The following is a 72,089-nucleotide window of genomic DNA, read 5'->3' as shown; positions in this document are numbered from 1 at the left end:
CATCAAGTATCTTGAACTTCAGTTCGTCAATATCTGTCTGTTTCTGTGCATACACCTGGGTCTTGACATGTCCTCACAGTCAGTAATCGCAAGGCGTAAGATCTGGTGACCTTGCAGGCCAAGGTGACCAAATTGACCAACAAGTAACTCACGGACTCACAACTGAGCCACCGCGGCTGCGTGGCACAAATAAAAAAGGAGCGCATTTGTGTTGATAAAAGAGAGAGTATGAAAATCGATGTATTATTTAGAAAATCAGACACGAAAAAAAAGGATTGTATCAAAAGACAGGTCTGTGCATACGAGCATACCGGCAATAATGTATTTCCAATTCGACTACTGAGTACCCTATTTGCTGTCTCTCTCTGAAACAACGTTCTCCTTCCTCCACCTGAAATGTTTAAAATAGCATGTTACTGTGTGCATGATAACACATATTTTCTGAAAGAAATCTTTTTCTTTTCATGAAGAGTAAACTTCTCTTACTTCTGTTAAAAAATTGGATTGCCTGTTTCTATTTTTAAAGAAAATAAGCTAAAAAAACAATTCCTTTAAAAGATAATAATAATACATATACCAACATCGAAAGGTAAACTGAAGATCCTTTCATCCTTTTCAAGCATGCAGTTTTCTTATTCAAAAGCACGTGATGCTTCGTTTCTTTGTTAGTGCAAAAATATACCTCAGGATCCGTTCCACCACCGAAGAGTTTATATTTTTCAAATCAATTTGTTCTTTCAGTCCTATACAAAGACGATTATTTGTAATCTTCTTTCAGCTTTAGCGACTTGCACAGAAGAGACGTATTTGCTTCGAAGGGAGACTGAAAGACTGGAGACGGCTGCTTGAGTTGGTGCTGTAAGTCCACTTTATGCACAGTAAGGCTAATCGGGACTGGACCTACAGGTTAAAGTGGAACCCGAGCCATTATGCGCCAACACCGGGCCCCCTTGATTACATGGCGACGACGCTACCACTGCCCCATCGTGGAGGCCTAAGAGACGGTTACTTTTTTAAATCTGGTTTCTAAAATTCATTTCACTTGAATGTATTTCCTGTTACAACTCCAAGATGGTAATACGTATTTAGTTTCAAGTTTATCAGAATAGATGGCTTACGAAATTTCTTTCATATTTGAAAAAAAAATGTTCTTTTGCATATAAAAGATGCATTTCATTTATTTCTTCCTTTCAAGAGTTCTCATACGAGGTTATATTTTCGTTCACGTTAGATATAATTACCAAGTTTTCCACTTAGGGCTATTATATTATCTTCACTTACTATGATTTATTTCAAACACATCTTACATACGTATATAAACCCAGAAAGTTTTGTTTAATCTTCAACATGCGCACTATTGGTGGCACGACAAATGTCTAAACGGTATTCTACTTCAGCCCATACGTACTCTAGCATTTGTGAAATCACATTGTTGATTGCAGCACGAATTCTTTCGTGTAAGTCTGGCAAATCTCAACCTGCGTAACGTACTCTTGATCCTGACCAAAATCCCACAAGAAAAGGTCGTTCACAGTAAGGTCTGCTGACTGTTGTGTCCACAGCATTAAGACTTCCTTGGAATAAATGGCATTAGGCTTCATGTTGCTGCAAGATTCTTCCTTCTGGAAGTTGAGGCACAGCATTTTCCTGTAACATGTCCATGTAATTTGTTAAATTTACAGTGTGCTCGGAGGCAAGAAAGGACCCATGGTTTTGTCATTAATAACTCTGCACCAAACATTATATTTGTGAGAACGTGGCAGTTTGAACGAGGCTATAGCTTCTGAGCATGCACAACCTGTCACAACGCGTTGCCTCTAAAGCTTTCTCAGTTACTCTTCACAATCAAAGCTATTGAATCAATTCGAGATATTGTGAGAGAATTGCCTAGAACATGGAAGACAATACCAGCGATGGACATACAGCAAATTTCTGGCTAATGGTATCAGCGGGCAGAATCTACCCCCTGAGGTGGAGGTAAGGGAATGATATAAATTAGATTCCGTACGCAAGCTTTTTAAGTGGCCCAAGAGAAAGAACCAAGTAAATTAACATGATTATTCCATATTGTGAAAGAAATGTACCGAGAAGGGGCGAAAACATTCGCAAGTGCTAGACTATCGTTTGAAAGGGAGCTTTACTGCTCTCCGGACGATTTTCCAGGAGCTTAAACAAGGTTAAGTATTTCCGGCGGAGCTACTTACATCTTTCCCTCGTTACACAGCGTTCTTCGCGAGCAGAACGTTTGGAGAGGTTTGTGGAATTGCCCTGAAACTTGTAACATCTCCCAGAGCGTAACGAGGATTCCAACTTACCCTTAGGATTATCCTTGTTCAATCATAGCATTTCGATTCTCCATTCATTTCACCGTTTAGATTTGAACGAAAGGGTCATTGTCTCCTAGCGAACTGTAATTACTTCTTACGTTCACGTCTGTGCTTCTGCCTTTCTCGACAAAAATTGCCAAGTCGAAAGCTTATTGGCACGAGAGTACAATTCGCATTGCCATTACGTAGGTACACAATATAGCCAAAGGTCACCTGACACCCAGTGACCTAGTACTGTTCATTCCAAAGACATTAGCTACGTAACTAATAAGATACCCCCCCCCCCTTCGCTATTATTACCGCATTTACTCTTCGCATCAGGCTTTCTACTAAGTTATTGTATATTGCTGGTGGATTGTTTTCCCATTCGTCCTGTAGCCTCGTGCATAGTTCATGGGTGGTTTTTAGTCCAGTGGGACTGGCACGCGAGCAACGCTCCAGTTCATCCCAAAGATGTTCTATGGGGTTCCAGCCGGGGGCTTGGAGCGGGCCAGCTATTCACAGTCACCTCATAATCCTCAAACCACGATGCAATGGACCCTGCTTTATGGACAGGGGCATTATTGTGCTGATAGAGGAAAGGGACCATTCCAAACTGTTGCCAAAGTGTGGGCAGCATGCTATTGTCTAGAATGTCCTCATGAGCACCCACTGTTCATGTTGCCATTGACCAAAAGTAATGGCCAGAGCTCAAACTAGGAAAAACAGCCCCAGACCATAACACCACAGATAGCTTCACTTGGGTGATCGGTTACGTTTGGATATGTGGTATATGGTATACGGTGAATGTTTCGCTCACATATGAATGTCATTATTTTTGTCATTTCTTCCTATACTATTTTACATTCATCACATTAAAAATAGTTTATAAATATATATTACCCAACATGTATCACTTATATGTTAAAATGTATCTTACGTATTACATAATAACAAAAATATATTCTTGTATTTACATATTACTGATTACCTAATATGAGATAAAATTTATCACGAAAAACACAATTTTTACAATTTTATTTGGAATTTACTTTTGATGTTAACTAATTTGAATAACATTAGTTCTATATTGAATAATGTATTACGTGTTGACGAGAGAGATGTACATTCTACTTCCAAGTTTCATCCCGCCCAATATATTGTCGGAAAAGAACACGTAAAAATAGGCTCATCTAAGATTTTCGCTTTTCAATGACTCCTCAACAAAATTATAATCTCTGCCCTCAGAATCAAACACCATGCCCAGGTCCTCCTTTTTATCATTACTCTGAGCAGCAAGCCATACTCCGAAATGATGTCGTTCTATCGTAAAGAATATCAGGCTTCAAAGTTCATTTAACCAGAAATAGTGACAGCAATAAGTGAATTAAGTCAAATATAGTAATTATCAAAGATTCAAAACAGAAAACAGAAATACGACACGAATTAAGTGCACACAGAAATAAAGAATGTGTGCAAAAAATGGTTACGCGGTTGGTATATGTGTGAGCACGGTGCTCACAAAACACCGAATGTAATGAAAATGACATGTCTGCGCAAACAGAGAACAATGCCACAACCTATAACAAGCATCATTTGGTCATATACATTCCTAATTTTGATTCATTTATTGATTTAGTTTTTTTACTTCGCGTTTTGTGCCTCTTGGCTAATTTGCAAAGATGTGGAGGAGCGATGAAATGATGGAATCGATGAATGGATATTCTCTAACAACCAAGCCCGAGTGGGATTCGAACCCGGGACCCTTGACGTCGCAGTTAGACATTTCTGAATACAGGTACACTAGACCAGAAAATAATATCATTATCTAGCCCTGAAAAACTTACAATTATATTTCAGGGTGATAGCTGCCCTCACACGTATACCAATGAAGGGTTAATGCTGATTATGTGAAAAATGAAAGAGTCATTTGAAGTTACCTGAAACGGGAGGCCACAACTACCCTCTAACAATATTCTAGATAAAAAGTTAAATCATTTCATCGCAACTAAATCAGTATGTACTTGAAGAGTGTGTTCAATTCTGTTCATATTTGTCTTGCACTTTTCCATACATGTTTCTCAAATAGTCAACTGGAAGTAAATAAAAAGTGAGGATAAAATTGATATGAATTGCACGTCGTAAACAGAAACATAGGTTTGATACGAGTGAACTTCGTATTAGGGAAATAGAACGTTTATTTGGATCGCAAGATATTTATCTTTAGTTAGAAATTTTAATTGTCCCCCAAAACAAATTCGTACGCTAGGCATAATCTTGGAACTAAAACAGAAAGGCATTTTAAAAGTAAGAAGCTACTCATTTACGCATTCTGAATATCCTAAACCAGGAAAAGAGAATTTAAGGATAAAGAAGGAGGCAGAATGTCAGGAAAAATATAGAGGAACATATAGGTAACGAGAGAAGAGGAGGGAAGAAAAGAGATAAGAGACAAATAAATGGGAAGAGTGAGGGAGAGATAGAAAAACAGGGAAAGATAGAGAAGAAGAAAGAATGGAGATGAACAGAAGGAGAAAAATAAGATTGGTAGAGAAACAGGTAAAGGATAGAGAGAAAGGGAAACAACCGAACACAAAAAGACATATACACCGAGAGAGAGAGAGAGAGAGAGAGAGAGAGAGAGAGAGAGAGAGAGAGAGAGAGAGATATTAACATAGCGCGCTTCAACGCCAGGGATCCCGGGTTCGAATCCAGGCAAGGACATGGGTGTTCTTTGTGAGCGTTTCTTCATCAATTTAATCAAATCATCACTCATTCTAATCGTCACGATTAGCAAAAAGTGGCATAAAAAAGACGCTAATGCCGAACATTATGCATAATGTTTTAAATAATAAAATAGAATCAACACTAGGACCAGCATTGCAATATCATGTTCTTCAAATTTTGCCCATAATTTGGAGACTAATAATCAACTCGAAGGCAGATATTAATACTTTAACATTTCAAGCATTCAAGAGAACCATACAAGCGCAGTGGTGGAAAGATTGAGGAATTCGTCCTAATAAAAGTGTATATGTAAATCGCAAAATTTTATAATGTATAACTGAATGGAGCAATGTTTTTTGGCATCATTTATAAAATAATATTCTTATTAAAATTGATTGGGTATATTGTGGTCCGTAGTACCTAAATTCAGCATCCACTTGTCTCTATTTCTATAATACCTGTTTACATTTACAAATACCGAGTAAAGAAAATTTCGATGCATTGTCAACTATATGTTCTACACATAATTTCCTTTCTTTTGAATTATGCCACTTCAGCTAAGGTTAGGTCAAACAGGAATTCCTAAAATAGTGGACTGCCTTCATATCTGATTATGAGCCATTCCATGTGCAAGTCGACAAATAATGTTCATTTTTCTTAAGTATTAATTTTTTTTATATGAAATTAAAGGGAAAGCTATGCAGAGTTTGAAATTATCATTACAAACATTAGTTTCATGGTTTTAAATAATATTGTTTCAAACTTATTACTTTGTATGGTAGAAGTGGGATTTTATTTGTGCTGTGTCAACTTAATTTGGTTTCATTATCATAAGAAAGCTAAATTAATTCAAATATCGTTCTAATTTTCTCATTGTTTGTTTCCATATCTTAAGCTCTGATGTATCATACTTCATTTCTGAAAGAAACCTTAGTTTGAAGAATATATTTATGTTAAATTACATAGCCCTTTCATTGTTCCATGATACTACAATGTAAATAATGTGAATGGTGTTACACTCGTCACAAAATCTGTCACACCCGTCACAGGCAAAAAATATTTATAAAAAAGTATGTAGCAATATTTTTAGAAACTAGAAGCATCTACATGTTGAGTAAAGTTTGCTTTGTATTCCACTGACTGAGGAAGGTCATCATGCCTCAGAACTTTCACACCAGTCATATTTACAAAAAATGTACTTTCTGTAGCTGAAAATTGAGATGGGGGAAAATATTCTGAAATTAAATAACTTTCATGAAGGAAAATGAAATTACAAGTATTGATAGAGTTTCATATTTGAAAGTGATGAGATAATAATTAAAGAATGAATGTTAATTTATCTGAATGTCACACCCATCACAATGAAATTGCCCTTATCTAGTAGATCCTTAACGTCTTAGTAATTAGTATTCTTAATAGTGGTTACTCACTATTGTATTATTCCATCCTTCTCTTTAAGAAATGGCAACGAAGAAACAAACTGAATGTAGTTGGTACAGCTTAATCATGATTTGAAAGCAACTTATATGATTGTAGATATAAATACATACTTCATTCTAATTCAAAATATTAAACTACATATTAGATATTTTGACACTTGTTTAACAGAGTAATGATCATGTATTATTTGTAGTCTTCTTAGTCGCTCTTGTAACGTTATAGTCTAATTGCAACAATGGAGACGAATGTTGAAAGAAAGTAATGAAAGAATACTCACAAACGAACAAGGTGATTTGAACTCTCCATTGTCTCATACTTCAAGAAATGTCATCAGATACACCAAAACATTGTAAAAATAGATATTAAAATTGATAGCATGCGAGCTATATTTCTGGTTAAAAGAGGTTCGGATACTATTCATAAGATCATAACCCATTTTCCTGTGGTGAGTGAAGTGATAATCGTGAAGATAGAAGTAATACAAATTTACCTTATCGTACATTCCTACATTTTTATTGATATTTCTTGCGTTAACAGAAAGGATTAATAGAGTTTTATTCTCTGGTATTAAAAACATACTGGTGTAAGTGCAATTCGTACAATGTATCTTATATCGTATGCCATTGCCCTTCCGAATCTTCATCACCTTTACCTGAACCCCAAAAGTTGAACCGGCGTATCACCGTTGCGATTAGAGAGCCATCAAGTGGATATAATCTAAACTCTATGTACACAGAAATTGAGAAATGTAGACGACTGAAGCAATCTTCATTCTAAACCGTTCTTGAAAGGTAGACAAAAGCTCAAAGAAATAAAGCGTTCTAACTTTGAAATATTCGAACATTTTCTTCTAGCAGGAACTGCAGAAGTTCACAATTGTATCGTAAGAGTAAATCAGACCAAGATGGAAGTCAGTAACGGACTGTTCTGCAGGATTTTGTGGAAACATCGTTACGAACCTTTCCCTGACTCGGGGTTGTAAAATTACGCGTAAGAAAGGTGTTCTGCATGACAGGCAAATTACATGTAAAAAACGTATAAAACGTAAAGTACGTATAAAACTATATTGAAACTTAAAACTTTAAAGTAAACATTTTTGCGGTGGTTATTGTTATGTATGGTAGTTCGCAGTGGCATAAGACAAAAAGAAGACTTTCAAAAAACTTTCCTTCCGAATTTGTATATGCTCTTACACTTGCTCTAGGCCCCTGATTTTCGCATATCAAAATCAAACTATTGGTCATAATGTAATGACATTTGCTACGGTCATACCTTGGAGTATGAAAAGCATTTTAACGTCATTGGAAATTGCACAAGATTCCCTCTAGTCCGTACGTGGGCATCAGCGTACGTCTGGGCGATGTCGAAACAGAGTCCATGAAGGCATACCAGCGACAATTTATTACACAGTTTGGGATCCAAGAACCTCCTGCAAAGTCTTCCATTTAATATTTGGTGAAGATACAGGAAACAACGGGATGTGCATGAACGAGGACGTCCGAAACAGCCAGAAGCAACTGTGCAGGAAGTGAAAGACAGATTCCTGGCCTCACCAAAGAAGTCGTTGCGTAGACTGTCTCAGGACATTTGAGTTTTTACAAGCACATGTTAACTAGCTGAAAAGAAAGCAAAACTGTATGCATGTCTTGTTACTGCTCTGCAATAATTGCAACGTTGCTACAAACTGAAAAGAGTCAATTAAGAGATCACTGTGACGTCACCATGTTTCTAATACACCAAGGCATGTCCGTAGCACATTTCATTACATTGTGACCAATAGTTTGATATTTATAAGCGATAATCAGAGGCCGAGAGCGAGTGAAAAACCTGTATATAACCATTTAAAATGTATAACCATTTTTTCAGTGAAAATTAAATTAGTATTTTTTTCAGTGTTGGAAGTCAAATCGTCTAATTTTAAAATAAATATTTAAACTTTCTGTTCAATCTGTTATATTATGCAATATAACTTTGAATTCCAATCCAAATAAATTGTCGTTAATCATTAAGTTGTGTTATAAATACAAATACTAGTTCAAGACGTATACATTAACAGGCTTCTCAATTTTTAAAAGTATGTGAAAGAACAGAATGATGTTTCCATACAATGCTGCAGAACAGTCCGTTACTGACTTCCATCTTAGTCTGATAGAACAAGGTGAGCTAAGGTGGTTGCATCTTCAGAACATAATGATTTTGTGTGAAATATATAAGAAAATTAAACTTTCAAATTTGATACAATGAAAGTAGTTTTTGTATTACTAATTTACGAAATTATTGAGTTTTTTACACCTGCATTGAAAACTGGTTCTCTACGCTAAGTAAGTTACTAGTAAATTACGCGTAACATACGAGGAAAACGCAACGAGTAAATTTCCTTGCCAATCCTGCCCTGACTGAGAGGATTGAAGCCTGCCTGTGTAGAAACTTGGCAACCTTTTCACGAAATAGCTGAGCGTCCCCTCGAGAAGCACGTCGCACGAAAAAGAGACAATTTTAATTGGCTGGCTCGTTACTGCGAAGGCCATTGAGTCAGGCAAAATAGTTTCAGCTAATTTCCAGCAAAGAATGAAGTGGGACGGTGCAGGACGGTGGGAAGGGAAAGGAAATGCTAAAGGACGACTTTCTACGAAACTCGATAAGGAAACAAAAGCAGGGAAAGTCTTTCTCCCAAATTCATTGATTACATCCTCTTTCTTTACTTTTCTTAGTTCCTTCAAGTTTTAGGAAAGTGATACTGGAATTTGTACAGAATCGAAGATGACCCAATTCTACAGAAGCTTTGGTGATACACATAAGGTTGAATGGACACAAAAGACATCGGGAAGGATATTACGGATATATTCGGAAGTACCAGAGGCATGTGTGCTTAACAGGGATATTCAAAAGTATTATAGGAAAGCTACTGAAATGCCCCCTTGCAATATTGCACCCAGTGCAATTTCCGAGTGAAATTTCGTCGGAGAACGCTTGTTCCGGCGGATCTAAAGCACGCTGCCCAGTAATGTTGTTCCAATCGCAATCGCCTGAAGGTGCTTTGGGATTCTCTGAAATTGGATCAAGTTCCTTCTTTTCCCAGGTCTAAAGAGATACGACGGCTCTCGATTCTTGTGGTCGTTAATTCAAGTGTAAAAATAAACGCTTTAGATTGTTATTGTACTCCTATATGTTTGTTTCTTGTACAGTTGGCGTCACGGGCTAACTTGTGAGATACATTCATTTTGCGTGTGTGTCACAAGTGAAAAATGAGTTTAGATTTGTTTCTAAATCAGACACCTCCCAAAAATCACGAAACAACTGAAGTTGAACTTCAAAGTGCTAACAAATTAAGTACTGAAAGGGAAAAAAGCGAGTTACATCAAAAGACAGATCTGTGCCTACGAGCACAGCGACAGAAATTTATTTCCAATTCGGTCTCTGTGTAGAACCATTTCCACCAACATTCGGAGAAGTTTAGAAACGTCTGAATCATCACACTTTTGAGTAGCAATATGATGATTCACTGGGATTCAGTAATGTTACAACTATGGGCTTCCATATGGGTAGACCAGTGCCAGATCTACAAGCCGCAAAACCGTGCAGTGGGGGAAGGGTTGATGGAGACAATTAAGCTTTTGGGCGGCCCTTAGCCACTGGCATAGTAGAGGTACAGATATACAGAAACGAATAGAATACAGGTAAAGGTAAATTTAAAGTTCACTGTCTATATAGCACAGTACCATAAAGACATTTAGGGTATGTGGGGACAAAGTCCCACATATTTCGATGTCGGCCATCTTGGAGGTGATATGATCAGCACCACACTGCAGCCGCCTTTATCTAACCCGCCCGGGTAACCTTTCATTATAGAGCCGCTTTATGCAGGGAGAAAGCTGGAAAAAATCCAATCTTAGATCACCCACCCGATGTGGTTAATTGATGAAAAGGTTATAATTTTTCGAAATTTTTTAATTGTTTCATGCTCTCCAATATTTACCGCATAGCAGTCAAACTAGTATCAAATCAGCCTAAAATTTCACGAGAAATGCAGTGATGAAGGTTTCTTCTACCTTTCTTTAATCGGAAAAAAATATGACTGCATGGGTGTAACAAATGTATAATTTTCCTGTTGTGAGAAAACAGTGTCATATTGCATATCACATCACCCATTCCCATTTTAAAAAAATGAGTTGAATTCATTATGGCGGCCACAAATATGTTTTTATAGGGTGTGTCACCCTCGAGGCGGTTATATGTAACTTTGTCAACATGAGATTAAGAATTACGCACACATACACACATTATAAGATAGGTAGGTAAAAGGGGCCTTTGGTATTTTGAAAGGGGGGGGGGAAGATTTGTACATCCGGCATTGGATCAGATATTCCTTTTCCTCCACTGACGGTAAGACCGAATTAGCGTTTTAGCTCCAAAACTTCAGGATAATGCTCTTTGAACTTGTTATGAAAGTGTGGGAATGTTTACTTATCAAGGATCAACGCGTAAGAGATGAGGGATGTTGGGCTCCGTTAAGCAACCTAATCGTTAGAACCCTTCTCGTTACGTTTCAATTACATTACTTATTAAATTAGCCATTAAATTAAGCCAGATATCATTTGCTCTGCCTCTGGAACAGTGGCTATATCTTGCTATGATCCTCCCGAATCCAATCAAAGATTCGATCATATTTAATATTATTCTTAATTATTTTCCTTTTTATATTCACTATAAACGTTATGAAAGTTAAGATATTTAATGGTTGACCTAATGAAATAATTTTGGCATTCGAAAAGTTTCGTGTTTGTTATTTACAAACCTTATGAAAACAAAATGTTTCATTGTTGACAATTACTTAAAAATATTTTGTTCTCAGTTTTAGAATTAAACTAAGAGCTAGATTTCAGTTGAAGTTAATAGTAACATAAGCCTTATGGACATTGGAAAGCAGTTCTTTAAGAATGTGACAAAGTTTGTGGTAGAGAATATTGTAGAAACTTCAAGGATCATAATTGTTGTTTTAGACATAGAAAAATGAACCTTATGAGACACACTGTTTAATCTTTAGAATATTGCCATTATACACAAATTAGTTCTACATATCACAGCTGTAGTCGTATGTTTATCTTTTGTGTCACGGGAGGCGCTCTGCTTGACAAGCGAGGGTATAAATACAGCCTCGAAACCTATTTCTGGGGCATTTTCATCTCCGACTCCGATGAGTTGACATCTTAAATGCTCAGCTCCTTTATGGGAGGGTTCAAGAACTCAGACTTCGTTCTCAAATTAACTTAGAGACATAGGTATTCTGTCGTATAGGTAGGTTCGCCCTGTGGACATGATAACACGTCACCATGCGTTAGAATAAGTTAATTTATGATTCCTTACAACTTTGTGATATTTTCAATTTTTGCATAAAGCACAGGACTTAATGTTATTCTGCCGTATGAGTAGGTTCGCCCTGTGTGCATGCTAACATGACATCATACGGAAGAATAAGTTCAGATTATTACGTCTCCATGATTATTATTTATTTGTCAGGGTATTCATTATTGATATCTCGCATGGTTAGGTTTCGCCCTGTGAACATGCTAACATGTTGCCATACCCGATATCAAGTCGATGTCTCTAATATTTTAAGAATTATAGGAGTTTGTATTTCTGCACATAGTATCTTGAAGCCAGACCATAATGTCCAATTTATATTAAATCTGAGTCAATACTCAAAACCTTCGCCAGTCATGTCAAAGTTATGCTTCATTATGTCAGGGAGAGTTCATAAAGTTCCAAGCAAGCGGCTGGTCGTCTTTATATAACGGATATGACAGCTTGATCCATATTCTGTAAATAAACTGCAAGAGTTACATAAATTTGACTATTAGAAGTAAATCTGTATCGTCCTTTGTTTATGGAGATTTGTAACTAAGATGTAAATTTATGAAAGTATCTTGAAAATAAACCATCTTCAGAAAAATAGTTGCCCATGAAGAAGCCTACTGAAGACACAGACCTTTTTTCAGAATCAGATAATGTTTATTTATCTAGTCTCCTTTCATATAGCCTACATCAAAAACGATTTAGTACAGTTGAAGCCTCATATCACCCGTATTTCTATTGCTATATCCGTACCTGAGATGGGTCAGAGCATACCATTAGCTCACTGAGTTCATACGAGGTAAAGAAACAGATGAAATTGAATATGAAAGGTGATCGAAGGAAATAGGAAGGTAAAGATCCGGATGGACGCTTTGTCTTCGTGATTCTTTTTAATGTTATATCTGCGATTGTATAATTTTTCGAAGGCGATTTTGCTCGAGGACGCTGACGACAGAGGGTGGCCTAAAGGTTCGAGAGAGGAACCGCCACGAAGCCTAATTCAGTATGAGAGCAGCCTGAAGTGTTGCGATGGTTGTTTTCGCTCACTTTCTTCGTCTCCTTCTGAGTTGAGAGCTGGCGATCGAGAGCAGGTCTCTCCCCAGCGATGCAGCTAAGCTATGATAATTTTAAAAGGATGGTATTTATTTTATTTTGACTTTGTGCGTTTCCCCTCATCATTGTCCCGCAAGTTGTTATGTTTTCCTTCCTAATTTTTGAGCAACGCTGTGCACCGCTCTTCTTAGTTATTCACCTGTTGATACGTTGATACATAAGTCTTGCAGCTCGACTAATTCCTTCATGTCATTCACCTCTGTTATAAGGGAATGTAAAGAGTAAAAGTGTGCAACATTTACGCCACTTTCTTAGGCAACTGGGATTGGCTCCGAGATCGTTGAAAGGATATAACTTTTATATTTTCCTTCGGCATACAGGCCGTAATCCAATTTATCCAACCCAGAGTTTTAACAGAGATATATACGTACTAACTGCCTGAGTTGTCGACTTTTTAAAGCTAATCTTGCCCTCTTTATCTTTTCATTGTTTCGTGTCAAATGTATCCAATCTCTAATGAGTTATTCTCTCTTCAATTTCTCTTTGATACTAGGAATTTCTTTCTATTGATTGACAAATTGACTACACCTCATCATTTGGTTTTCCATTAGGATTGAGTTTCCTGTAATTCTTGCTTGTTCTCTTCATAGTTCCATCCTTCCTTTACCTCTGTGGACGGTGGTTCATGGTAGGTGCTAGACATACAAGTGGACTATATCACTCTCTGTAGCTTTATGAATCTTAGAAATTATCTGCCGTAGAATGAGATTAAAACCCTACAGATCAAAGAAATAAAAACTTCAAGAAACCCCAAATTTTGCTCTCAACATGCCCCTTTCGCTCGCATTTCGGGGAGAGGCAGGGAATTGAAGACCATTAGGCTTCGCCGTGCTTGACCTTGTTGAGGGTGCCACCTATTTTGAGAACGGTAACTGGACCAAGTCGATTACTTCAGAGGTTCATGAGACCCTCATGATGCTTGTTCTTTCACCGAATTGGAGTTGTTCCTATGTAAATATTTCAAGTCACCAATTTTGATGAGTGGACTCAGAAGTGTTTGGCGACCACACAGGAGATCCGTTAAACAGACAAACGTTCCTGCTAAATGCTAAATATTATTTTATTTACTACACGTTTTTGTTGTTTTCTGTATTTCACATTTGATCTAATATTCATATTTTGTGACACCAAATTACACCCGTAATATTCAGGTACATGGGTTACTAAAGAGGAGAATTTTAGACAACGTTTTGGTAATGTGATAAACCAGCTGCTGGGTGTATGTAATGAAGTGTAATTGCCGTTAATGTACTGTTTTTACAATTCTTAGTACATATCGAAGCAAAAAAAAATACAATGTTTATATCTTTCATCCGTTTGCATTTGGTTATAATATTATATACATGGCAATTAACTTTTCAGTGTGGCAACTAGATGTTCACTGATGGCGATTAGGTGTCATATATTAGGAATAAAATGGCAGCTAAGTGTCGAATTCTTATTTCCAGTACTGCTTCCGATTAATATTGTTTACTAAGAAACAACCTATCTTGACAACGAACCTGATCTTAATCCCCTGCCGATCTCTGCTCATAGAGTCGAACCAATGCTACAGGATGAAAAGAAGTTATCATCAAAAGTTTGTGATATAGTGAAGTTTATGTGTTTTAAACTGCGATCAAGATGATATACTAATTCAAAATGGTTCGCTACTACATTACATTCCTTTGCAACAAGCCGGTGAAATGATGTGAAGCAATATGGACAAACCTTACAAAACATTAATACAGTATCGGATATTGTTTGTACGTCGCAATTATTTACTGTAGTACTTGTCTATTCTTACGGCGGACGGGCTACATGCTGGCAAGGGAAGTGGGAACTGGGGAATACGTAGCAGACCAACCAGACAACAGAGGCGGTGCCGAGAGTTTCAACGTGGCTGCAGCGTTTCTTATCGCAGTGGATTGGTCGTTCCCCCTTCCCCACTTCCCTGGCCAGCTTGTATTCAGCCCGGAGTAAGAACAGACAAGATATATTGGCTTCAAGGAAAACATTTTTAACTCCAAAATACCACGTGATATCCTGTATTGTCTCTCACCGGACAAATGAGACCGAGCGATACGATTTTATAGAATTTTCATGAGACACATCAGTCCGCCAAATTTTGTCCTACCTTTTTCAGCAGTTTCTGAATTCCTTGCAATTGAAAGGGACAGACAGGCGTAAACGATCTTCATAGAAGAATACCTTTAGTTTGCTGAATAGTGTTCTGACTCTAACAGAATTTTCAGAATGTCTAATTTTACACTTCTTCAAGCAACAGACTTCATAATAGAGAAATATAACCAGTAATATAATTTCCGGATAATGATAAACTGCTAAATGGAAAACTAAAAATTAATTAAAACTTTCTTGTTGCTACTGAGGGTAAAAGTTCCACCGATTCGCATTTATTTTCCTCCCCCTTTGAAATTCGATTATCAGGCGCCGGAGATTAACTTATAATCGTCTTTCCCACAAATTGTTTTAAAAATCTCAGGTTCGGGAAATGTTAACAAATAATGAATTCACTCTCGTGGAGAAGGTGTAAATTCATGGAGTATTAATCAATTGTTGAAGTTCACCATTTGTATTGCTCTCACTACAACTCTCACCCATGTATGTGGAAATTTCCCCCAAAACCTCTACACCCAATACAAGAAGCTAGCAATTGTTCAATCAGTACAAACCTTTCCCATTTCCTTGGTGAACTATTATTACAGTAAACGTCCTTTAAAAATAAACAATTATTTTCACGTTTATTAACCGCAGATTGTGGAATCAAAATTAGAAACAATGTACTGAATGAGACCGAAAGGAAATACATGCAAATCTGTGTGTTGATTCAAAAGTTTAAGGACACTTTTTTCCTCTGAAACGGGTGGGGTAATGGCGGATACCTGGGTAAATCGGGGAGAGGGGTTCATATGTAACGGTACTTTTGGAAGTGGCCGCCATCTTGAAGTCAGCCATATTGGATCGAAGTCAATTTTTTCAAATGGAATGGGGATCTTGTGTGGTATCAGAACACATTAGAATTGTCCAAGAAATGCAATGCAATGCAATGCAATTTGTGATAACTGTAAAGGTACAAAAGTAAGTTGCCATATCTTCTGTTATTTGAAGGTAATGAATGATGGCGCTAACACTACAAGAGAGAATTGAGGTGATCCTAATAGCTTGGGAATGCAGCAGACTTTCAACAACAGATACCCTGAAAGGGCTCCTATTTCTCACAGCACAGTCGCGTCTTTGATTGCCGAGTTTCGTGAAACAGGAAGTATGGTAGACAAGCCAGCACTGGCCGTCCGAAAACATCGACTGACGAGGTAATATGGTCCTCGGAGCCACAGCGGAAAGTTCAACAACGATCACCCAATGTTGATCAGCAGAGCATAATGTCAGTCAGCGTCCATTGATCCGGATTCTGCACACTTACAAGTGACATCCATCTAAGATACAAATGCATCAGAAACTATCCGAGGATGACCCAGATAGACGGGTTGAATTCTGTACCTGGGCCTTACTCCAACACCAACAAGATCCCTCGTTTGCACAGAACCTTTGTTTTCCATCGACCCGTATTTTCATGTCAACGGCGTCATGTCATGTACCGTCAGAAACACGGGTACTGGAGTGATATAAACTCTCGCTGGTTCTACAAAGCCAAGAACGTCGTCGGTGCGAAGGTGATGGTGTGGTGTAACTTTGGATCTGAAATTTGAGAAATCCGAATCTCATCTCAGCAGTCTAGCAACGTCAAACCATATTCCATAGAGTAGTGTTCAGATATGAATGGATTGTCTTGACGAGTTACATCTTAGAATCGTCGCTTAATTTCCATTTGAATAACGAATCCTTCTTATTCTTTTAGTTTTTAGTTTTTGAAGGTTCATATTGTTTTTAATTTTGGAATGGAAATACTAGGATAGAGGTTCAGATGTAAAATATTATTCACCTCTGTTTTTATTTCAACTATTTATTTATTTCCAGTAGATTCTAAGAGGCTGATCTCTTTTTATGACCAGAATTACTTTATTACTTATTATACTTATCCTTTTCAATCATATACTATCAATACCTATACTTGCCTATTCAATCATTGACATTTGTATGTCTTTCCAATTCCTAACCATCAATGTCATGCCATCTCAACATACAAGTAGTTTTACAGCCATGGTCGCTTCCGGATTGTATTGATGCCATTAATTTTAAATGGAATCATTGCAACTCAGAAGTGTACATTGACTAGTGTCATCTTCGTGCATTCTGCCTGGTACCTGTTAGGTCCTTGCCTGCAGTGCTTTATGATCTGAAGCATGAATATAATAAACAGTATTGAACTGTGGCTGTGACCGTACTGCACTCGAAAATAAATTACAAACATGTGCTTCGAAGAGAGAAGAAAATAGTTTTAATTACATCTGTGAAAGTTATAAAATTTACTCATTCGATGCGTATATTGTGTTCTCTCACTGTAAGGATAGGGTGGTTGATTCACAATTAGAATTGCTCTAACTGAGAAGCCATTACCGTAAACATTCAACTTGATAAATTAATTTTGAAAGGTAAATATTTTTCATACAAAGTTCAAATTGTGGCACCTAGTCTTATAGAATCCAAAGTTATCCGTAATTTAGAGTCACTGAACATGAACATCGGATTTATTCCAGGGGCAGCTGAACGTTTACATGTGTTCGCAGAGCTTTCTGTTTCTGGAAAACAAGAGCGTGCTTGGTTGTGTATTGCAGTCAACAAGGTCCGCAAACAGACGACCAACAACGGAGTTCATTAAAGGGAATCCATGCGAATAATGAAGAATGCTACATTTCCATTCTAGACCAGCGCAAACTTTGTTTAATTAAAACTAACTGGAAATACAAATCAACTTCTGACAGAATCATCAATATTTGTTTAACGGTCTGCCTCGTCGGATTTTTATGGCGATTCAAAATAGGCAGTTCTTCGACTCCGCTGCTCGGTATTTTGCATCGGTAAAACGAGCTAAATGCACAGACTTACTTCATTAAAGAATAATATTATGTACGAACATGGGTTAATTTAAAACAAATAGAAGACAAATAGAAAATATTTCACGTACCTTATGCTATCTTTACAATGGTAATAATGTATTTAAAATTTATAGTACTAACTTTTTTAAAAATATGCATGACATAAAAATATGTATGGATTTTAAAATTTTGCAATTAACCACAAATTTAATTTCCAAAACTAGACAAACCTGATATAAACCTTTCACAACTCCTTGATATTTTAACGTGAAAACAATTACAAAATTAGTATATTTATGAACAAGAATATGTTTTTATTTCTCTCTTTGTGTAATGGTTTTACATCCGTTATCACACATATACATACATAACATAGATGCATTCATACGCAATTTTATAAATGAAACATGCAAAATTATAACTAACTAACTCTGTAGCCTTCTTAGACCCGAAGGTTTATGGCTGCAGCAACAAAAGCCTTCCATTTATCCCTATCCTGGGCAAGATCAATCCAATTTTCTTTTCATCAATTTTAATTAAGAGTGTAGGCACGGTCCCAATCATTCCGAGCAGAAAACGTATTATAAAGAACACTTTGAAACTAGTTCAGTGTTATCAAGTGATCTCGGTTTCAATATCTGATCGAGGCACAGTGCACATTGGTTGTATCCCACTTTAAAATTGTAGGTCTAGTCCCTATTAACCTATGTATGCATAAAGTGGTCTTAAAACAACAACTAGTTTAATGTTCAGACATCCACAACACCACTATTGGTGTAACACAGATTGATAACTGAGAGTTATTGTTTCATTCTCTCTTTCTATGTAAATGATTTTAGTGAATATAGTTCGATTGTGTGTTAAATAGAAAGGAGACAGAGTGAGGTTAACACTAGATCAACTCAGACACGGGATCACAGACAGACACTTTCGTCATCCAGTTGCACACGAGTTTGTTCTCTGCTGAACTAGGTGTTTTACTATGCAACTCAACCAAGAAATGACTCAATATTCATTCCTATCTTCTCTGATTGCTTCCGCTGCTTAAACATACAAGTTCTAGTACATGCCTATTCAGAACGGGCTGTTCTGGCTTGTTTTACATTACGGAGTTATAAAGTAAGCAAGTTGTTGGTTGAAGGTCTTTCAATATGTTGCATTGCTGAACGCGAGAGCCATGAAACAAAACACTCGCAAAAGTACTTATTAATATATCGAATACCATTCATACTCTCCCTCAGGAGTGAATTCCATCTAAATTGTTTACCTTTTTTGTAATACTATATTATATGAAAGTTACATTCAATTGTACTCTCTCTGTCCCGGGTACGATATCCGGTGGAGACACATAGTGGTTAGGATCCCACTTTAAACTGTTGCTGCAGGCACGATTAGCCTTACTGTAATAAAGTGGACTTAAAACAACAAATCAACCAATTGTACTCTCTTGGCTCCAATCTTTATTTCCCCGATGTGATAATGAAATCCTCATCCAGGGGCTACAACCGACAACTAACAATTGAATGTAGAAGAATGAAAGCAAATCGGAATCCAAAAATGACCGCAAGCATACGCTAATTTGATTCCAGCAAGCGAATCCACAAAACACGGCATAAAGTCACCAGATCGGAATAGGAGGAAAGCGGTGAAAGAGCAGACATTCGCATTCAGCAGGGCAGACGCACCTTCACCGTGGTGCGAGAGTGCTAATTACAAACAAAGCAATTAAGAGAGGAGGAGGGAACATGATACGCCGCCCGATGAGAGAGTTTTGGGTTCGTTAGGCCTATTTCACGTTTCGCAGCCACCATCCCGTGGTGATGAGCGCATGCTTTCTGACCCGCTCTTGCCTTGAACACAAGCACGCAATTAGCAGCTTCCAAAACACATTTGGGTCTTCTTTCCCCCATATTGAATACAATATAGTTACTACTACAGTGACGTCTGTTTCCAGTAGAATACATTCATTGCTATTCCAATTTATTTTGTTCAAGGTAGACGGACTGCTACTTGTGCATCCAAGATGAGAAATGTTCAAATGTTTGGTGCCGTCCTTCTTGGCATAGTGGTTAGCACGGCGTGTTACGAAGCACGGGGGTTTAAATCTCTGCCTAAGCATTCTTTTATTAAAAGATATATTGATAAAATATTTCCGGATATACGTTTTTTATGTTGTTTCGAATGTTTTAGAAGCCTTTTCATTTTGCCTATTTGGGACCCCACTGCCTATTTTTAATTATAATGCCTTTTTTTGCCTTTTTCAATGAAATTGGACCATTTTTTTTAAAAAAAAGTGTGTATACAAATTATCAGATGCAATCTAAAATTTGATTGGTCCCCTGTATTTAGCACTAAAATGTAGTAGTAGTTGTGCGTTTATGTTTTTTCTTGTGTAGAGGTTGTTATGTGTTTGAGTGTATTGTGCAGTAGTTGTGCTGTGTAGTGTGTTTGGGTTTGTCTTGTGTAGTAGTTGTGGTGTCTAGTGTGTTTGTGTTTATCTTGTGTAGTAGTTATGAAGTCTAATGTGTTTCTATTGGTCTTGTGTAGTATTGGTGGTGTGTATGTATGTTTCTTGTGTTGTAGTTGTGCTGTCTAGTATGTTTGTGTAGTAGTTGTGCAGTCTAGTATGTTTGTTTTGCGTAGTAGTTATGCTGTCTAATTTGTTTGTGTTTGTCTGGTGTAGTAGTTGTGGTGTGTTTGTGTTTATATTGTGTTATAATTGTGATGTGTTTGTGTGTGTCTTGTGTAGTAGTTGTGCTGTCTAATATGTTTGTGTTTGTCTTCTGTAGCAGTTCCTCCATTCATATTGGGGGTTAGGCGTAGAGCTGACAACTCTGCACTGTAAAAAGCCATGTCAAGAATCAGCAATATAAGGCCATGGATGTTCCCAAGGTAAAATATTCCGGACGTAAAATAGTCCCCCGTTCGGATCTCCGGGTGGGGACTACTTTGGGAGGTCCCTGGACTAAGGATAAGATCTACGTTAGGAATATGGATATTAAATTAGGCACCTGGAATGTTCTGAGCCTTTACCGACCTGGGGCATTTCAGTGTACAGTTAATGAGATAGTCAAGTATAAATTAGATGTAGTAGCTGTTCAGGAAGTTAGGTGGCCAGGAGAAGGGAATTGTAAAACTAAAAATTATACTTTTTTCTATGGTGGTACTGAAAATCATAATTTTGGAACAGGCTTTTTCATAAATAATAGAATTATCTCGGCTCTTAAAACAGTAGAATTTATTATTGATAGGATATCATATGCAGTTTTACAGGGTAGGTGGTGTAAAATTATTTTAATAAACATACATGCACCAACGGAAGATAAAGATGATAATACTAAAGATGATTTTTATACAGAGTTAGAACAGGTCTTTGATAAATTTTCTCAGTATGATATGAAAATTCTGTTAGGTGACTGTAATGCACAGATTGGCAAAGAAGAGACATTTAAACCCACAATTGGTAAAGAAAGTCTTCATGAATTAAGTAATGATAATGGTATAAGATTGATTACTTTTGCAACCTCAAAGAATTTAATTGTGAAAAGTACCACTTTCAAACATAAAGATATCCATAAATATACCTGGTGTTCTATAGATGGTAAAACTCATAATCAGATAGATCATATTCTCATTGATAAGAGAAGGCATACTAGTATAATTGACGTTCGTACACATAGAGGTGCTGACTGTGCCAGTGACCATTATTTAGTAATTGCTAAATTAAGAGAAAGACTCTCAGTGATAAATCAAAAGCAACAAAATCTAAAAGTTCTAAAATTTGATACAGGAAAGTTTACTGATGAAAGAATTAAGAAAGATTACCAAATTGAACTGTCAAATAGATTTGATGTTTTGCAGGATTTAAATGATGATGAAAATATAAATGAAACAGACGTAAATAAGAATTGGGAGCAAATACGTAATGCAATAGAATCAGCAGCTAAAGAAAGTATAGGATACCATAAACCGAGAAAAAGTAAGCCATGGTTTGATAATGAATGTCATAACCTAATAGAAATAAGAAATCAGGCTAGATTTAGGTGGTTAAATAACTCTGATGATACAAATCTAAGCAATTATAATAGAATAAAGCGAGAAGTTAACCGCACGTTTAGAAGTAAAAAAGAGATTACTTGAAAAGCAAAATTGAATAACAAAGCACCAGGCATTGATTTAATACCAGCTGAGTTAATTAAATATGGTGGAAATTCATTAATATGTCAAATTCATAAATTAATTTGTTTAATATGGAATAAAGAAGAAATCCCTCAACAGTGGAATTGTTCCTGTGTTTAAGAAAGGTGATAAAATGAACTGCAATAATTACCGTGGAATTTCTCTACTCTCAACAACATATAAAATATTATCTAACATTCTTTTAACAAGACTAACCCCATATGCTAATGAAATTATAGGTGATTATCAATGTGGATTTAAACGCAACAGATCAACTACAGATCAAATTTTTCACATCAGACAGACACTTGAAAAAAAGTGGGAATATAATCAAAATGTCCATCAGCTATTCATTGATTTCAAAAAAGCATATGATTCGGTCAAAAGAGATAAATTATATAATATATTAGTAGAGTTTGGAATACCTAAGAAGCTTGTTAGTTTGATAAAAATATGCACCAGTGAAACAGAAAGTAAAATTCGTGTGGATATTAATATGTCTGACAAATTTACAATTCATGATGGGTTAAAACAAGGAGATGCATTAATTCCATTGCTCTTTAATTTTGCCTTAGAATATGCTGTTAGGAAGGTAAACGAAACTAAAGAAGGACTAAAATTAAATGGTGTGACTCAGTTGTTAGCATATGCAGATGATGTAGACTTACTGGGGGATGATGTGAATACAATTAAGAATAATGCTAAAATATTTTTCAAAACTGCTAAAGAGATAGGTTTGGAAGTTAACAAAGAGAAAACTAAATATATGCTTACAGGCCGAAACCAAGTGTTAGGTAATAATCAAAATCTAATTATTGATAACAACTCGTTTGAATCAGTTTCCAAATTCAAATACTTAGGAGTAATATTAACAAATGAAAATTATATTAAAGTGGAAATAAAAAGTAGGCTTAATTCAGGAAATGCATGTTACTCCTCTCCTCATAAACTTTTGTCTTCTCGTTTAATATCTAAGAAACTAAAAGTTAAAATATACAAAACAGTAATTTTGCCTGTAGTATTATATGGGTGTGAAACTTGGTCCCTTACATTGAAAGAGGAACATAAATTGAGAGTATTTGAAAATAAGATCCTTAGGAAAATATTTGGACCTAAAAGGGATGAGGAGACAGGTGAGTGGAGAAGGTTAAATAATTTAGAACTACATAATTTGTATTCATGTCCAGACATTATTAGAATAATTAAATCAAGAAGACTTAGGTGGGCAGGCCATGTGGCACGAATGGGAGAGGAAAGAGGAGTTTACAGGATTCTTGTTGGGAAACCTGATGGTAAGAGACCAGTAGGAAGGCCAAGACGAAGATGGAGGGACAACGTCGAGATGGACCTAAGGGAAATCGGTAGGGATGGAAAAGAGTATATAGATCTTGCTCAAGATAGGGACAGATGGAAGGCCTGTGTTGCTGCAGCCATGAACCTTCGGGTTTAAGAAGGCTAGAGAGTTAGTTAGTTAGTTAGTTATTTTATTCTTACGGTTTTCTTCTTGAGTTTTTCTCCATAAATTGTGTGGCCTCCCTTATGGCGTAGTGGTAACGTCATCGCCTTGTAATCAAGGGGTCCCGGGTTTGATACCCGGTGTAGACACATAGTGGTTTGGATCCCACTTTAAACTATAAGTTCAGTCCCGATTAACCTTTCCATGTATATAGTGGGCTTGAATCAAAACTCACTCAACCTTCATAAATTTAATTATATAATCACTCATCCTCATCGTCGCAATTATCTAAATACGGTATTTGGATAATTGCGACGTTAAATAACAATAGAGAATTCAGTTGTTCAAATAGATTTCTAAAAGGTGCAATTTTATGTGTCTCGATACGTGGAGACACATTGGTTCAGATCCACTTTAAACTTTCAGTCCAGTTCCGATGAGATTATCTGTGCATAACGTGGACTTAAAACAATGTTGTATATTTTGTGACCCTCTTCAAATAAGTTTTGAATTACACAACAGTTTGTAACTAGAAGTCCAAGGCTACAACCACCCAAGCCCCTTCCTTAACTTCTGGCTCAGTTTCTCTTCTATTGTGGAAAGATGTAAGGCAGAGATAAACTTATCAATTGTTTACAACATTAATAATTATATTACAATAATTGTTCAAAATAATTGAGCACATTAGATTGTGATTTTCTATATTAAACACGTTTAGAGAACGTATTTTTTATTTTTCTGAGTACATGAGTTTGAAACCTAGATACTGATTTCCACGCGTGAAAAGAGGGTTCTAAAATAATTCGATATTAAAGTAAGTTTCCCGAGAGTGTGTGTTTGGGTGAAGGGAAGAAGAAAGGGAGAGGAAGGAGAATGAGGGAGGAAGAGAGAGATAGAGAGAGAGAGAGAGAGAGAGAGAGAGAGAGAGAGAGGAGAATGTTTGCAAAAAAGTTGGCTAACCACATAATGTTCCGTTCGACTAGTTCATACAGAAGTTTGACTTCACTGCGAGTTTTTAGGATCAACACCTACGTGGAAAAAGTCCTCCCCTTCTCCGGCAGCTCTGCTGGTAACTCTCAGAGCGAACTGGGCTGGGAATCCGACCTTTCTGTACTTTACGATGCCATAACAAACAATCCCATTGGTTTTCCTCCCTTTTTTTCAAACTTATCGGCGTGCATAATTAAGTTTCGTGGACAGAAAGGAGATTTTGTTGACGTAGAGATCCCTCTATTAATTTATAGCTTTCAAAATCACCTGCATAGATTTTTACTGAAAGATGAAAAGCATTATCTTTGTGAACGAAATTTACATCAAATGTCAGTAGTTTTAACAATGTAACCATTTTGTGTATAACAGTTTATATAGGTGCAGAAATGAATCAGGAGATTTGCAACACTGTACATAGCAAGTTGTTGTGTCAATGTCAACTAACAACGTCTTTTACCATTCGGTTATGATAGAGTCGTTGAACGGGACACAGCGCGCTTTCACTGTAAAAGCATATTACAAAAAAAAAAAAAAATAGTAATTAGTTGTCTTCACAGCGTGGATGTCGGAAACAGGGGTATTTTAAAACAAATCTTCCAACCACCACCACACACTTTTAATTGACTTAAAAAATCGGATCCTGTAAGAGGTGACTAAACTTTTTGTGGCCATACTGAAACGTGATATGTAACCTATTCATAAGACTGAGAGAACTAAAGTAGTGATGTAATTTATAAATATATCAAAATGTAAGGATTGTTTTTCGTTTGATATTACTTCTTTAAAGGAAAATGTAGTTCATTTTGTCATAATTATGTATGTTTCCTTGTGTATTGTGTATTAGTTTGATTTCAGTGTGGAATATTTAAAATTATCCGATTCATTATCGCACCCTGTATAATGTTTTATTTATACATTGAGCGCCCTCTTAACCTGCCTCGGTTTAACTGCTCTTCGGTTTAACCAGCTGCTCAGATGAGAAAAGAATATTGTTTTCTTCTATGATATATAGTACAGCCTTCTTTAAATGATAGTAGTACTTACGTAATTTTAAAATTGTATTCTACAATTGTTTAGTTTTATAAAAATGTGTATTTACTGTACAGTGAAAAATATGCAGCAGTTTTCTGTCCTTTTTTCTGCTCGTCTTGTGAAGTGATGTTTAAGTGCCATTTCGTTATCCGGCCGAGGGTCCGGTCCCGTGATGGCTGGTTAAGATGGCGACCACTGTACTTATTTCAGAAATTTAAGCCATATATCATTAGTAACAAAGATGCTTATATCTAGGAGTATATTTTGGGAAGAATCCTTGTATATCAGTAACATTAGTATTAATAATGAAGAAAGAAAATTATTCTTAAAAATAAAGTAGCATGCTTTCAACTGTGTAATTTCTACAAGACTCCTTGCTGATCTAAGGCAATCACTAATGTCAGTGTAGGAAATTTTACAAAATTATGGGATAAAACTGGTTGTAGATCCAGTCGGCGACAAGAACTGAAGTTCTTTGATTAAACATCAAATGCTGGCAATAATTGTTATGATCAAAATACAAGTAAACTAAATGCAAGTATTTTGCTTCTTTGACTAAGAACCTTCATCTCTGTATGAGAATCGAGACTCCCTATAATTTAAAATTTACTCACCAGTATAATGTCGCATTCAGATTATCCTATCCATGAATCAAATTTATTTGTCCACAATTTCATACATAAGCGCCATGTCTCATACACATGATTTTAATTGTATAATTGTTTAAAAAAATATTATATTATAACAGTAAAAATATAATTTACCGAATAATTATTTTCCTGCTTTCGTTCAAGCTACAAGCAATGTATTCAGTTTCTCTCAAAACCTGATTAACTGTACAATGTAAAGATGAAAAATAAAATGTAATAGTAATCCTACAGCGCTACAGCCCAATATTGGGCCTGGCTTTCCTAACGACTGCTGGCCTCCCTCCCACGTGGGCCACCAGGGAGGCTTGGAGATCTGCAGCCAGATTAGGAGGACGGGTAGTCGGCCCGAACAACCCGCAGCCGTTGTAGGACGTCGCGACCGGATTATGTTCACTCACTCGGAGCTCCCCAATTTCCTCACTATGGTGTGTTGCTACCAGCCCTATACACAGGCCGAAAATTCCCGGTGACTGAACCCGGGATCGAACCCATGCCGTCCAAAGCAAGGCCAAGGAGGAGGACAAAGATGAAAAATAGCATTTACAGATTATCATTACTTAAACTCTAATTAACGTTAAACAATTATGAGTCTCTTAGAAACTTTGTCCCTTTGTCCCTTACAATGAAGAGTGTTTGAAAGTAAAGTCCTTAGAAAATATTTTAGATCTAAAAGAGATGAGGAGACAGGTCAGTGGAGAAGGTTACATAATATAGAACTGCATAATATGTATTCATGTCCAGACATTGTTAGAATAACTAAATCAAGAAGCCGTAGGTGGGCAGATTCTTGTTGGGAAACCTGATGGTAAAAGACCTGGAGGAAAGCAAAGACGAAGATGGACGAATAACGTTGAGATGGACCTAAAGGAAATTGGTAAGGATGGAAAAGATTGAATTGATCTTGCCCAGAATAGGGCGTTGCTGCAGCCATAAACCTTCTGGTTGAAGAATGCCAGAGAGTTAGTTACTTTTGCGTGCAGTGCATGCCAGTTGCAGGAGTGTACTCTTTCGGGCCTGGCAAAGACCAAACCTCGTACACATGTTCCCGCAACCATCTTCCTTTCCACTTTCCATATTCCACGGAGAACTGACGTCACACAACACTCCTTTTCAGGGGTGGAAGTCAGGAATCTCCTCCCATCTCAGGATAACATCGTCCTCTTTTCACCCCTTCGTTCCAATTTTCCTTGGGCGTCGTGGGAGCTTGAGGATCACGTAGCTCTGGGCGAGAGAACCTCGCTTCCTATTTAATTTGAGGTGTCGTGTTTACGACTTTCTGGACCCTGGATGCAAACCCAGTGAAGCGGTCTTCACCATTTCTTCGCTGAGAAACGTTGCAAGGGGTCACTTTAGGCACTCGTAAATCTGAACTTCGATTGTGAAGCGGAGAGTGGATTCAAGCAAGCAAGGAATAAAAGCCGTAGAAGTGAATGAAAAGTCAATTTCGAAATACATATCTAATTGCAAGCGATCGCTACAATTCATGATTGTGGCAAAAAAGTAATGAGACTGACAACGCACGAATCGACGACGTTTCTGCATTTCCCTTCACAGTTAGGTTTTCTCCTGCCCTTGACTCAGTATAAGCTTGAACTTGCTACAGTTGCTACGTGGTTGTTGAGAGCGTCTGATGTGAAGATGTGTTTGTGAGGTGCGTTACAAAAATGGACTGGCAAAAATATTGAACAAAGTTTTGCCACTAAATTTTGTGTAAAACTTGGCGAATCTGCTACTGTGACTTATGAAAAGTTACAAAGGGCTTCTGGAGAATATTTCGTATCCAGGGCAAAAGTGTTCCATCAAATTTTGACAAGTGATTTGGGCTCAGAAAAAGGATGGCGTGTGTGCGATCAGTCATTGCACACACTTGGATGCTGCACCACGACAATGCCCCATGTCAGACGGCAGTCTACATCAATGAATTTGTGGCATAAGAAAGCATTCCTGTTGATCCTCAAGCACCGTGTTCTCAGGATCTCAGTCCCTGTGACTTATTTTTATTCCCCGTCTCGAAAACAACTTGAAAGGATTTAGTACATTGGATAATATCCAGAAGAGCGTAACCGATAAGCTGAAGGGTATTCAAGCAGAAGCCTTCCAGTACTGCTATGAACAATGGAAACAACGCCTTCGTCGCTATGAAGCTGCCCAATGAGACTATTTTGAAGGGGATAGCCTTGATTTGTAAAGAGTTAAAAGAACATCACTCTCCTTCTGCTACACCTCGTAGCTATATGGACATGAATGTATAGTACCTTTAAATTAAATAATTGTTTGTGGCAAATGAACTGAATATTTATTGTAGAAGTGGCGAGTGTTAAGGTGAAGAGTAACAGTTTCGCATCAGACATACATTTATTTCAATATAGCTGGAATGGGTACTACTACTGAAAATGATAAATATAGTACAATAGAGTAGAAAATGCTCTCCATGCTGCCTGTGGAAGCGGTTGTTTGACCTGAGTATTAGGCTACATACGATCATATTTACAGAATCCCATATATTGCTTACGGACAAGCAATTCAACCTCAACTTATGGCTAATCAAATGAAAGTTGGGTCATTCCATGTCAAATCATCCAGAATTTTGTGAAAATGTCACCCACCATTCCCGATTTTGATGAAATTAGGTATGCTTATAGAACTTTTGATGCTGATTACAAAAATGACAACTTTTTTTAAATTGGTAAAGGGGTTCAGAAGTTACGCGCTTTTTAAAATCTCCGTGTACGCCACATGAGGCTCCACTTTGAATGACACGCATTAGGTTATAAACGATCGTATTTTCCCTCGGGTTTGCCGTAGAAATTTCAAGTTTGTTTTCTTTTGTTCAGAATAGTATAAGCTTTCATTTAAATAACGTTTCAGATGAATGCATCAGTAAACATGTATTTTTTATATAGTTTTATGTATTTTTTAGAAAAATAAATGACTAACTGCAAGAGCGAATTTCATGCAATGCCCCCCCTTCAATTTTCCCCCAATTTTATATGTATGTAGCTCAGAGTGTGTACTAATGCCCGATAAAAAAATTGGGATGGGCGGTTCACAGACAGGGTGATAAGAAAATCATTTGCATAAAATGACATTAAAAGTGAATCTTATTAAAAATGCTTATGTATTTAGCACAAAGCCTGAAGTACAATATGTTTCAAGTTACAATATTCAAAATTTATGTTCACTATGTGTGAATGTAAGCATAGGCGTAACCTGGCGGGGTCAAAGGGAAGCACTTTTCCCCTCCAAAATTTATAAGTTAAATATATTTTGTGATCCTCCTGGCACTTGAGGAACAAACGAATGAAGAGTAATAATTGTGATTTTTCAAATGTATTTATCAAATAATCCTGGACACTATTTTTACGTGATGGAAATCTTTGTGATTATCTCAACACGAAGATAGTTTCCAAGTGACCCATTAAGATAGTACCTAAAAATTGTACTCTATGCATTGCCAAAATTTCATGTACTATAAATTGTGCCGTTCACATTTTAGATGGATATTTTGACCATTTCAAACACACTAAACTATTTGACTTATCACTAAGTACATATGTCCATCCATTTGTGTTGTTAATGTCCACTGGACACAGCATACTTTTTGGCCAGTAGTGGGAAGTTGATGGATCAAGTGGATGCAAGAATTTAATAGCTGCATCGCCATTTTTACGTGGACTTTTGAAGCAATCCTACAAACAAGTTTGAGTCACGCACACACATGCTACTGCATAACTGTTTACTGTTGGAATTCGGAAAGCCACTTCTTCACAAAAGTCAAACCATACAGTTATACAAAATATATTACATGAGCACTTACTATTTTTGCTCTGACTGTTAAACAACTAGTGTTTCGAAGTAAATAGTTACAAGTACAGTTACTTTTTATATAGGAATTCTAACTATAACTAGCTACTTTTAAAAGCAAGTACCTGTAACGTTAACAAAGGTAACAGAGTTACTTTTTGCAGTAGGGAAATAGCTAAATTGGACAATTCTGTTCCAGACTATAAAAATAAAATATGTACCCTCTCAGGATGCTACGTGAAAGGGTTTTCTTGGAATTGCTGGCAAGGAAGCTATACTTTGTTGCATGCTAAATTTAGAAAATCCACGCTTTACTGTAATTCATTTCTAATTGTATGTGAAAACTCCATTGTTTTTGGTAGACTGCTGCGTTCGTTTGGAATGTTGTTGTCCTGCTAGGAAAAAGTCATTGTCGAGTGAGTGGATCTTTGGATATTGTTGAACTTGGAATGGAGGAGAAAGAAATAGGTGCAAGTGGAATCAATGACACCATATTCAAAATACCGTGGTCAGCATACAGATGATGTTTAATTATAATCGTTCAAGCAAAGCTGACTGTGTTTTCCATAATTTATTAGCAGTAATAATGTAAATATATGAATACATATTATGTACTAGAAACATAAGTAAAACACGGAAGTCTTCATGATCTTTGATTTTGTGTAACGTTTACACAAATCAATGATCATTAACAGTACGTTACTGTTACAGTAACTGTAAAAGAAACTGTTACTTTCAAAGTACCAGTAACAATAACTGAGTATTTTTTTTAATGATTGACTGTAACTCAGTTACTTGTAAAAAGTAACTTACGGAACCTGTAAGTTCAAAATAGTGCATACTTCCTGGTACTGTTGTAGTACTTTGCAATCGCTGAAACATTGTACTGTGGGTTGTTGTCATTTCAAACTAGATGATTACTAAGAAATTTATGCCATGAATACTATTTCTACGGAATTGGTACATAGCCTAATTGCCGTACTTGTTGCCTTTTACTATAGAAGCCTATACAAGTATTTTTTACTGTTCCAACCATCCCGTCACAAGGATATTTTCTGTGGTATGTGGCGAAAAAGCTCTATTTGAAATAACTTCAATCAGCACAAACGTGTAGTATTAATTCTTACTTCATATTACGTATCCCCATGAAGAGTAGCCAAAAAAGAACTTCCGTATTGAGATAAAATGCACAAAAAGAATGTTCTCAAAGATAAATTTGCTAAACTTGGGAATGTTAATAATAACTATATATATAATTATATAATATATAACATTTTAAAAATGAAGACTGTTGAAACTAACTCAGATACAGTGGAACCTCAATTTTACGTTATCCAGGAGACCAAGCTAAAAAAACTTAATACGCGGGAAAATTTAAATCTTGGAAAATTTCTAACCAGACCATCAAGATTGAATGCAAAATGAAGGAAAATTTAAAATCGAGGAACTTAAATCGGGGTTCTACTGTAATTATTACTTGCAAATTTTAAATTAATCTATAAATTTGGGAGAGAGCAAGAGTTTCTCTTTGCCCACGCCAGGTTACGCCTATGCTTAGTGAACATAAATTTTGAATATTGTAACTTGAAACATATTGTACTTCAGGCTTTGTGCTAAATACATAAGCATTTTTAATAAGATTCACTTTTAATGTCATTTTATGCAAATGATTTTTTTATCACCCTGTCTCTGAACCGCAGTAGTATGAAAATGGGGAAGCTGGCCCGTCCGGACGATTCGTAGCCTTTTACGCTGTATTTTAAGGGTCCAAAAGCGAAAAAAAGCTGAAATTTTTTCAAACGCGAACAGCCCAAAAGCGAAAAACGCTGAAATTTTTTCAAACGCGAACAGCCCAAAAGCGAAAAACGCTGAAATTTTTTCAAACGCGAGCAGCCCAAAAGCGAAAAACGCTAATTTTTCCAAACGCGAACAGCCCAAAAGCGAAAAAGGGTAGTACCTTCACGGTTAACCCCCGAAATCACCTATAGGGTAGTACCTTCACGGTTAACCCAGTACCTTCACGGTGAAAGCACCTATAGGGTAGTAGCGAACCGTAGCCTTTTACGCTGTATATTTTAAGGGTACCTTCACCGAAGCCCAAAATAACAACTACCTTTCACGGTCTTTCTAGTACCTTCACGGTTAACCCAGTACCTTCACGGGAAAGCGCCTATAGAGCAGTACCTTCACGGTTAACCCATTACCTTCACGGGAAAGCACCTATATGGCAGTACCTTCACGGTTAACCCAGTACCTTCACGGGAAAGCACCTATAGGGCAGTAGCGAACCGTAGCCTTTTACGCTGTATATTTTAACCTTCACGGGAAAGCACCTGTAGAGCAGTACCTTCACGGTTAACCCAGTACCTTCACAGGAAATCACCTATAGAGCACTACCTTCACGGTTAACCCAGTACCTTCACGGGAAAGCATCTATAGAGCAGTACCTTCACGGTTATTTTCCAAACAGTCCAAAATAACAACTACCTTTCACGGTTAACCCAGTACCTTCACGGGAAATCACCTATAGAGCAGTACCTTCACGGTTAACCCACTACCTTCACAGGAAAGCACCTATATGGCAGTACCTTCACGGTTATTTTCCAAACAGTCCAAAATAACAACTACCTTTCACGGTTTTTTCCAAACCTAACGCAGGTAACTGTCAGCGTTGCCAACTCTGCGTAGCCGTTTACGCTGTATATTCACGGTGCCTCTTGACAGCGTTGCCAACTCTGCGTAGAAGTATACGCTGTATATTCACGGTGCCTCGCTGTCAGCGTTGCCAACTCTGCGTAGCCGTTTACGCTGTATATTCACGGTGCCTCACTGTCAGCGTTGCCAACTCTGCCATCAACATTTCACCACAATATTTTACGAGTTAAACTAACCTAGTGAGTTGGCAACATTTATTCTATCATGCATTGTTTGAGCCGCAAGCTAAATTTAGCTAACAAATCAAAACGAGTGCTCTTCAGGGGATGAAGTATGCTTTCGAAAACAAAAAAAAAACAATACAAATTCCAGCATTTCCTCTACCGATGAACCTCTTTTCTGTTCTTGGTTAATTACGCAAGGGAAAAAAAGGCTTCGAAAGAAAATCTTTACCAGTAAAAATGTTTGTATAGGAGTCGTCGCTAATGCGACTTACGCGATTCTTTTCCTCTAATTGTGTGAGCAAGACGGAACGATGTATGTAGGTCAACTCCTAGACGGATCGATATCGTTTCCTACCACACCATACATCGCCTCGACGTTTCGCAGTGCTTAGCGAGAAGGTGACCGAGTGACTATATTAACAGCATTCCTGCCGTGAATTGTTAGTGACATTTTTGCTGTATTAACTCTAGTGACTGAGATCTATATGTGCTTGTGGTGCACGTTGTGTTCAATTGCATGAAAACTTTCGCAAGAAGGAGAAAGAACAGCTTTACTTCAACAGAGGTAAGTACAGCAATTATGTTTTTATAGTTGAACCACAAGGAAAGAAACTTACGCAGACCCCGTCGCGCTGGCGGGGTGGGGGGAAAAAACAGGAGGAAGGAGCCTTCAGAGCTGGCAACGTCAGTGTTGCCAGACCTATTGATTTCTTGGTAGGATTCCACAATAAACTATTGCTATGGTACCTCCGACGGCCTGCTCAAAAACAAGTTTCCTGGTCACCTTACTTGAACATGGAGGGGAGAGTGGAACTCCACTCAGCCATGAAAAGTTTTTTTCAAGTCTGACCTGGCAATACTGCCCTGAGCACCGATAACGGCAGGGAAGATGTGCGAACGCTTTTGAGGGAAGGTTTTTTTCCTTGTGGTCGAGCTATACTTGCTTTATTAACCCGAGTTAACTTGGAATTTACTTTTACATTGCATATTATTAACTCGAATTATCTCGTGATCACACAATATCAGTGTGCTAATCAGGAAAGTCTCGTTTGAGCTTTAATAAGTTTACATAACAAAATTTTACTTGCTTCTACTGGACGTCATGTGAGAAAAGGAACACGATGACGATGGGATTTTGTGCTGGAGAGAGCGTGGGGTTCTCTACATACAGTTTATCGCCGGCTTGAATGTCAATGATTTGCGAAGCATCCTCTGCATATGCAGTCTCTCCACTTTCGGGATGTGTGAAATCAACCAGCTCTACATTACGGACTTTAGGTTCGTCCCCTATATTCGTCACAGTCATAGTCGGATAGTGAAGGGCTCGCAGTAGCGACCAGTAAGTTACCTTGACAAACTGAAGTTTTCCCCTGAGGTAAAATTGATGGTATGCTTTGACAGGAGTGAGCATGTAGAGTTTGCTTCGTGGATTGAAAGGGGACGGAAATTCTCGATTTGGGATGCTGAATATCTCTAGGACGACTGTCGATTTTAAGTTGTCGAGGCTAACGTTCAGGCTGCCGACGTTGGCTCGCAGTTCCTCCTGCACGTCATCCAGTTTGTTCTGTACGGGCTCCAGGTGTTCGCTGAAGAGGTTGACGATGCTGTCGTAAGAAGGCTTAATCTTGATTTCCACGCGAAGTTGCTTGAAGTGTTCGTTCAGTTCGCGAAGCTTGTCGGCAAAATCAGCCAAAGCAGACTCTTGAACGGTCTCCACGTCATCCATTCGAAGTTTCACGTTTGCGATGATCTGCTGCAAGCTTTCGACGAGCCTCAGTTTGGAGTTTTGTGTCGCGAGGTCGTGAACCTGATTTCTGATTTCTGCGAACAGAGTGTGCAGCTCGTTGACGTTCTGGTTGGTGGGCATCGTGGCGATGGTGTCTCGAATTTGCATGATTTCAATCTGAATGTTTTTCACGTCCTCGGATTTGAGCAAACGATTCACTGTCCTCTTCACGGCTTTCAGTTCCTGCGATGTTGGTAAGTTGACGACTGTATTCTGCAGCGCGGTCAAAGCTTTTCTCACGGCGTCCAGCTCACTGGCGTCGGCTACCGTACCCAGCGCATCCCGGAGTCGCGTCATGTCGTCCTGTGTAGGGGTTGATTGCTGCAGTGTTTCCAACTTGCTCTGTATGTCGTCGATCAGGTGATGGAAGTGTGAAAGTTCGGTTTCGGTGTTAAGGCTTTCCAGCTTGGCAATTTGCTGTTGAACGGTGGTCAGGGTTTCCGTTATGCCTGGCAATTTCAATTCCAAAGCTTCCTGCACGGTCGATAGATCAGTTCTCATGGTCGACAAAGTGTCCTCGATGTGGCTTACGGTGCCTTGGATTTTACCGAAATCCTCGTACGTCTCGAGTTGCAGTTTGATGTTGGCCACAGACTTTCCTATAATTTTCAGTTCCTCGGACGAAGGAAATTTGGCAATGGCTTCTTCGACGGTTTGAAGTTTCTCCCTGATGTTTTTCACCGAGTTTTCAAGTTCTGCAAAGGATATCAGAGACGGGATCTCATCCCGAAAACTACCGAGTTCGTTTCGTAGATCGGCCACTGTTCGATTGATCAGAAGTATGTCTTCGGGTGCAGGGTTGGTTTCAAGTTGGATCTTAATGTTAGAAATAACATTTTGAAGTTCGGTCAAGCTAGCTTGGATGTTTGTTTCCTGTTCCTCAAACTTAGTTTTTAGTTGAATAATGTCTCTGGATTTTTGTAGGTTAGATAATTCCTCTCGCAGGTTGTTCACTGTTTCCTGAATGCTGCTCAAACTTTCCAAGGATGCTAAATCAGCATACTTGGCAAACAGTGATTTGAATTCCGCTTCGATCTTCAGGATCGGATCCACTAATGTTTTCTGCAGACTTGTGATCTCATCTTGTAGGCTCGAGGACAGAGTGTTCTGGAGAGTCAGCAGGTCGCTGCGAAGTTTTTTTACTCGTTGGTCGAGTTTCAGAATTTCAGTGTTGTCGGGTGGCTCGGTATCCGTGCCGCCTCTGGAGTGGCCGAAGATATTGTTTGGCATCTTGATGTGTCTTACTGTTTACTTACAGATTCGAATCAAAACAATGGCCCAATATGTATATAATAGCCTATTGCATATCCCCTGAAAGTTGGCTTTCTCTGTTGCAGAAAAATGTCGCAGCCACAAGCCACTGCAGTTCCGAAGACGAAAGAACCTCAAGTTCACTGCTCCTTCTGTAATATCCCACAAACCAAGTCCAATCTAAGTCGGCATAAACAAAGATGTATTCAACGGCCTGGTTCGTCGAAAGAACCCACCAGCATCACCAAACCTTCCCCAACATCCAGGAAAGTGATAACAACAAAAAATTTGATCGTCAATTAGAAGAGTGGGGTAAAGCGAAAGCAGTCTTCAAACCAGTTGAGCCATGGAAAGAGAACGAAGATCATAGAATCGGCTGAAGCACGCGACCCAGAATGCATTAAGCCGAAGAGAACGGCCTTCAGGAATATGTTGGCAAATTACAGCCTCAGCAGCGAGAATAGGGGTTTGCCCTGCAGTGCCGAAATTTTCCTGGAGGAGAAGAAAGCAGAAGTGGTTAAGATTTTGGTTTCCACTCTCGACAAGGGCCCCTTCAAATTCAACATGGTTTTGGATTCGTTGTTTCAGAAGCATTCGTCGGAACAAACTCACGTGTTCTCCAGTAGAACAAAGCAACAACTTCTGCTGGAAAGTGATAGGGAGGTGATAAGCGAACTTTACGACAAGTTAATGAATGAGATCGTCCGGAAGCAGGAAGAGTTTCAAGGTAAAGGATCGGGTTGGAGTGTTTGCAACACTACACACATCATCAACATCAACATAAGCAAATACAAGCCTCTTTCAGGATCGACTTACGTGAAGCTCCCGCAGGTGATCGAAAACAAGAAAGCCGTTCTTAACATTGAAAACAACGACAACCAGTGTTTCAAATGGTGCCTCCTGGCCCATTTGCATCATAAAACAAAACACTCTGCGCGCGTTGGAAGTTACAGCCAGTACGAGAATGAATTGGATGAATATTTCGAAGACGTTCCATTTCCTGTGCAGCTGACAAAAATCGAAAAATTCGAAAAAGCCTATCAACAAAAGAACGAGATTCCAATCGGTGTAAATGTGTATGGATATACAATCAGCTACAAAAAAGTAAATATTTTTCCGCTTCGAATCAGCAAAATTGTAGGTGATGAGGTGAATGTAGTGCACATGCTGTTGATAAAAAATGTGAAACAGCACCATTATTGCCTCATCCGTGATCTTTCGAAGCTGGTCAGAAGCGAGATAACGAAACATAAACAACAAATCGCAATCTGTTATCGATGTATGACATTTTTCAACAACCTAGGTTCAAGAACCGCCAAGGAGAGGTTGCAGGAGCACCTCAGAGAATGCCTGCAGCATCAACCATCCAGGTATGTATTCCCTGGTGGTTCTCATTTCTTCAGAAAGTACAAGTCCCAGCTGGAGGTCCCCGTTGTCATCGTTGCGGACTTCGAGGCATTCTTGAAGCCCATGGCTATCTGCGACCCCGATCCTGCGAAATCATCAACTACTGCCTACCACGAGCACATACCTTGCAGTTTCGCATACTACGTGCACTGGATGGCAGGAGCGGACGAAGATAACAAGGAACCGATTCTTTACCGAGGACCCGAGGCTGGAAAACGCTTCCTGGAATTCCTAGTCAAGGAAGTGGAGGAATGGAGTGATGTTTTGTTCAGGACTAAACCCATGAATGATCTTACCGAAGACGAAGAATTGAGGTTTGTTTGTGCAACACATTGTCCAAATTGCGAGTCCAAATTTGATGATTGTGTGATAAAAGTGGCACACCACAATCACGTAACGAGTCAGTACATCCGTCCGTTATGCCATAGATGCAATTTGAAGCTTCAAACTGCCAAGTTTGTACCGGTATTTTTCCACGGGCTTAGCAATTATGATCTTCACCATTTCATCAAAGAGCTGGGCTATGACAAAAAATCCATTCGTGTGATTGCCGAGACCGATGAGAAATACATTACTATCAGCAAGTGGGTGAATATTCCACCGGGATATCATGGTAAGATGAGCAAAATGATCCCCTGCGACGATGAGTGCACGTTGTGCGCTGCTGGCAAGAAGCCAATATATAGAAGAATTGAACTTAGATTCATCGATTCTTACCGCTTTCTCCAGGCTAGCCTCGCAAAATGCGTCGCCATGTTGGACGTGCCGGAAGTTACCAGAGATCATTTCCCAGATGTGTCCTTGGACGCTATTCGAAGGAAAGGAGTGTACCCATATGAGTACGTCGACGGGCCCGAAAAGTTCGACGAGACGGATCTTCCGTCGAGAGACGCTTTCAATTCAACCTTGAAGGACTCCGTGTGTTCCGACGAAGACTATGCGCACGCCAAACGTATGTGGAACGAGTTTCGATGCTGCTCGCTGGGTGATTTCCACGATCTATACTTGAAGCTGGACGTGCTTCTCCTATTCGACGTGCTCCAAGCGTTTCGTCAAACCGCTATTCGTGATTACAAAGTCGACCCTGCGCACTTCGTGAGTCTTCCGGGATTCACCTGGAATGCCATGTTGTATTCCAGTAGAATTCGATTGCAACTTTTCGCGGAAGATCAATGCGACATGCAGCTTTTCATCGAGAAATGTATCAGGGGCGGCATCGTGCAATGTTGTTTAAGACATGCGAAAGCAAACAACAAGTACATGGGAGACGAGTACGATCCCAATCAGGAGTCCAGCTACATAATATACTTGGACGCCAACAACCTGTATGGTTATGCGATGACGCAGAAGCTGCCACAGTCTAATTTCGAGTGGTCGGACATCACCGAAGAAGGACTGAAACATCTGCTTCAAGAGGATAATTTTGAAGGATCGACAGGATACTTCGCGGAGGTAGACTTAGAGTATCCTTCAGAATTGCACCAGATCCATTCGGATTTTCCTCTGGCGCCTGAGCTAAAATGTCCTCCTCGCTCCAATCAACCAAAACTGCTTCTGACGTTGGAGAGGAAGGATCATTATGTAGTGCACTGCAAACTGCTGAAATTCTATCTCAAGCAGGGTCTTGTTTTAACTAAAGTGCACAGAGTTTTGAAATTCACACAGGGCAAATGGCTGGAACCCTACATCAACATGAACACCCAGAAGCGGAAGGTGGCGACATCTGACCTGGATAAGGATATGTATAAACTGATGAACAACGCCATCTACGGAAAAACAATGGAGAATGTAAGGAAATACAAGGATGTCAAGATAGTTTCGGACGAAAAAAAATGCATGAAGTGGGTTGCCAACCCACGCTTCAAGAGCAGGAAAATTTTCAACGAGAACCTGACGTTGCTTCATCTTGACAAATCCTGCATTACGTTCAACAAACCGACGTACGTGGGGGCTGCAATTCTCGAACTGTCGAAACTGCAAATGTACGAGTTCCACTACAACATCATGAAGCCACGATACAAAAATCAAATCCAGATTGCTTACATGGATACGGACAGTTTCGTTTATGTGATGAAGGAAGATCCGTACAGGGGCATGACAACCGAATTGAAGGAACATTTCGACACTTCGGGCTATCCACAACCGAACCCCTACAACATTTTGCCAAGAAACAAGAAAGTACCCGGATTGATGAAGGACGAAATGAACGGTGAGATCATCAGAGAGTTCGTGGGACTCAAGGCTAAATCATATTGTATCAGAACGACCGTCGCCACCATCAAGAAGTCCAAGGGAGTTGGGAAAAGCACTGTTCAGGGGAAGTTAAACGTCAAGGATTACATTGAATGCCTGAAGAAGAAACTCCCCATCCTGCGGGAAGAGAGGAGGTTCCAGAGCATAGACCATGATGTGAAGACCGTGAAACTAAACAATTGGCGTTGGATGCAGAGGACGACAAGAGAAAAGTTTTGAACTGCGGCATTCACACCGTTCCATGGGGCTATTCACCAATCGGAGAGAAGTGCAAATCATGCAATAACTGTAATTAGACTAATCCTGTAACAAATCCACTTCACACGCTTCTGTAAATACTTTTTCATTCACTTCATTTCCGGCATCCATCTATTTTTTTTGCTGAAATAAACAGCAGTCTCATATCACTAAAACCTTTTCACTCCATTTATTGTTCTTTCCTACACTATCCCAATGTTGGTCTTGGGGTTGGCACAGAGAGAAAAGAAGGCAGCAGCTGAAGCAGAATGCAGTTTACGGATAGCAGTAAGTAAATAAACAGACATAATAAAATAGGAGTTCTTCGCAATGCGTCCGAAAGGAGTGGCTTATCAAATCCCTTACTCGGAACTCAAAAAGGTTTCGGGCATCGATTCTATACTCACGAAGAATCAACGCGAGAAGAAAAACAAATGTTTAAAGAAGGGGCACGGGATGAAGCTTCTTCTCAGCAGGCCACAGCTAAGCAAGTTGCAATAGTCTAGGTCAAGAAAGCAGGGAGGTTTCATTTTCAGCATTCCCGCGATCCTCGCTGCTCTCGGAGCCGTGGGAAGTCTCGCAGGTGGCAGTGCCGCGATCGCGAAAACCGTGATCGATGCCAAGAAGAACACAAAAGAGCTCGAAGAGCAAAAAAGACACAACCTCGCCGTGGAAAGCAAGATGAACGCTACTGGTTCCGGATTGAAGAGAAGAAGAACAAAGAAACTAACCACCGCAGCGGCGTTGAAGAAATTCAACCTTAAAAAAAAGTGCCCCTTTCAAACGAAGATATTGAGTCTCTAGCTGAATTCTTCAACGTTATAAACTTTAGAGGTGTGTTCATGTCCGATACATTGCCTGCTAATGGACACCGAAGTGGCGGCGAAAGCGGAGTGGTCAACTTGGATAATTCTCTCAACCCGGGAACCCACTGGATATGTTATTGGATTGCCGAGGACGGAAGCGCTTTCGTTTTTGATTCTTTCGGTGGCGTTCCACTTCTCGCGCTTGCGAACTACCTGAAATCGACGTCCGAAATATTTTACAACGATGAAAGGATACAGGGCTTCGACGAAGTGGTCTGCGGTCATCTCTGCGTTGTAATGCTGGTCATTCTTTCACAACTAACTGGCAGCGGGGACTCGACGTCGTTGGAAATGTTTCAGAGAGCAACGGATTTGATAAAACAATAGCGATAAAAGAAAAAATGCTAGTCCTGCATTTGTCCAGCGAGACTTCAATCCTCAAACTGAAACTGCATTACGATGTAATCAGGAGCACTCTGCAACAAGAGTCGTTGGGGCTCGTGGCTTTCTACAGCATGTACTTGATTCGCAACGTCACCGAATACAACAACACCCTCCACGTAGGAAGCAAGAAGATCATTGTTTCGCCTGGACAATATAACCTGACTACGCTGCAAGCCCAATTGCCTTCGAACGTCATCCTGTCCGAGAGTTCGGTCACTCATCGCGTGGAGATTACGTCCGCCATAGAAGAAATAAACCTCGGATCCATCGGGGAGCTCTTGGGTTTCCCTAACGACAGCAGGTTGGCGCCAGGGATCAAGCACGTCGGGTCCTCTATTCCAAAATTCCTGTCCATAGAAACTTTGAACGTACATTGCAACCTGGCTCAGGGCATGGTTGTATCGACGGACGCAAATCGGGACCAAATACACAAGGAAACCGGTATAATTGCAACGTTCAAGCCCAATTCGGAATTCCTGGAGCCGATTCTTTACGAACCAGCCAAACCGATCTTTTTTCCCATCCAGCACGACAAGTTCAGTGAAGTAGAACTGACTATAACGAACGAGAAAGGTGAATTGGTGGATTTCGCCGGAGCCACGAGCACGGCCGTACTGGCTATCTTGTAAATAAAATAGACGGTTACGATGGATCACGTAGAAAGTTACGAACTGCAGTCCTTCCCTCCCAACAGAAGGACGTTTGGCAACCTCAACGAACCGAACAAGGACATCGAATTTGATGTAGACGTTGGTGACGGGTGTGTGCATCCTCATCGCGCTGACCTCTACATCAGATACGAAATTGTCACCAGGGACGAAAATGCAGCTTACCCCGCAGGAGCCAACATCAGGCTGATAGACAATTTCGTCCCTCACCTCTTCTCCCAGGTGGAAGTGAGAAAGCATGGCACAGTCATCGACAGGATAGATAACCCCGGACTAACTTCGACCATCGTGGCGAGCATGACGCTCTCGAAGCCAGAGAGTTCGTACTACAAAGCAGCGGGTTTCGAAACCGACAACAAATTACCCGGGAAACTCAGCACCGTGCTATTCCCTCTGCGGCTCCTCTATGGATTCTTCTCCGACTACAAGGAAATCATGTGGAAGGGTGGTCTGAGGGTCACTTTCAAGAGAGCGTCCAACGACAACAACTTGTTACTGCGATTGAAATCCGCGACGGCTGGGGGCGCCGTGGACGATGCGAGCCTCCCGTCCGAGGGTAAGTGCGTGATAAAATCCATGGAACTTCGTATGCCGATCATCGAATACGAAGCTAACCACGACAAGAAGATCAAAGCAGAAATCATGAAGAACCCGAACATCCCGCTCGAGTTTCAGATGTACCAATTCTTGCAGAGGATGGTGTCCGGGCGATACTTCGAGTTCGACGTGACGACACAGTTCAACAGCATCCAGTACGACATGCCCGACTTCGTGGTTGTAGTGTTTCAAACCGGTCGCGACGGCAGTCAGAATGCGGATTCGAGTATGTTCGACTACTGCAAAGTTAGGAACATTTACCTTAAGAACGGGCGGAACGAGATTTTCCCCAGAGAGAACTACAACCTCGCGGAAGATGATTACCTGAAGCTGTACGAAGCTTACACAGCGTTCAAGAGGGTCACCATGGAAGGATCTACCGACATGTACTACACGCCAGCGGAGTTTATCCAGAAACGTCCGATGTACGTGATCAACACATCGAAACGCAAGCAGGTGGTGATCAGCGACCGCACGAGCATCAAGGTTGTCGTGGATTTCCAAGAGGCGATCCCAGACAATACAGTATGCAGCGTGGTCCTGATTGCAGGGAAAAAGTTTGTTTACGATGTAAAGAACGAGAGAATCATTGAACAGTTTTGATATTTTTTATTGAAATGAAATAAATACAAATTTGTTACAAACCCCAACCGAGTTTTCTTTTCGTATGCATTGCCATTGTCGTTCCTAGAGCGGCCAGTCTTTCACCCATGCTGGCGTCTCTGCTGACTACCCTCCGGAAAGCCCGGTGTTCCAACTGCATGTCGGCATCGTGCCTTGCTGCGAGATCCCTGTTGTCCCGGTACGCAATATCATGGTCTTTGCAGGCAGCGTCCAAGGGATTAACCCCCGGATCACCGCGATCCAGTCGAGCGTCCAATTTAGTAACGGGACCGCAGTATTGGTAGCCGGGAATATGCATCTCGAAAGGCAATTTGTTGATGATATTGTTGATGAGTCCCTTCCCTTCCGCCAGCTTCCAGAATCGCGGGGGCAAGATGTTGATGATGTTGATCAGATACCCGATGCCTTTCGGTTCGTTAACGATAAAGCGGCTTAGTTTGGAAACGATCATGTCCACGATGCCAACCTTTTCGTTGTGAAAGTTTCGGTTTCCGGCCCTTTCTTCTCCGGCGATGACCAGCAGCCGGTCCACGAGTTTGCGAACATCGTCCAGCCACACGAATTCCACGGGCAAATTGGTGTAGCGCTTGATACCGCTGCCGGTAGGCAGGCGAGTGGGTTGCTGCTTGATTTCATTCCAAAACGGTTTAATGATGTTCCTGTACTTCTCGCTGCTACTTGACTTGACCCTGTTCTGAGATGGGTCGTTGTTCTGATACAAAGCATCGGTCATCTTGAGAATTTCCTTGTAATTGTCGTAATCCTCTTCGGAATACACGTTGGCGTCGGGGCGTTTTCTAGTGATTAGTTCCCATAGCCCCGGCGTGCCTGCGTACTTCTTGAAGAAACCTCTGCGTCCCGCTCGGCTCTCGTTGTAGATGATGATATCGTCCTTGTCGAACGTGACGTGCCAACTGCCTATCTTCCACACGACGCTCCCGGAAGGGTCGGGTGATGGATACAAACCGAAAACTTCGTCTCTGTCATCGCCTTTGGTGCTCAGATATTTGGCTGCGGTCGGTCCTAATCGTATTCCCTCGACGGAAGACGAACTGCTGCTGCTGCTGCTGGGCGACGGAAACCTAGTGGGAAGCGACGGCAGTTGGAAGTGTTGGAGAGTTGTGGTGGGTGAAGGAGGAGTGGGAGGATAGTCCGTAATGTTGCGAACTGCCACCGGCACCAACTCTGTGATCAAGTCCTTGTTATGTTCGGCAACATCTTTGATTTCTTTGCCCAGGTCACCGATCGCATCGATGAGCGGTTGCTCCTGTCGCTTCTTCTGCTCATAATATCCACGATTCTCTTCCTTCCACCCTTTAAATCGTTTAGCAAGGTACTCGGTCAACTTGATGTTTTCTTGGGCTTTCCTTTTGGACATTGCAAAATGAAGTTTTGGGCCTATCTGTTTTCTTACAATTTTGTTATTTTATTTCGACGGAAGAAACAAGACAGAGCTGTCAATGAAATGATATTGTTGATAATCTTATCTTTTTTGTTGTTCATCTCGTACCATGCATCTGAAAATTTTCTAACACTCTGCTTATGATATCCATCAAGCATGTCTTCCATTTCGTCTGTTATTGCGTGAAGATCTTCGGTATTCACGATCTTTTTCCCCGTGATTTTAAATATGTAGTCCTTCATGATCATCTGGCACGGTACGGCGAACGCTGGCGAACTATCGGCGATATCAATTATTCTGTGGATGTTATCTTCTTCTTTACCCGACACAATCTTGAAGATCTGATAGAGCAGCTCCACAGGAAGGTTACCAGATCGTGATGTATTCATTTTTTCTTCGCCTCGTACTATTATATTACATTTTTCATCACGATAAACTCGTTGATCTTGTTACGATACTTCCCCTGGTTCGGTTTGCGAGTCATGTCTATCGTGGCGAAGCCGTAGTCGTCAGCATTCCAGCAATGCGCGCAGAGGTTGCGAAACGACTCGTACGTCATATCCCCTCCGACGAACTCGTCGTACACGTGCTTGAGGTTGGTGGCATCCTGTCGAAACAAGCAAATGAAGTTTGCGTTGTCCCTGATCAGTTGCTTGGGGATCTTCGAGAAGGTCTGAGCCAAGTAAAAGCAGTCCATGCCCTTGTGGCGACCTCGAGTGAAGTAGTTGCGAACCTCTTCCTGATTCTCGAGGATGACATCGTCGAAGACAACCACAGAATTCTTACGACTCTCGTCCAAAGGTACCATCTGCGAGGCAAAGGTGGCTATTTCAAGATCGTCGTAGATTGCAATCAGCTGCCGGTATTTCAATTGCTCGAGGCTCTTGGAAAAGACGTTCAGGTGTCTGCTCTCCCAATCGAGCCAGTGGGGAGCCAGGATGAAATTGTCTACCATCAATGTGGTTTTGCCACAACCCGAGGGTCCCACGATGAGGCATCTGATACTTTCGGGAAGCAATTCGCCATTTTTCTTTCTTCCTTTACCTTCGCCAACGTCCGGGAGCCTCTTGGTCACCTCCCAGCTCATACGATATCGATAGCATCAACCCAAGAATTCTGCGAAGAGGGAAGACCGAGCCACTTGACGTAAAGTTTGTCCTTGCTGCGTCGGAGCACTTTCTCCACAAGGTAAGTGGCCGGGAACCTAGTGGCGGACAGTTCCTGCTCGTAGAATCGACCCTCGATGTCCTCACCGTCCGCGGTGCTCTTCAGCTTGTAGGTGGGGATGTAGGGAGGTTATGAAGGCAGGAGAACATCGGTCACGGTGAAAATTTCTGTAGACCAGTTTCGAGTGAAACCTTTGTCGAATACTCCGGGGCGCTTGAACTTGCTCACTCTTACCTTGTCTCCTATTTTATACTTTCGTTTCTTAATTTTTTCGCCACTGTTTCGTTTGCAGTACACTTCGGAGAGCAGCCACCTTTCGTTTTGCTTGGTCACTTCCAAGGGTTTCATCCCGATCGTTCTGTGAATTCGGTTGTTGTATTCCTCCACCAGTTCAGGCACCAGATCCACCCACTTGTAGTTCCCGCGGAGGGTGAACCGTTTCCACATGAGCCCCTTGAGGGTCCTGTTGAATCGCTCCACGATGCTTGCTTTCAGCTCGCTGTAGGTTGAATAGTGAAGAATACCGTTCTCCTTGAGCATCCTCCCGAAGGCAGAGTTGTAGAATTCCCTGCCTCGATCGGTCTGCAGGAAACAAGGGGATCTCTGTTTGAGAACAGAAGCGAAAGCTTTGCTGACCTCGACCCCGGTCTTGTTTTTAACGGGTATCGCCCAAGCGTACTTCCTGAAAGTGTCGATCACGGTGAGGAGGTATCTGAACCCCTTGTTGATCTTGTGAAGCCGCTTGAGATTCCCCGTGCTCATCTCCACGAGGTCGGCCTGCCAGAGGCCGTCTATCCCTTTGGTGACCACGGGCAGTCGAGGATAATTCCTGCGGGCAGGTTTGTGCAGTTCGTTCACGATAGCTACTCTCATCAGGCTTATAGACAACAAAGGCTCCGATGCAAAAATATGGATCTATTATCTTCATTGTTTTCTTGCATTTTGCTTACTTGCTTGCTTACGATAGACGACTGACACTGGCGACGGGATAGGAGAGCACCAACTCCAAAAAAAGCGGTATCGGATGATCCATATTCGTCTCGATAGATTCGGCGTACAGACGATCTCCGACGGAAACATTGTCGTACGAGACTCCGATTTTCATGTTGTCGTGCTTGATCCTGAATAAACTCTCCCCGTGATGCAGACTTATCGCGACACCGCTCGAGGGATGCAAGTTCACAATCCGGAGACTTCCGCCACCTAGGGAGAGTTCGTAGAAGATGCTATTGTTGTTGAAGATGAAGAAGATCTTGCCAGTGTTCTCTTCGAACTGCTTCACAATACCGTTTAAGTGGATGATTGTAGCTGCCAACAGGTCGGTTCGGAAAGCAAGCAAGGCATCGTCAAGCATGTCTCGAGCTTTGACGACCTCTTCGCTGGATATCTTGATATACTTGGGAAGCGTGGCGCCAGGTTTCCTCCTGTTGTAGCCGAACACGTTGGTTGGCATGTTATAGAGCATTTCTTTCTTTCCCACTGCTCAGACTATTTTATTAATTTTTCCTCTTCTTGCTTCGAGAAAAGGTCTCGCAGATATTTTACTGGTAAAGATTTTCTTTCGAAGCCCTTTTTTCCCTTGCGTAATTAACCAAGAACAGAAAAGATCGGTAGAGGAAATGTTGGAATTTGTATTGTTTCTTTGTTTTCGAAAGCATACTTCATCGCCTGAAGAGCACTCGTTTTGATTTGTTAGCTAAATTTAGCTTGCGGCTCAAACAATGCATGATAGAATAAATGTTGCCAACTCACTAGGTTAGTTTAACTCGTAAAATATTGTGGTGAAATGTTGATGGCAGAGTTGGCAACGCTGACAGTGAGGCATCGTGAACTCTTGTAATAAACGGCTACGCAGAGCTGCCAACGCTGACAGTGAGGCACCGTGAACTCTTGTAATATACAGCGTAAACGACATGTTGTCAACTCACTAGGTTAGTTTAACTCGTAAAATATTGTGGTGAATTTTTTATGGCAGAGTTGGCAACGCTGACACCGTGAATATACAGCGTAAACGGCTACGCAGAGTTGGCAACGCTGTCAAGAGGCACCGTGAATATACAGCGTAAACGGCTACGCAGAGTTGGCAACGCTGACAGTTACCTGCGTTAGGTTTGGAAAAAACCGTGAAAGGTAGTTGTTATTTTGGACTGTTTGGAAAATAACCGTGAAGGTATTGATCTATAGGTGTTTTCCCGTGAAGGTACTGGGTTAACCGTGAAAGGTAGTTGTTATTTTGGACTGTTTGGAAAATAACCGTGAAGGTACTGCTCTATAGGTGTTTTCCGGTGAAGGTAGTGGGTTAACCGTGAAGGTACTGCTCTATAGGTGCTTTCTCGTGAAGGTAGTGGGTTAACCGTGAAGCTACTGCCATATAGGTGCTTTCCCGTGAAGGTACTGGGTTAACCGTGAAGGTACTGCTCTATAGGTGATTTCCCGTGAAGGTACTTGTGAAGGTAGTTGTTATTTTGGACTGTTTGGAAAATAACCGTGAAGGTAGTGCTCTATAGGTGATTTCCTGTGAAGATACTGGGTTAACCGTGAAGGTACTGCTCTACAGGTGCTTTCCCGTGAAGGTTAAAATATACAGCGTAAAAGGCTACGGTTCGCTACTGCCCTATAGGTGCTTTCCCGTGAAGGTACTGGGTTAACCGTGAAGGTACTAGAAAGACCGTGAAAGGTAGTTGTTATTTTGGGCTTCGGTGAAGGTACCCTTAAAATATACAGCGTAAAAGGCTACGGTTCACTACTACCCTATAGGTGCTTTCACCGTGAAGGTACTGGGTTAACCGTGAAGGTACTACCCTATATATGATTTCGGGGGTTAACCGTGAAGGTACTACCCTTTTTCGCTTTTGGGCTGTTCGCGTTTGGAAAAATTTCAGCGTTTTTCGCTTTTGGGCTGTTCGCGTTTGAAAAAATTTCAGCGTTTTTCGCTTTTGGGCTGTTCGCGTTTGAAAAAAATTCAGCGTTTTTCGCTTTTGGGCTGTTCGCGTTTGAAAAAATTTCAGCGTTTTTTCGCTTTTGGACCCTTAAAATACAGCGTAAAAGGCTACGAATCGTCCGGACGGGCCAGCTTCCCCATTTTCATACTACTAACCGCCCATCCCAATTTTTTTTATCAGGTATTAGTACACACTCTGAGCTACATACAGGGAGGTTATTTCAGTCGTTCACCGCCAGCGTGTCGGCCGTTCGGCGGACTCTTCATGCAACAGGTCCCAGCAAATTGCATTACAGGAAGTCCGTAACAGAAACCGCTTGTGTTGTAATGTTTCCACTTTTCACAATTACAGTTACAATTACAATTGAAATAAGCACTTAACTTGTCGCAAGGATTGCAGAAAAAGGTGCCCTCGCAATTACAAATATTTCTGGCACCTTATTTCTGACATCTAATCTTAGATTAGTCATCGCTGCTTTATCCTCAGTTGTCGCGACAGCGCCTGAAGCTTATCGGGGGTTGGGTGAGTTGTCAGCCGCGAGAGGGCGTTTCATACTGCACGTGTCGGCAGTGATGCCAACCGTAGGGACATGTCCCTCCGCATAGGGACTTTTCACTAAATTTCGCCCGCGTAGGAACGTAGGGACAGATTTTGCCAAATGAGGGAAAACGTAGGTACTTTTTTCAATTTTGGTAAATTACATTTTATGAATTAGTTTATCTGGATACTTTAGCGAGGAGGAGAAAAAAGAACTAACTAACAAATCTCCATCAGAATTTTGGAACATGTTATCGGTTACCAAAAACTTTCAAGGCAAGTTCCTTTTTGAAAACATTTCTACTCTCGCGAAAATAGTGCTAACATTGCCGCATTCTAACGCGGAAACGGAAAGAATATTTTCAATGTTAAGTGATACAAAAACAAAAAAAGGGAAATAAAATGGGACCAAAATTGTTAAAAACTGCAGGAAATACAGCATCACCAACCAACATCTATCTCTTCACAGGAGCAGCATGTATGACTTCAAATAACATAATCAACAGTAAACGACTCAACGTTATTCATTAGGGGTGTGCTGGATTCTTTACTTTAAAAAGTCGTTAATTCTCGACGTTTTCTGCCTTGTAAGTTTCTGGAACTTATCGAAAGTTGTAAGTTTTTATTCTAGAAATGCAAAAACAATCACTTAAAGTGAAAATGACTTGTAAAATTCGAGATTTCCAGTGCTTCGGGAAATTTCGAACATTTCCCGTCCAGAAAATTTTCCGACTTGGTCGGGAAATTGCAAATTTTTCAGTCCCGAATGTCGGGATTTAAAAAAATTACCGTCCCGATCCCGTCCCGACCCAAAACATTCTGTCCCGCACACCCCTATTATTCATTAAGGCAAGAATTTACAATACCGGACCAGTCTGTAATTTCTATGCTACGTCTTATACTCACGAAATAATTATTCGTGATGACTTATCTCAAGTTAACATGTTGTGGTGAGGGGGAAAAAATGTTCATTAACGTGTAGAAGTTGTAAAATAAGCTTTTCAATTCTCGCAATGATTCTCTGTATACAAGTATGGTAGCCATATTTGTTGATATGAACAAATTACAATTAGTTACGCTGTCTACAGCGTTGCCACACTGTTGATTTCATACTTGGAGAGCATGGATCGTGTAAGAATGGCGGAAGAGAACAGTAAAAGAGTTGTTAATGTTGTACAGATTTTTAGGTGGAGTGTGCAGGCGGATGGCTGTGGGCTAATTAATAAATTTATGGATTTCAGTATATTGCCCAAAGAACGTGCTTACATGTGACAGCGACAATCACGATGTAGAAGAACTGATTTGATTATAGGTAAATTTGGCAACAGTACATCAATCATAAAATTGCAGAATACGAAAATGGCGTCTTCGATGATGAACGTTTGCTGTTAAAGTGCTACGAAAATAATATTTTTTATCGGTTCGTAATCACAATTACCGCAAAACCATTCAGGAATAGCCCCACTGACCATTCTCGGTAAGGTTAGGTTAAGTTAGGTTAGGCAAGGCAAACATACCGGTAGTTAAAATTTGGGCTCGAAAAAAACATGCACGGGTAGCCCAACAAACCAATGACGGATAGCCCCACGAACCATTCAGGTACGGTTAGGTTAGGTTAGGCAAACAGTTAAAATTTGGGGTCGTAGTAATATCAGGAATGTATATTTCGTTTTTTAAGTATTGGAAACACAAAATCTTCCGGCAAATAATGAGCAATCATGCCGATCGCAGACCACTCAATTTCACTTATTTTGCAATTTCTACACGTGACCCCCCAAATCTTAACTTGAAATTCGTGATTAGGAGGCCTCAATTAGTGAGTATGCAAAATATTACAAAAATCGGGGAGGGGTCATGTATTGTAAATTCGCTCCTTCATTAATTGTGGAAGCACCGAGCAGAAAGATTTGGTAAGTAAATGTGTATATTTTATCTTCTGTTTTGCATGCTAATGAGGTGTTGTTTTTTTAGTCACTTTACTTGGCGTAGGGACATTTGGTCAGTTGTAGGGACATTTTGACTACGTCTGTAGGGACCTTGCTGAAAAATGGTTAGCAACACTGTCGGCTACCAGACGTCAGTGTTCGTTCATGTTCAATTCTGTTTGCGTTCAACAGTACGCGTGTTGCTTATACTGTCTTATTGTAATGTGCTACTCATGGCCAGTGCTTTATTGTGTGTTAATTGTTATTCATTCATTACTTATGTCGTTAAACAAATATAGTCTTGAACAGAGAGTTTTTATGTACGATAATTACGTGAAAACGAATTCTTGCAGAAAAGTGGTCAGGCAATTACGAGAGACAGGATCTCTTGAACCTAAGAAACGTGTTGTATTGCTGTTGAAGGAGGTCATTTTCAACATCTCTTATAACACAGGAGGTTAGTGATCATCATTATTATTACTTTTAAATATCATTTTACGCTTTCGGTTTGCTTTATGCGCCGGGATGCTGTCTTCCCTTTCTGACAACTGACGATAAAGTAGCGATGTCTAATCTAAGATTTTCTGTCAGAAATAAGGTGCCAGAAATATTTGTATTTGGGAGGACACCTTTTCCAGCATCCTTGCGACAAGGTACGTGCTTATTTCAATTGTAATTGTAACTGTAATTGTGAAAAGTGGAAACATTACAACACAAGCGGTTTCTGTTACGGACTTCCTGAACGCAATTTGCCGGGACCTGTTGCATGAAGAGTCCGCCGAACGGCCGACACGCTGGCGGTGAACGACTGAAATAACCTCCCTGTACATATAAAATTGGGGGAAAATTGAAGGGGGGCATTGCATGAAATTCGCTCATGCAGTTAGTCATTTATTTTTCTAATAAAATACATAAAACTATATAAAAAATACATGTTTACTGATGCATTCATCTGAAACGTTATTTAAATGAAAGCTTATACTATTCTGAACAAAAGAAAACAAACTTGAAATTTCTACGGCAAACCCGAGGGAAGATACGATCGTTTATAACCTAAGGCGTGTCATTCAAAGTGGAGCCGCATGTGGCGTACACGGAGATTTTAAAAAGCGCGTAACTTCTGAACCCCTTTACCAATTTAAAAAAAAGTTGTCATTTTTGTAATCAGCATCAAAAGTTCTATAAGCATACCGAATTTCATCAAAATCGGGGATGGTGGGTGACATGGCCTGGATGAATTGACGTGGAATGACCCAGTTTCTACTTTTCCTAACACAACGAAAATCTTTAATATGTCCTCCTTCCGCTTATATGTCTCTTTACACCATTGGAAATTTGATGTTCTCAAAAGAACAAGTAAAGTAATACTCCCATAAGCGTAATCCAAAGTTTTCTTCCCTTCCTACAATAAACCAGTACACAGACCTCTGTTTCATAAGCTCGCAGATCTGTGGGAGAGGAACAATTTCAGGTCCTCGCGTCTGGCTGGACATAGAAACTGTTTCTTGTGCCCTTAAGTAATATCGATTGTTTACTTGAAATCCTATTTGAAGCCGAGATAAATTATAACAGATTGACCTGAAGTGAAGTGTGTCTCGGTGAGGCATCGAATCCCAAACCAGCCAATTATAAAATTTCTGTTAGCAAAGATGATCCTTAGGTAAATTTATAGACTTGGGTTTTGCTAAGGAACTTGAATCAGTACAAGTTCCAACCTTCACAATAAAGAAGAACATTCTTAAAGTAAACGTTCCTGAGAAATAACGAGTTTCAGTTAAGTTAATCATGCAAATGAATTCACTACATGTTTTGGACACTAAGTTTTAATAACACGAAAATTCACACACACTGTGCTTTAGGTCCTTGAAAATCGAGAGGCAACCTTTGCTTTGCTTTTTACTTTCAAAAGGAATACATTCGTTTTTTTAAAAAAGTGATATAAAAATAAAATCACTTTAAAAGAAAAAAAATATATATTACAACCAATTTCATACTTTCGTATTTCAGCAGTAAAATAAGCAGTATTTTTTTCTATTCATAAATATAGACCACAACAATATTTCAATGACAAAATTCTAAAACTTTCCTTTATAATTAATTATACACATAGGCTACATAAAAATATGCATATAATTGAAATTGTTGGGATAAGCATATAGAAAGTGCCATAAATCGTAATAATATAAATCCACGTGGCCATTTTTATGTCGTGGTTACTTGATGGATCTACGAATTACTCATTCCTTGAAAAGATAATACTTATGACTTCTTGTTAATTGAGTTGGTGTTTGAAATGTAAATTATGCACATTAAGGCTAATTGGGACTAGACCTACAGTTTGAAGGGAATCCGAACTCCTATGTGATACCACCGGGTTTCGAACCCGGAACCCCCTGATTGCAAGGATACGACGCTAGCACTACGCCATCGGGGATGCTTATGCCTTGTTGTGTGTGCGTGTGTGGTGTGTGAATTAACAACATGTAAAATACATACACTCTCGCTATGTATGTGTGTGTGTGTGCGTATGAGACCATAACTTAATGTTGGCTGATTGATTGTTTGATTGATTTGGTGTTTAAAGTCCACTTTATGCACATTAATGCTAATCGGGACTGGACCTACAGTTTAAAGTGGGATCCGAACCAAATGTAGAAAATCTTGACTTCATTTGTCTATGAAGTAACTTTTGTTGATGAAATGTGCAAATTATATGCATTCACAAACATATAAATCTTAATACAATTAAAAACAAAAATATTTTCAATATTAATCGATTTTGTTATTTACATGGAGTGGGCCCAATTTTCGTGGAATGTCCTGATAAAGGATTACAGTCACACTCCTCATTCTATATTTCATTGCAAAAATTTGAGACAAATAAAGAATAATTATTTTACTCCCATTATTTTTTTACACGAACTTCCACTTCATACGTATTATTCAAGCGAAACATAATCCATGTGTTTTATCGTGAACAACAGCTCCTTGCATCTTGGATTGGTTTGAGTTAACCCTAGAAAGCTAAGGCTTCGTCAAATTGACGAAGTGTAAATACAAATAGGAATCCCCCACCCCTTTCTTACCAAAAGATGCGCTTGGCACCCTCAGGACCTTCAATTGGCCTTGAACTGCGAAGGGAGTGATACTATCTGAATTGAATTGCTGTCCAGTTGACAAATTATTTGATATTATTTTTATTTTGTTTGCGTAGTAGTTCTCACGAAGCAAATTCCCAAATCCATTTTTTTTTCAAGAAGGAAAGAAACGAATGTGTTTTGAAAAACACAACTACAAAATGTGGTTTTGCTGCTTTTGACAACTCATAGCACAGCATCCATCTATCAAACTTCCGATTAACCTGTGATAACCATGAAAAGAGAAGAGAGTGACAAAAATGTATTGCAGTCATTGTTTCAAACCAAAATTTGGAGAATACCTAACAAATTGCTGTCTCAAATTTTACTATGCACGTCAAATCTTGTCGAAACCTTTTTTGATTGTTACTAACACTATCAGAAACAAAATATGTTTGTAGTGAATTTTAATTGCCAAAAAAACCTCTTCCTGTAAAGCAAGAGAGGTAAAATGACTACGCCTTAGTTTTAGCATTCCTGATTTTGCACCTTAGTTCTCTAGTGTTAAAATGAACCTTTTTCTCTTCCATGACCCACGGGTGTAAGTTCTCCACGAGGCAACTCGCAACGTGTGCTTACGCTCTACCAGTCTGTGCGTGATAAATCTCTTGCAGAACCCTTTCCACTAGAAAACATTTGCAACTCTAGTCAAATTTTGAAGTTTATTTTATGAAAGAACAACGAGGGTCGAGACTTCTTGTAATCCTCGACAAGCTACAAAATTGAATGTTATGAAACCCTTAGGCAGGAGGGTTTTAACTGGAGTTTACCATGTCTAAGTTGCATCCGGACCTTGTTTTAAATCTTACTGTTTATAGCAAACTCTTATTTCGATATTATAGCATTATATTATTATTCTATACGTATAATTGAAATTCAAACTTAATGCAACGATTATTAGTATAAATAACATAAGTGCAATTTTTTCTATTGTTTTGATTTTTAAAAATTACGCAGATGTCTTCAAAATGTTTGTACGTATAAGAAAACACAAACATTCATGCAGACTGTAATGTTAATAGTTTCTAGTAAATTAAAATTGGATTGAAACCAATATCAGATTAGAAGACAGACGTGACGTGAATAAATCTTCTGGGAAAACGGGTTTTAAAGGAAGTAATTCGTGAAAATGAGAGATAATAGAAAAACTATCATCATTGTGAACAATTCATATGGAAATTACCACTTAATATTATTTAATTGCGCTGACCGGCAATCGTTTCAGGATACGCAAGCAGACGTTTTACGTTCTAATCATGTGCAAGGCATGACCGTTAGTGGGTTCTGCCCATTTTCCTATTTCCATGCACTGATAATTCATGCTGATCGTCGCAGTAAACGTATAGTTAAGAAAGTGACGAAAAACAAACTAATAAACAAACAAACGTGTAGATGTTCAAAATTCCTAACACTTTCGACGTCTTCTGTATTTTGTATCAAATACAGCTTACAATTTTAGGTGCAGGACATTGTTCAGCATATGAATCAAAATCTTTCAATTAATATTAATATACTCATTGCTAACCTTAGTGCATAATTACCAATCAACTTTCATAGCTAACTACATCATTATAAATATAATATATAATCCTACGATTGTTTTACAAATAATATAAACAAGTATAAATATATCATCAGCTTTAACATTATGCATTCTTTAACATTTTTATTTCATACACGCCACAACGATATTACGCCTTATTTAATCATATAGTTTTAATCTACATTTAATCATAGAAAAAAATCATCGGTTACAGGTGCGACCTGCTGTGGGTTCCAGAGCGGGTCTAATCATTAATGTTAATCATACATGTGTGACATAATGACATTATACTTCTTTTTGTCTTTTTTTTATTTTTATAATATCTGCAATTCTGTATATTGTAAACAAGAGATAAATAAATAAAACAATTATCAGAAAACGGGGGAACCGATAAATTCGGAGCAAATGACGCCCTGGTTTATTTGAAGTCACTTAGAAAATACCTTCGAATGTATGTGGATGGAGTCGGGCAGCTTCGGGGGTTCCCTCTTTTTATTATTTATTTTAATTCAATGTTAACTTTTTCAGAATCTGTTAATATCTTCCTTGTACGATATCTTTGTTCAAAATAGCCATGAGTATCTTTCAATCCGATACTACTGTAACTTTGTCAGAAATTTGCAATATCTTGCTTTTAGGATTTCGTTCAATATATGAATTGTTATGTTTCAATGCAATATTAATATTAACCCGGAATTTCTCAATCATTTGAGTGTATTATAACGTTTAATATGTTAAAGTTCAAAAAAAGAAAGTTTTCAATGCTTTTGCTGTAAGGTATCGTTCAATGTGCCAGTCAACATATTTAAATACAATATTAATCCTTATCAACAAATTTTCAACCAGTTTGGTGTACGATATCATTGATATATATCAATCAATATACGTATTTCAGTTCAATGTTAATTTTTACGATAAGTTTTCAATCATTTCGATTAATGGTATTGATCCATATATGAATCAGTATATTCCAGTTTAATGCTATTCTTTAACCAGAATAGTTCAATAATTAGGGTGTATGACATCGTTCCGTATATTACAATTCAATGTTAACTTTATTGATAATTTAATTTTCTGATATTTCTGTTTATTGATTCGAGTACTGTGGGAAGAAATACCAGTACTTTGCAGACCGAGGTTCTATCCATAAACGACGAAATGCATTTAGAAGAAATGGTTAAATACAAAGTGGACTCTGATGTCTTCCTTTCCAACTTGAGGTACAATTTATCAATTCATTATAGTTGGGAAAGATTTCGCTCCGCCCCTTCAAATTGCATAAGTTCAAAGTTCGGAAATAACGTAGAAGAGGTCGATCGTCTCCTGAAACTACGACGTCGAACTTGGTAGGCTTGCGATACTTCTGCGGGAGTTAATGGCCCTTTATTTCCTCCGGATATCCGCCTCTTTCGCTGTTAAGATCTCCGCAAAGAGAAAAGGAAAAGCCTTGCTCTTCACTAAAGAATTGTTTTCTTCTCCTTTTCCACTTTCTCTATGATTCCTGAACCCGTATATTAAGTAGTAGAAAGAAGCATATTTAGGGAAGATGTAGGGGAATGTCTCAAGAATATTCTATCCTGTATTTCTTTCCCTTCTAGGAGAGCGTGACATTCAAAACCTCGGTATATTTTCTTTAAGGTATGTTTGGTTTCGTGGTCTAAGTTTTGATATATACCTCCTCTGTAGGTCCTCTGCACTTGTTTTGCAGTTTCCTGCAAATAATTTTGCTTGAGGGGTTGGCAACGATGCTCCAACAGCCAGTGCAGCGTAGAGGAAAGTTCTGAATATGTTGTAATTTGGGATACGAGACCATAGAGAATGTACCGGTATTGATGTAGTCGCGCATGGTAATTCGAGACCAGTGTGGCCAGTAATATTACAGATAGGCTGGGAGAGTTCCTGTAATGGTGTTGGTAACACTCATTGATTGTCATTTGCATCAGCAATGTACGCCATTTAAAGACATGGATCGCTGTAGCGAAGGTCAACGTGCTGTATACTTTATCCCAGCTAACTGTAGAGAAGGGCCGCGCATAGCGGCAGAGGAGGAGGAAGGAAATAGAGTGGTGAAAGCGCGACGTTGCCAACCGTATGGTCACTACCGTGCAGAAATATCATGGCATGTACGGAAGTACGGTCAGACTTTAGTCCGTAATCTAATTGTACGACTCGTCAAAATTTTCACTTGCTGTTTTATCCCTAATATTTCCCTAAGAAATTCTTCAACGAAGCGTACGGACTTGGAGACAAAAATACGGTCCATTTGCTATGTGCGTACGGTATTATCGTTTTCAAAAGTCTGCAACTCTGACAGAGCAAAGCAGGAAAAGCGGGTAACTCCAGTCTTCCATTACATAATCCCGTTTGTCTCTCTGTTCATTGGTGGAGCCGTTTCGCGTCACTACTTGCGCAGAGACTTATTCTCGTTTGCCTGATCTTCAGTTATATGGTACTGGGTATCGCTGTGAGGGCGTTTTATAAAAATGTTGACTGTGAGACATAAATATCAAGGTTATTTCTATCTCGGGACATACGATCTTATATCATCGACCAATGAAATCAGGCTGTGGTGAAGAACTTTGAAGCTACAGGAACTACATTGAAGCAGAAACCGACAGGTTTCAGATATTGGAACGTGCCATGGACGATTTCCGTTACAGAATGTCCGTGTGTCAGCAAAGAAATGGTGGTCAAATTTTCAAAACACCAACGTGACTGTGCATATTTCCCAAATGGCAATAAGTAAGGATAGTTGATGTGTTTGTATTTTTAACAAATAAAATGTAGTATTAGTTTTGTTGCATTAAAGAAAGTCCCATTTTATATTACACCATGTGTATTACTTATGAATTGTTCTATCTTACCTCACATATACTAATTATGTATAGCCTTAAGTGAATCACCTGCTCAGAAATGTTTAGTATGTGTCTGTTTTGTTTTTTATTTGTCTTTTTCTTTTTTGCGAGTCTTGTTGCTTTCATTATCTTGTTACCTTTTCTCATTGGTTTATGTATACGAGTTATAAGTATAAACTGGGTTAGTTGGGATAACAGACACATGCTTCGCCTTTGATCAAGAAAATTTGGATTTCAATTAGAATTTGAAATCAGCAAGCAGAATGGATCATCTCTGTAATCCATATCAAATGTTGTGCACCAAGAAATTACCCGTTAGAGCACAAAACTTATTTATTAAAAAGCTATTTGTTTTATTTTCGTTTCTCATTTACGATGAAATTTATGGGGGAGGGCATTCTGTGATTGAATGTAATCAAATTCAGAGGCAATAGAGCCTGACGAACCGTGTCTGATCTAAGCTGAGTACATCAAATTTTAAGGCAGTTTCTTGTTTTCATTTAAGACTGCTCATTCAAGAGATTTTGGGCATTCTCTTGGAGCTGGTTTCTCTGATAAAGATGCCCATTAGGATACGTGATAAAGCTTTCTTGTGTTTCCATATTTAACGTTATTTACAGTGGCCAATGCAAATTAATTATTTCTAACAGAATTTGTACTTCAAACTGTGCTATATAACAAATGCAGACGACAGTAAGAAATATTCTATTTATTGAGTCCTATTCTTCTCTTCAACCTTTAACTAGCTGAACTAAGGGAATGGATATACATGTACTTATTTTGCAAACTCACGTACGAGAGATAAACAGATGGTTATGATTTAATTACGTATTTAAGTTATTTCCACCCATGAGAAGGTTCAAACTAATCTGTTTGAGTCCTCTTGCCCACTGTAGGAGAAGCAACGGTAATTTCCCATCGGCCTGAAAGTACTCCATACGTTTCAATTGTTAATGAAGTTATGTAATTGTTATATTATACAGAACCGCAATAAACGACTGGTGGAGCGTCTAAATTGTGAATAAAATAATTAAGAACTTATATTATTATTTAGTAATGTTAATGGTATGCGTAATGTATCTGGATTTTTGAAGACATACTAGGTTTAAGAAACGACAACTCTCTAGTTTTCATTTCTTTTATTTATATAACACAGATACGAATCACAACGCTGAATATAGTAGTTGCAAAGTTTCCACATAAATTCCATTGGTTATCTATTATAATAATAGTAACAGTTAGCAGAGCACCGGCAACTTCTTCGCCGCTATCCTTAATTCTTCCGTCTTTTCGAATCAACTCGAGAACCCAGTTTCATTAAGATGACAATCACGAATATGACGTTTCCCTTGTCGGGAACTCAGACAAGTGAAGATTGTGACAGGAGTCTCCACTCCCGTCGCTTCGGAAACTTTCCACCAGGGGCGGTGAGAAAGGAGAGAGAAGGTCTTCTTAAATAATGTTGATATTCCAAGAACGGCTAATAAAGACACGTAGGAGCACATTTACCAAATGTCTTCGCAACTCTTAAATGAAGAAGCGGAATGCCAAGCGAGAGTTAGAACTTGGAAGGCGCTAAGACGGAACAATATGGCGCCTGTATGGCTCCTGGAAATCCCAGGGCATTGTGGCACTTAGAATGGAACTTGAAGTACGGTACCAGCTCTCCTTATCTTTTCCAGCGATGTTTTTGCACTTGAACAATTATACAACAGAAATGGTTCATATTTGAGGGTGAAACTGTTTCTGGCTTATTTGATCTTTCATAGTTAACGGAGCTTTGCCTCGTGGGACAAAGTGAATAAATAAGGTTGAAATCTTGCAACAGTTCTTGGAAAGTTTTAAAAACTTTTCTACCTGTTTTATATTCAAGATAACTCTTTCTGAACCCAGCAGCTGATACAATTAATGTTTAATCTCATTCTAAGATAAAGTAACAATGGAAGATACTGTACGAAAATTCCAGGAAATATAATGTAATAAATTTCATCATTTCTTTCGAAAGTTTGTAAAAACGATCATGAGAGCAAGCACGTAAGAGCATACCAAAGGGGCTAAGCCTCAGATAGTTATACAATAAGGATATACATTTTGAGGAACAATGGGGAACGTACAGTCACAGACACGTCTGGATTGTAACGACTCTATTTACTTTAAATAGGATCGTTGCAACCCAGAAACTTTACATCCACTTTGAACGAATCTTGTCAGGATATATCGTGCATTTATTTCGAACTTGATTGTCAATCAGTTACTATGTTGAAGGATTATTATGATAATAAATTGACTAGAGGTGTACATTTAGCCTACATGGATAGGTTACGTTCGTATATTGAAAATAATATCTGTAATTTTTGACTTACACAATACTCATTGTCATTTAAGAAAATTAAAAGTTGTAACACTTCAAGCAGTGCTTTAAAGAAGTCACATTTTCAAACTTCTAGGTCGGTTATTTTAACACTGTTTCCTAAATGTATTTATTTCTTATCAGCTGTTAGATGAATACTGATATGATTCCCATGACTGTCTTCCATTTCTTGTACCTACCATACAGTCTTTCGTTTCTAAGAAATTCCTCATAACTCAATAAGCCGTGGTAAGCAACTTACTAGCATCATTACTAACAATTGATCTGTAAAAGAAAATTTCAAAAGATAGGTTTTGCAACTCTACCGAGATATAATTTTCTGAAAAGCCGTATTTAATATATCTGAGCGTAATCTGTTCACTACAAGGATTATACTAAGCATACCATAAAAACTGCGGAAATTTTAGTGAGAATAGGATACCTACTGAAACGCTGATTAAAGCTTCAGAAATATGATTCAACATTTTTCACCAAAAACGCCCTTGCCACAAAAAAACAACTCCCCTGCCTAAACGCATATGAATGAACTCACGCAGGCACGGAAACATGATAAACCCACATACCTCCACCTACATGCAAACAAAAAGCGCAATATGTATTTATCAAAATATTATGTTAGCGTAGGTTTTCAAAAGTATGTTATTTTACAATTCGTTAACTTATTCCTTATTTCCCTTAATATCAGTACCCTCCCTCCTACAAGGCAAATGTATCGCCAACTTCATGTGGGGGTGGGTAAAGAAGGGTGGAGCTTTATATAAAGTCACTTGTTTTCCCGAAAGGACGAGTGGTAGCCATGTTTTTGATGTTATCGTAGCCACAAAATTGCAGATTGGCTTCTACTTTCAATTTTCCTTAAAAATTCATGTACCTACATTCTCTGTACTTTCAATGGCTCTAGGCTTAATACATATTTGAAAAATATACGAATTAGAGTATAGCACTATTTACCAAACGAAAATCAGCTTGTCCATCTCTATTCTCTCAATTCAATGTTGATAAATTTCTACACACACACACACACCTACGCACTTCAGGGTACAGTCCAAAAGTTCGAGGACTCGCCGTAGAGCTCACAACAGAGATGTGACGTGGTAGGAGCAGATGTCTTAAGGCATTCGTTACCTTGTCACACAGGGTAACGGGTAGGCTCGCAAGAGCTCAGTGCCCGCGGAACGATACATTTTTTGCGAGGTGGTCGTACTTGATGGCACTCCAATCGTCAAGAAATCTGACTATCGTAGCGCACTGTACAATGAGCATGATTCTAATGAAGACTCGTACGTAAAAATAATAATATTAGTAAATCGTTCTCCCACCGTTTCATATTTAGGCTTAGAACTCGTATATCCTTATTAAAAACATTGCTTTGGAAAGTTTGTTTTACGTCGTTATGCTTAGATAGACCGAAACTACAGGTTAAAAGGGGACCAGAACTACTGTGCGTCACCCGGGGATCGAAACGAGAATTCCTTGATTAGAAAGCGACAGCGTTATTACTAGGGCATTTTTGTTTTGCATATTTCTGCATGTTTTGTTTTTGGTTAGTGAAAATTAATATGTTTACAACATATTGATCCATTTCACTCTTTTGGATCACTCTGGTGAAGTTTTATATTGCATATCAATGCATATATGAGACGTTAGTGCATTTTTAAGCTTCACGTGCATGTAATTGCACATAATGGAAATACTTTTAATGCAATCGCTACTTTCTATTCTTCCACGCTTTTCCATGTCAACAGTAACATACGTCGCCTGACCATGGGTAGAAGTTTAAGTAGGCCAATGCTATCACTGCACACTACGTCAGGAGTCCGGAGTTCTAGTCCCGCCCTAGGCGTGGGTGTTCTTTGTGGGTGTTCATCAATTTCGTGTCATGGCTCATCCTCACTTTCGCGATTTGTCAGAAGCGGTAGAATTGCGAAGTAAAATAAACACATTCGATAAACTAGATGAATTAACATTCCAAAACATTTGGGGGCGAGAGGAATACTCTTGTTGTGAAGAAATTGATAACCACCCTCCCAGGAATCAGTGCAAAGGTCGTAAAATTTTACACGGAAACCACAAATAAGCCAATGCAACTCGTTGCCAATTTTTTCTTAGTATCTATTCTTAAGATAGAAGTAACAAAAATGTGGAGCAGGGAATAGAGAGCTTACTAACCAGACAACAGCGAAGGCGCGGAGAGTTATCACGTCGAGGGAGGAGGTGCTGATCGCAACTCGTACTTCAGGCTGCTGTGTTTCTTAACGCGCTGGATTGATCGCTTCCCCTCTCCCCACTGTCCTTGCCAACATGTAGGCCGCCCGCCGTAAGACTGGAGAAGCGTTATAGTTCTAAGTTACTTTTGCTAGTCTGTGTACAATATTTAATCCTTAGATGAAGAAACAGAAGAATTTAGAGGCAGATAAAATAATGTTTTCAATAGAAGTAAAAAAGTGAGTTTCAGTAATAGAATATTGGTAGACACGCTGACATAATTAAATATTTATAGAGATTATGACATGATCTAGTTAAATGACGCTCCATTGTCCTTGTGGGGGATGAGCACTCCTGGTCATAAAGAATAATATAGACCATAAAATATTTAGGTGGCCTTTCAAAATTTTTCGTTCATTTTTGCATGAATATTTTGGCCTTTTCAGTGCCAATATGACTTGAAAGACGAACACAAATTAAGAGAATTTGAAAATTAATCCTTAGAAAAATATGGATTGATTGATTGATTTGCTTTATTTTAGTTCGCTTCTTGTGCCACGTTTGGCTCAGACACTCACAAACATCCATTCACAGGCCAGGATTCGAACCCGGTACACCTGGCTTCATAGCGCCAGACAGTTGAGTGGAAAAGGTTACATAATTTAGAAGTACATAATTTGTATTCATCTCCAGATATTATTAGAACGATTAAATCAAGAAGACTCTGGTTGGCAGGATATGTGGCACGAATGGGAGAGGAAAGAAGAGTTTACAGAATGCTTGTTGGGAGGCCTGATGGTAAGAGACCAGTAGGTAGGCCAACACGGAGATGGAGGGATATCGTTGAGATGAACCTTAAAAATTCGGTAGGGATGGAAAAGAGTGGATGGATCTTGCTCAGGATAGGAACCGATGAAAGACCAGTGTTGCATCATCCATAAACCTTCGGCTAAGAAGGCTAGAGTTAGTGAGCAAGTACGAATACTCCTTGCATTAAAAACATACATAATTCTATAAAATAACATGCTGAAAATTCGTAACACTCTTGTGTGATTTGTGCAGAACTCGTCTTTAAATGTGAAAAACAAGTAACCACAAATTAGTCGGTACTTTATGCCTACTCATAAATACTGATATTGATTATTGATTAGAGAGCGTCCCTGTGTGCGACTGAGCTTGGTGAGGAGGAAACTGCCAATGTGGTGTTACGGAAGCCGCATTGATGCGGGCGCCTGCCGTTATATTTGTAGCTGTATCACCGGAGCCCATTTGCATGAAAACTAGAATCGCCGAACCCCTTTGCCCCGAAACGAAAGGAGAAGCGGGGCCCATTTCGAAATTCAAATCAATGCGAAGTGCAATAGTTGTCCTCCGGGACCCATGCGCTTTTATGCGGAATACCTTGTTGCAAGACAATAGGGCGGAGGGGAACAATTAAAAGGTTTTATCTATTAATGTGTCAGGTCCAGACACGTAATTCTCTTTCAAATAAATTGTTTTGCATGAACATCTTAAAAGGAGGCGTCGGTCGTTGAGGGGCAGATAAGGACTTTCGCTGGATGTTTAGTTTTATTGCTACAACAATCCTAAAGGTTGTTAGGATAACACGAAGCAGCTCAAGAAGATTTTGATATGATTTATTTTACTTCGCTTCTTGTGCCACTTTTGGCTAATTTGCGAAGATGGGAATGAGTGATGATATGATGAAATTGATGAATAGACATCACAAACCTCCATGCCGAAACCAGGATTCGAACCCGGGACCGCTCAAATTAGAAACACCACGCTTCTCACTGGTCACGATAAATTTCAGGAAATTGGAATCCCTATCCACAGCCCTAATCAGATCTCGGCGATGTTGAACCCTTCGGTTTTTCTGGCCATTTCCGATATGATGACCTAGGGTGGTGTCGCTTGTGTTACTGTAACGATTGAGAGGATCCTTCCCCAACGGTCAAATTTGCCAGCAAGAGAGAGAAAACATGAGGATAATTGGAGAAGGGTTGCTCTTCCAAATCATGCAATACGAAAATGAACTACGACATCAATTCAGAACATTATGGGGCACACTGTGTATTAAAATTTACAAGAAACAAAATCCCTTGAAATTACAAGAAGAATTTTTAAGTTCAAAATCACATATTCAATAAACGGTAGTACTTTATCTTTTTCCTCAGAGTTTACAAATCAACATATTCTATTTTATTGCACATTTTTTGCAGTTTCGTCTTTTCTTTCAGATTGATATCAATATTGATAACAGTAAATGAATGTGTAATGGACGTATGTCAGTTTTCTACAATAAAGCTCTTGGTGTAGCCAACTCCATGAGGTGTAAATTTATAAAACAAATTATGTATAGTTTGTACTATAAGGGTATTCCAAATGAAAAGGAAAAGTTCCTAATAATCTGGGTTCAAAATATTTCCTACACTTGAAAGTCGGATACTTTTAATGTGTAATACCTTTTTTTTAAAGTGTACATTTTCTCTAGTCTGGGGATTTCCAAGGCTATTTTCGTATTATTTTGGTCTTCTGAGAAAGAAATTAAATAGTAAATTATCTACATTAATTAATCATTGCTTTTGTAGAGAAATATGAGGGGCGCGGTATTGTCCCTGGATAATGTTATTAAAAAAACTCACAGAAGAATGAAAATAAAGTTTTCAGTCTTCTTCCCGCAAGGCTTTCTTCGGCGACGGTGCAAAGGAAATCACTGTCATATTTTCTCTCTTTCCAGAGAAAGATCCCAATAAGAAGAATCCTCTCATAACTGTGATTCGAGCTCCCTCGAGAGCGGAGATAAATCATCTCGCCGGGGGAGACAAGAACTCGTTCTGTGTCAACAAACTGAATTGTAATCCGAGATGTGTCGCGGTAATTACTATCAGACTTGCTTTTTGTCTCTAAGGAGACGTCGCGAAGAGCAATTTAAAGTTTTGCTGGAACAAATAACTGCGTGTTAAGATTGACTGATCTTTGCTCTTTTAAGAATAGAGTACCGTACGTTATTTTCTGGTTTTTCAAATTTCGTGAGAGAGTAACAATCAGAGAGCAATATGTTTAACCGTCATATACACGTTGAGGGATTCTTATATGCTTTAATCAATAAAGAACACATGGAAAGCACGTGCGTTGTCCATTTTAAGCCAAATTGAGGTAAAGGTGCTATCAAATAGATCTGCAAATTGTCTTTCTAGCTAGGAAGTGTACGAGAACAGAGGCCTGCATAGTCTGGCTTTGGCTTACCCGCTACCCACTTGCCCGAGAGAACAGGTATACCTGCTCTCCGGTCCACAGCAACGAGTCGACTTGCGTCTTTACCCGGGTTCCTCGTCTTCAAGGCGCTCTGAGGTTACAAGGTAACTGGGCATTCAACAAGACCCGGGCACCTGCAAAACCTGCTCGAAGGAAACAGCCCTCCAGCAGCGTGTCGCTCCAGGTGTTTCTTCACCACGTGGACAGCTGCAGCCAATGTTGCCTACTTACGTAGCTCCTAAATCCTACGAAGTCCTAAACGGAGCTTTCTGCTCCAAGGAGAATTTATATACTTAGCGATTTCAGTTCTGCGTTAGCAGTTTTTATCTTATTGCCAGGAAATGCACTCAATATTACAGCTTCATTTATATAAATGAATGATCGGGAAATCAAAAATCACCTTACTGAAAACTAATTGCTTTTCTTTGCATGGTGGGGCCTCCCCTTTGGCGCACTGGTAGCGTCGTTGCCTTGTAATCAAGGGGTCTCGGGTTCGATACCCGGTGGAGGCACAAGTGGTTCGGACCCCACTTTAAACTGTAGGTCCAGTCCCGATTAGCCTTACTGTGCATAAAGTGGACTTAAAACACCAACTCAAACCAAACCAACTCTTTGCATGGTGCCTTAACCAGGTACGCAGTTTCGCAACCAGAGGGGGCAGGGGGATTTGCTCATCAACCTTGGACGGAAATTAAGTCTAACGGAGAGGCAAGAGTGGGGGTCAAACATTAAAGTACAAGAAGAAACAGGCTAGCAAAATTTAGTAGTAGGGTTAAAGGATTCTCAAGATGGAATTAGTTTCATATTTTTCTTGCATTTTCCTTCCAGACGGCCAAGGGTACCTGGAGAGAGGAAACGGAGGCGTAATTGCAACCCCTTAATTTCAAATTTTATGAAAGTAGAAATATATTATAATATATATTACACAGTCTCATCGAGTTCAATGCCGTGGCTAAGGGGTAGCGGGAGTCGGCCCTGGGGGGCCGAACGATCTAAGTGAGAAAAGTTTTAAAACAGAGAATTCCTTGGCGGCGAGTGATATTATTTGCTATTAATGTTGGTTTGTTACGAGTTGGATGAATTGATTATGTAATGTATTTAAATAATATATATTGGTCTCCCCGATGGCGTAGTGGTAGCGTCGTCTTGTAATCAAAGTGTCCCGTTTTCGATACCCGGTGGAGGCACATAGTGGTTCGGATCCCACTTTAAACTGTAGGTCCAGTTCCGATTAGCCTTACTGTGCATAAAGTGGACTTAAAACAGCAATTCAATCAATTAAATAATATATATGTTTAATGAAACTTTGAATATGTACACAATTTAGTGTTAGCATATGTATTTCTTATTTACGTCGCTCCATGTGAAGAGAAAATATTGTAGATGGAAATTTTACATGCCGATATGTATGTACATTCGGAATGCATTTATCATGCACTTTCTTTCCTTCAAAAACAGGTTGTGTGCTTGCTTTCCATTATTAGCTAATGTGAGATTGACGTGTTGAAAAAAATATTTCTAATGCTCTGTTTCAACACAAATGCGTGCGAACCGACTTCTACCCCCTTTTTGCATGATTTATGAGGATAATAATGGTTTTCATGCTACTTTATTACTATTATTGTTATTGTTGCTGTTGGCACGTTTATCCAGGTACTTGCCCTCCCCCCAAACGAGGGTAACGGCAATACCCCTAGCCCCTGGCTGACTACGGCCCTGGTGTTCGCAGTAGAACAATATGTTGTTCGACTCGCGACCTCAGCGACATGTTTCAGTCCTGCCCTACTGTATATCCCTATATCAGTGCGATCGAAAAGTCCCCGCACTCATACTTTGAGGAGAATATGCTACGAGGTCAGTAGGCAACATGAGTTGGCAACGTTGTTAGTAGTGACTGGTATGACCTTGAAGAATGCCATAACGTCCCGGGAGGCGTATTTACAAACCCTATAGTGCTGCAGAACCAGCGGAATATAGCGCTTCCTTATTGGCTGTTCGCACCGGAAGTGCTCACGTTTCACTGTCCAGTGTTCCTGTAAGGTGTATATTCAGCCGCTTACGCAAAATTCATCTTTGGGCTACGATGATAATAAATAATTATCTAGCGAAATTGAGAGAACATTTCTCTTTAGAATTAGACGAAGACAATTCCTCAAGTAACTGTTGCATTCTTAGAGCATCGATAACATGTGAAGATGCAGCGGTGGAGTTTGTGAAGACGTTTGGAGATGTTTCGGCAACAACTTGGATCCAGAGTTTTGCTCTGCAGAATCCTACCAAGTAAGTGTTAATAGTCACCTTTTAAAATACTTCATATTATTTTTCTACATTGTTTTACTGTTTAGTTTCCAATTTTTTTACATTAAATAAAGATGAAATAAAATAATTGAAGTGGAATAAAAAATCCGTGCGTAATGTCGTATCCACACAGTATTACTGAAAGTAATTACAAAAGCTCCTATACTCACGAAGTTTCTGTTATGTTTTCTGTTAATTGGATAATACGTGTTTGTTTCATCGTTTATTTAACGAGTTCTACCCATGTGAATTAATATACATTCTATATGGCACACATATACATGACAGCTTTGAACACAAAGTGCACACTCATGTGTCTCAATGCATCGAAATAAATTGTTCATTATTAGGTATAGAATTGTCGAATGACTATTAAGAAAACAAATACTTGAATAGTGTCAAACTTTAATAATGGTTTTTAATATCAATTTACAGGGTTATAATGCACAAGAAATGGGTCTGTCAGCACAGCTCAAAAAACAAGTGTAATGAAACAAAACAGGATGTGAAGCATCGATAGATATTCTAATTAAAAAGAATAATAAGAACACCAGAAAAAATGATCCCTTTCTGAAGCTGAATGTACCGCTATGTGCTGTAGTGAAGATTAATACAGCACATAACCATACTACATCTTCAAGTGATGCTATGAGATACTTGAGAGTAAGTGAAGAGGTAAGTGATTTAGTTTTTCTTTGAAGGTGGCATGTTACCAGTTAGTTCCTTAGAAAGGTTATGTTGAACATGTGTGAATGAATGCAAACTATAAGTGTCAGTACCAGTATTTATCCACATATCCTATATACACAACCCATCCCAACCAACTTCCAACTTCCTAAATGATTTCACAGAGGCCTACTTTATGCACTCAAAGGAATGAGTACTCTATAAATATTGGTTCAATTGTGATATTAACATTACATGATACTTTGAGTTTCCATTAATTTCTGGTAGGCTCAGGATTAGTTCATTCTTGTGTGCTTGTAATGGGTACATATATATTCTTACATTTCAGACAAAGCTTCTATTTGAGCAGTACTTCAATGAAGGAATGGGTGTGTCAGAAGCAATTCGCTTCCACGAGAACAAGTTGCTTCTAGCAGACAATCCATATGAAGCAATAGCTAATGCGTCCATAAATCCAACTTCCAGACAAGTGCAATATCTCCATGACAAATGGAGGAAAAAAAACTTTGGCATAGGGTTTCAACCACTACAAAAGATTAAGGAGAAATTTAACACATACGAATCAAGCGGTAAGTGTAAAGATATATTTTCAGGAAAAAGTACAAATAACATCTTTGAAATTAAAAACTACACTTAATTTGTACAAAATAATGAAATGGTGTAAATGTAGTGATTTTCTACATGCATAGTTTTGTCAGAAATATCTTGTTGTCATAGAATTTCCAGGAGTTGATTACTAAACTGAAGTAAACTTTAGTGGTAATTGGAAAAAGCAAATGTTGAAAATTGAATCAAATTTCCCCATTACCAAGACAGGAGGAATTAATAAAATGAACACTATATTCATGGTAGCATGTAATTTATTTTTATCATCAGCATTCCACTGATTACTTTTGTTATTTCACCTGTTCATTATGTTTTTTTAACAGAAAATGTACAATTCCTGTCATTTTAGGTAACTTTGTTGCCATTGAAGAAAAAGAACCATGGGAGATCCTTCTCGTATCACCTATAATGAAAAGGGCTCAGTCTCTGCAAGCAGCAAGGGAGCTGATATTTTTGGACTCAAGTTCCAGCTGTGATACAGCCCAGTCAACAGTGACTGTGATGCTAACTGCAACAAAGGCTGGTGCAGTTCCTATTGCAGTTTTTATTCACAATGGCCAAAGTGGAACAAGTTACGAGACAGCATTTGGTCTTCTTAAGAAGCACTTCCCATTGTGCTTTTGTGGGAAAGATGTAAGTGTAAATGAACATTTTTTTATGTGTGTGTATGTTTTTCTGTAGTTATATCAGGCAAGTAAGGAAAATACCAAGTGTTTCATATGACATGCAAACTGGTAGATTAATTATCATTTACTTAAGCCACAGATAACCTGAAAAAGAAAGTAACATTTTCAAGTAAAATAGGGAGTAACATGTTAGAGACTTCACAAAATTGACAGAATTAATACATCAAGTAATTCTTTTTCCCACATGAATTCAGAATGTACATGTTTTTAAAGTATATTTTCTTGAATTACAGGCTCCAGATGCATTCATGACAGATGATTCGTATGCAGAAAAAAAAGCACTTAGGATCACCTGGCCTGAAAGCAGACAGCTCTTGTGCCATTTTCACGTAGCCCAGGCTGAATGGAGGTGGATGACTTCAAAACAAAGTGCAATTCTCTCTGAAGACCGGCAGGAGTTAATGCATGTGTTTCAAAAAGTCTGCTGTGTTGATATTCTTGTTATAATTGTGTTAGATAAAACACTTATATGCAGGGTTCCAATTATCTGTGTAGATTTCAGAGATCCACCCCAAGAAGATAAGAAACCCCTTGAAACCAGGTAGATTTTCATCCCTCATTCTTCTTTGAGCAAACTGTATCATAAGGCAGTAGTGTACCAAAGAATGCATGACAATATGTTAAGTCCACTTCATGCAAGATAGGCTAATTGGGAATGAACCTACTGTTTAAAGTGGGATTATCATATATGTGTCTTCACAGGGCATCGATCCTGAGATTTGCTCATTGTTTCACGTGTCATCCCAACACCTTGTTTCATGTGTTATTAGTTGTGTAATGTGGCTTTGCTAACTGTTTAAATTAATTATTATGATTATGGTGAATTATGATTAGATGAAAGAAAACACAGTGTAACAGATATGCCCTGGTTGATACTCAAACCAAAAACATAGAAAGACTCAGTTCAGTACTCAATGTGCCCAGCATTGTCTCATCATATACATCATTTAACAGTGATGAGTGGTTGTTGTCCCTCCCCCATAAGAAAACAAAATGTTTAAAAGTTCAAAAAAAATCTTAGAAGAGGAGGGTGGTAAGATTTATTCCATTCTGATTTGAGATTTTAGTAGAATAGCTTTGGCTGTAAATTTTTCTTTAATTGAAAATCAGTTCTAAGTCAAAAACTTGACGTAATATACAATAGTATACAGGTAGTGTAAAAATATTGGCAATTAACCAGAAGTGAACAGGACCCCTTATATAAAAATGTAATTCAAATATAGAGGATTATGTACTATATAAAAATGTAGTATTTTACACAGCAAAACTAAAATGAAAGTAATGTGGGTAACCATTTTCTGTTGTGAACAGTTAAACTTTCTCAATGCCTCCAAGTTGTCATATTTGCCCCATATATTTTAAAGAAACCTGCATGTAACTGTAGAGGAGATGTTAATTTTTGGTCTACTTTTTAATGAAACTTTATATTGTTATAAATATTCACTCTAGTGTATTAGTGGTTTATGTACTGACAT

General features: G+C 39.0%; 2 protein-coding genes across 2 annotated transcripts in view; both read left to right on the top strand.

Annotated features, from left to right (window-relative positions):
- Positions 1 to 36,388: 36,388 nt before the first annotated feature.
- LOC145980163 (uncharacterized) lies at positions 36,389 to 39,838 on the top strand. The gene has a single exon (XM_083113202.1). The coding sequence runs from the start codon at positions 36,389 to 36,391 to the stop codon at positions 39,836 to 39,838; it is 3,450 nt and encodes a 1,149-aa protein (XP_082969328.1).
- A 29,355-nt stretch (positions 39,839 to 69,193) lies between these two features.
- The window catches only part of LOC145980162 (uncharacterized), a 7,157-nt gene continuing 4,261 nt past the window's right edge, over positions 69,194 to 72,089 (top strand). Inside the window, exons 1-4 of the mRNA XM_083113201.1 lie at positions 69,194 to 69,310; positions 69,651 to 69,891; positions 70,278 to 70,561; positions 70,848 to 71,155. Coding sequence (XP_082969327.1) covers positions 69,284 to 69,310; positions 69,651 to 69,891; positions 70,278 to 70,561; positions 70,848 to 71,155 — 860 coding nt within the window. The 5' untranslated portion in view covers positions 69,194 to 69,283. The remainder of the gene's footprint in view (positions 69,311 to 69,650; positions 69,892 to 70,277; positions 70,562 to 70,847; positions 71,156 to 72,089) is intronic.

The sequence above is a fragment of the Lepisma saccharinum genome, chromosome 27 (genome assembly GCF_977018435.1).
Source record: "Lepisma saccharinum chromosome 27, izLepSacc3.1, whole genome shotgun sequence".
Classification (NCBI taxonomy): domain Eukaryota; kingdom Metazoa; phylum Arthropoda; class Insecta; order Zygentoma; family Lepismatidae; genus Lepisma; species Lepisma saccharinum.
This window is presented reverse-complemented; position numbering and strand designations above follow the sequence as displayed.

Bases quoted from the DNA above. Each gene is read 5' to 3' on its own strand.
- LOC145980163 (XM_083113202.1), top strand. From the start codon at position 36,389: ATGTTGGCAAATTACAGCCTCAGCAGCGAGAATAGGGGTTTGCCCTGC.